This window comes from Bos taurus, chromosome 18 (genome assembly GCF_002263795.3).
Source record: "Bos taurus isolate L1 Dominette 01449 registration number 42190680 breed Hereford chromosome 18, ARS-UCD2.0, whole genome shotgun sequence".
NCBI classification, from domain to species: Eukaryota; Metazoa; Chordata; class Mammalia; order Artiodactyla; family Bovidae; genus Bos; species Bos taurus.
The window spans coordinates 50,638,481-50,708,326 of NC_037345.1; the positions used below are offsets into that span (position 1 = coordinate 50,638,481).

The 69,846-nt window shown below is 46.0% G+C and overlaps 2 long non-coding RNA genes across 6 annotated transcripts; one reads left to right on the forward strand and one right to left on the reverse strand.

The window, feature by feature from the left end:
• Positions 1-4,436: 4,436 nt before the first annotated feature.
• LOC100848940 (uncharacterized) lies at positions 4,437-32,037 on the reverse strand. Of its 5 annotated transcripts, XR_009491406.1 has the most exons (5): positions 28,537-32,037; positions 14,170-17,249; positions 13,978-14,093; positions 5,948-6,113; positions 4,437-4,939 (listed from the first exon to the last, which is right to left on the reverse strand). It is a non-coding gene; the product is annotated as an uncharacterized lncRNA (long non-coding RNA). The 5 variants fall into 5 exon arrangements; XR_009491405.1 differs by lacking the exon at positions 28,537-32,037 and having other exon boundaries at positions 13,978-14,072; positions 14,516-22,304; XR_009491404.1 differs by lacking the exon at positions 28,537-32,037 and having other exon boundaries at positions 4,437-4,870; positions 14,170-22,304.
• LOC132342855 (uncharacterized) lies at positions 20,270-25,218 on the forward strand. Its single transcript, XR_009491407.1, has 2 exons — positions 20,270-22,186; positions 22,298-25,218. It is a non-coding gene; the product is annotated as an uncharacterized lncRNA (long non-coding RNA).
• Positions 32,038-69,846: the final 37,809 nt, after the last annotated feature.

Below are 69,846 nucleotides of genomic sequence, written 5' to 3' on the forward strand. Positions count from 1 at the left end.
TGGCCGCTTTTGGTAACAACAATGGAAACCTCTGTGCTAATGGGTACTTAAAAGTCAGTCACCAAGCCTGAGGGGATGTGGGAAAAAACACCTGTCCTTAAAAATGTCCTTGGGGAGGTTCTGGAAAAAGATTTCAGATGAGGGCAGATGGTCAAGAAGACAATCTCGAGAGATCATTTTTGCTCACAGTGTTGTTTCTTTTTAAACACACGAAAAACTATCAACATCATGAATCTTATAAATGCAAATCAAACTACAACGAGGTATCAGCTCATACCTGTCAGAATGGCCTTTGTCAAAAAGTCTACAAACAATAAATTCTGGAGAGGTTGTGGAGAAAAGGGAACACTCCTACACTGATGCTGCCAATGCATGTTGTTAACAGCCAGGGTGGAGGAGAGGGTGGAGGTTCCTTAAACAGAAAAAAGTGAAAGAATTTACATCTGTCCCTAACCACTTGCGGAAAAAGAAACTCCAAATCAATTAAAGAGCTAAATGGAGGGACTACGCCAAACCTCTGGAGGAAAATATACGCAGAACATGCTTTGACATAAGTCGCAGCAAGTTCTTTTTGAATCAACTCTTACAAGAGGGAAAATGAAAGCAAAACTCAACAAAAGGGACCTCATTAACCTCAAAAGCTTTTCAACAGCACGGAAAACCCTGAAGGAAAGAAGACAAACCTCAAAATGGGGGGAAAAATGCTTGCCACCAAATTTAAAAACAAGGAGTTCATCTCCGAAACACGCAAACAGTTCATACAGCTCAATACATATACATATATATATAACAATCAACCCAATAGAATACGAGCCAAAGATTTAAACGGACATTTGTCCAAAGAAAGCATCCAGATGGACATAAGCACATGAAAAGATGCTCAGGATCACTGTTAGTGAAATGCCACTCAAAACTGCAATGAAGTGTCAACTTACCCCCCTCAGAATGACCATCTGTGAAAAGTGAAAATGTTAATCACTCAGTAGTGTTTGAGTCTTTGCAACCCCATAGACTGTAGCCTGCCAGGCTCCTCTGTCCATGGGAATGCTCTAGGCAAGAATACTAGAGTGGGTTGCCGTTTCCTTCTCCAGGGGATCTTCCCAACCTAGGGATTGAACCCAGGTCTCCTGCCTTGCAAGCAAATGCTTTACCATCTGAGCCACCAGGGAAGCGCTTAATCTTCAAAAGATCTATAAAAAATTAAGTGCAGCTGAGGACAAGGGGAATAGGGAATCCTCCTACACTGTTTCAGAGATGTATATGGGTGGGTGCAGCCACGAAGGAGAACAGTGTGGAGAGTCCTTAAAACACCAAATACAGACTTACCACCTGATCTGGCAAGCCCACTCCTTGTCTTAAATCCAGAGAAAGTCATAATTTAAAATGATACCTGCACCTCTATTTTCAAGGCAGCACTATTGACAACCTCCAAGAGAGACCATCCACCAAAATGTCCATCAATAGAGAAATAAAGGGTAACTGGTCCATCTATATACTGGAATACACTCAGCCATCAAAAAAACCGAAGGAAAGAATGCCATAGGCAGCAGCTGAAATGGACCCACAGATGAGTAAGTGAAAGACAAATATCCTAAGCTATCACTTCTAGATGGAATCTAAACATGGATACAATAAACTTCTTGACAAAACAGAAACAGCCTCCCAGACTTAGAAACAGTCCTTATGGTTACCAAAAAATGAAAGTTTGGGGGCAGGGAGAAATTAGGAACATGAGAATAACAGATACACTAGTGTTTATAAAATAACCCACAAGGACCCACTGCAAAGCACAAGGAACCCTACTCAACATTCTGTAATGACCTACGTGGGGAATGAAGCTGAAAAAGAACATATAAGGCATGTGTGAATTATTCAAGTTGCTGTACACCTAAAAAAAAAAAAAAACACCCACCACAGTGTAAACTATCTATATATTCCAATTCAAAATAAGTGGCAAAAATAGAAAGACCAAAAAATCAAAACAAAACTGAAGAGTCTATTCTGCTCAGGCCTTGGGACCTGGGCTGATGTCACATCCTGGAGCCTGAGTAGGCTTGGGTCCCCAGACTGGACTGTGGTGGAGCTGAGGGTCTGGTAAGGGTGCACCAGGCAATGAGCCCCGCACTGTGACAGACATGAACTTCCTTTTCCCCTCTGTATGAGCCCACAGTCTCCAGATCCAGGCGGGTCCTCCTGCAGCAGAACCAGCCATAGTGCCCACAAAGGATGGTGGAGCCTCTGGACTGGAAGAATTTTGCAAAGTCCCCTGGGCTCTGCGTCTTCTGGTGGTGGGGTTGGGGTTCCCACCTCCAGCTTCCTTCCTTAGGGTCACCCCACCTGTGGATGACACCCGCTTCTGCAGAGTGGTGTTGCAATCGGGATCTGTCTTGGGAATGGAGGGTAAGGGGGAGGAAGTAAGGAGACACAAGTCTTAAGCATAGCCACTCTCACTGACAACCCAGAAACAGGACTTGCCCTAAGGCTCTGGTTGCCCAGGTACCCAGAGTTGGGCATGAAGAAATGCTGCCACCTTGTGGCCATTTCCCACAACAACCGCTTGAAAGCCGGGGCTGATGGCTATTCACAAGCCTGCCCTTAAGAAATGCCCTGGGGTAAATCACTGGAAAAGAATTCAAAACAGGGCGGATCTTCAAAAAGCTAATTGTAAGAGGTAAGTTGTACTCACAGTGTAGAATATAAACAGGGATCCGGAAAGATACTCAACATCACAAATTATCAGTTCAGTTCAGTTCAGTCACTCAGTCGTGTCCAACTCCTTGTGACCCCATGAATCGCAGCACGCCAGGCCTCCCTGTCCATCACCAACTCTCGGAGTTTACTCAGACTCACGTCCATCGAGTCAGTGATGCCATCCAGCCATCTCATCCTCTGTCGTCCCCTTCTCCTCCTGCCCCCAATCTCAGACAGATAGACTGAGAAGGTGCTAGATAGTACAGGGAGCCCACCCGGCGCTCTGTGATGAGCCAGAGGGGTGGGATGGTGTGGGGGGAGAGTCTCGAGGGATGGGATACATGGATACAAATATAATTATGACTGATTGACATTGTTGCATGGCAGAAACCAACATGACATTGTTAAGCAATTTTCCTCCAATTAAAAAATAAAAAATTTTTTAAAAGATTGTATGCTAAGTCACTTCAGTCATGTCCAACTCTTTGTAACCCCATGGACTACACAGTCCATGGAATTCTCCAGGCCAGAGTACTGGAGTGGGTAACCTTTCCCTTCTCCAGGGGATCTTTGCAAGCCAGGGATCAAACCCACATCTCCAGCATTGCAGACGGATTCTTTAGAAGCTGAGCCACAAGGAAAGCCCAAGAATACTGGAGTGGGTAGCCTATCTACTCTCCAGTGGATCTTCCTGGACTGAATTAAGTTGAAAAATTAAGTTGAAAAACAACAAAGGAAAACACCGACTAGAGAGCAATGACATATGAATGGGAGAAAATAGGTACAGATCATGTAGGATTCACTGATATGAGGACCTGACAAAATAAGCAAGGTGGTGTGTGCAACCAAAAGCAGCAGACTCACTGATAGTTTGAATGACTAGTGAGTGGTTTCTGGTGGGAGTGCCGGGGCTTCAATACGGGGGAGGAGGAGTGGGAGGTACAAACTGTTGGGAGTAAGACAGGCTCCCCTGTCCATGGAATTTTCCAGGCAAGAATACTGGGATTGGGTTGCCATTTCCTTCTGCAGGCGATCTCCCCTACCCAGGGATCGATCCCGTGTCTCCTGTGTGTCCTGCATTGGCAGGCGGATTCCTGAACATTAGTGCCACCTGAGAAGCCCTAAGACAGCTTCAAGGATGGAGCGTACAACAAGGGAATATAGGCAATATGTTGTAAGAGCTGTAAATGGAAAGTGGCTTTCAAAACTGTCAATGAAATAACTTACTTTTAGAATTTAAAACAAAAGAAGTGAGTTGAGCCTGGGTGTGTGAGTAAAGGCTTCCTGGACTCGAGCCCAGGGGAAGTGAGGGAGGCCAATGGTGAGAGGTCTTCGGGTGGGGTCTAGAGTGTGGGACAGAGCACAGGCTTTCCAAGCTCCAGCTGGGACCAGGCTGAGAAGGACAGGATTTTTGTCAGAGTGGGTCTGGATGGGGTCTCCAGCATCTGGAGAAGCTCTGTAGGAAGGCGAATGCCCACCTTGGAAGTCGAAGTCGTGCTTCAACCAAGTTTGAGAGATGCTGAGATGTGTGAGTAGGTGAACCAAACTGAGACCAGAGTGGAGGCAAAACAGATCCAGGGTCCAGGGAAGGGATGCATGAGGACAGAAGCGTCTAGAACACAGGGAGCGGGGAGGGAGGAAAGGGAGGAGTGTGTTGACCTAGGAGTGTGCAGAGCCCGAAGGGTATGTTACCCACCAGGGTTCTTGGAATCCTAAGTCAATAGACATTGATAAGAGGCCAGACAGGAAATTCAGACAAGGTTTTATTGGGGCTCTGGGTGCATGAGGAAGGGAGTCAAACATGTGACAAGTTGCCTTGTTTGCTCCTGGGGGGTGAGGGGGTGTCGGGGCGCGTGTGGGAAATGTGGTCCATTAAGTGGGATGAGGGCAGGCTGGGTCCAGCATTGGGCAGGAGGGATGAATGCCAGATCTGCCCAGCCCCTTGGTGGTGCTGTGTACAGGCATCACGTCCAGCACCCTCTTTAATTTTCCAGCTCCAAAGGGGTGATTGGAGTTTTGATCATTTTTCTTTTTTTATCTCGTGCATCATTTGCCCCAGCTGTTCATGTATGTAGAACTGTTTTTAGTCCCTTGTCATCTCCTTGTTGTCTGTGGCTCAAGATGTGTGTCCACGTGGAAGCACTGCAGCCCAGGTCACAGCATGTCTGAAATCCAGAACCTGGAGAGCGGGGAGGGGCAGAGAATCGAGGATGGGGCAGGCCTAGGAGTGTGCAGATCCCAGAAGAATCTAGAAAAGCCAGGGATGGGGGATGAGTTTAAGGGGCAGGGGGTGAAGAGAGGGGCACTGCCCTGAGGGATGGGAGGGGAACGTCATAGTGAGGAGTAACTCTGGTGGGGGAGGGACGGGGCTGCTTTCCCAGTTTCCCTCCTTGAGGCAAATAGGGGCCTCAGGTGCATCCGGCACCGTTGGAACTGCCAGCCTCCTGGGCCCCGCCTTGGTAAGCACGGAGCTTCTTGGAGTCCACACCGTCGTCATCCACACGCTTCCCCTCCAGGGCGGTCCTTACACTCCCGGGACTCCTCCGTGGCACAGAGCTTCTCCTTCCCTCTGTTCTGACCCTATTCTGTCCCTAGAAGACTGGCGCCCGGGCCCTGTGCCCCCGACTCCTCTCGGGGCCGCCCGGGTTCCTCTGGCCCCTCCACTGAGATCAGGAGCCCGTCTGCGAGGGTGCCACCCCTGCTGCCCACCGGACGCCTCCACAGGGCTCCCCTCTGGAATGTCCCTTTTGGCATCTCGCAGCCTTCCACCCGGCTGGGACTCAGGTCCCTCAGCCCTCCTGCCCCCAGGACCCTGTTCTTCCAATTGCTCCTGGCTTCCCTCCAGATCTCCTTGCCAAAATTGGGCCTCTGTGTACTGGGGCCAGATTTCATCTGAGAGAGAGATTTAAGTGAAATGGAAAAACTAGCTTTACTGCTTAGCCACACACGGGGGACCAAGCAGGCAAATTGCCCTCAAGACTGTGTCCTGGGACTTCCCTGGGGGTCCAGTGGTTTAGGGTCCACTTTGAAATGCAGTGGACATGGGTTCAATCCCTGGTGGGGAATCTAAGATCTCCCAGCCCAGAAGCAGGCGAGCCCTCACCCCACAGCTGGTGAGTCTCTGCGCTAAAAGCAAGATCCCACCAGAGGTAGGGACTATCTCGCATCTCAGCTAAATAAATAGATAAATAAAGAAAATATTAAAATAAATGAAAGGCATTTATTTCTGGTCCTGGAGGGGTTTGAGGAGTCTTACATTGTTCAAGGAGCAGAGCCTGATCAACTCGAGGACGCTCTTCTGTTGGGTCTGTGATGAGGTCTCGGGGAGCAGCACAATCACCCTTGTGGTTCCAGCCGGTCTCAGGTCTTCCTGCTTGTGGGTGGCATCATTCACTTCTTCCATCTGGCAGAGGTTTCAGATTCTGTAAAAGGGGTCAAAGGTCCTGGCTTAGAATATTATCGATAGCCCGTGAGGACTAACAGTTCATGAGTTTGTTTAATAGCTACAATATTATTATTTTGACTTCTTTGACTGTTTCCTTTCTTTCTGCATTTTCTCACTTCTATGATGAAATACATTCTTGACTAAAGTTGTTTTTCCTAGATCAAAGGCAGGTGTACATGGGTGGGGATCTAAGAAGGCCTCATAAGTTCCTTCTTGGCTACAATTCCAAGGGGAGTCAACCTATCTGATTTGAGGAAAGGACACAAGAGCTGGAAATAATCTCAAGTATCAAGCTTTGTTAGCATCAACAGTTTGTGTTAAGGAAACATTATTTCTCTCTTTGATCACCTTGTCATCAGTTCAGTTCAGTCGCTCAGTCGTGTCCGACTCTTTGCGACCCCATGAATCGCAGCACACCAGGCCTCCCTGTCTATCACCAACTCCCGGAGTTCACTCAGACCCACGTCCATCGAGTCAGTGATGCCATCCAGCCATCTCATCCTCTGTCGTCCCCTTCTCTACCTGCCCCCAAACCCTCCCAGCATCAGAGTCTTTTCCAATGAGTCAACTCTTCGCATGAGGTGGCCAAAGTACTGGAGTTTCAGTTTTAGCATCATTCCTTCCAAAGAAATCCCAGGGCTGATCTCCTTCAGAATGGACTGGTTGGATCTCCTTGCAGTCCAAGGGACTCTCAAGAGTCTTCTCCAACACCACAGTTCAAAAGCATCAATTCTTCGGCGCTCAGCCTTTTTCACAGTCCAACTCTCATATCCATACATGACCACTGGAAAAACCATAGCCTTGACTAGACAGACCTTTGTTGGCAAAGTAATGTCTCTGCTTTTCAAAATGCTATCTAGGTTTGACATAACTTTCCTTCAAAGGAGTAAGCGTCTTTTAATTTCATGGCTGCATTCACCACCTGCCATGATTTTGGAGCCCCCAAAAATAAAGTCTGACACTGTTTCCACTGTTTCCCCATCTATTTCCCATGAAGTGGTGGGACCAGATGCCATGATCTTCATTTTCTAAATGTTGAGCTTTAAGCCAACTTTTCCACTTTCACTTTCATCAAGAGGTTTTTTAGTTTTTCTTTACTTTCTGCCATAAGGGTGATGTCATCTGCATATCTCAGGTTATTGATATTTCTCCCAGCAATCTTGATTCCAGCTTGTGTTTCTTCCACTCCAGCGTTTCTCATGATGTACTCTGTATATAAGCTATATAAGCAGGTGACAATATACAGCCTTGACGTACTCCTTTTCCTATTTGGAACCAGTCTGTTGTTCCATGTCTAGTTCTAACTGTTGCTTCCTGACCTGCATACAGATTTCTGAAGAGGAAGGTCAGGTGGTCTGGTATCCCCATCTCTTTCAGAATTTCCCACAGTTTATTGTGAGCCACACAGTTAAAGGCTTTGGCATAGTCAATAAAGCAGAAATAGATGTTTTTCTGAAACTCTCTTGCTTTTTCCTTGATCCAGAGGATGTTAGCAATTTGATCTCTGGTTTCTCTGCCTTTTCTAAAACCAGCTTGAACATCAGGAAGTTCACGGTTCACATACTGCTGAAGCCTGGCTTGGAGAATTTTGAGCATTACTTTACTAGCGTGTGAGATGAGTGCAATTGTGCGATAGTGTGAGCATTCTTTGGCATTGCCTTTCTTTGGGATTGGAATGAAAATGGACCTTTTCCAGTCCTGTGGCCACTGCTGTGTTTTCCAAGTTTGTTGGCATATTGAGTGCAGCACTTTCACAGCATCATCTTTCAGGATTTGGAATAGCTCAAGTGGAATTCCATCACCTCCACTAGCTTTGTTCGTAGTGATGCTTTGTAAGGCCCACTTGACTTCACATTCCAGGATGTCTGGCTCTAGGTCAGTGATCACACCATCTTGATTATCTGGGTCATGAAGATCTTTTTTGTATGGTTTTTCTCTGTATTCTTGCAACCTCTTCTTGATATCTTCTGCTTCTATTAGGTCCATACCATTTCTGTGCTTTATCAAGACCATCTTTGCAGGAAATGTTCCCTTGGAATCTCTAATTTTCTCGAAGAGATCTCTACTCTTTCCCATTCTGTTGTTTTCCTCTATTTCTTTGCATTGATCACTGAAGAAGGCTTTCTTATCTCTTCTTGCTATTCTTTGGAACTCTGCATTCAGATGCTTATATCTTTCCTTTTCTCCTTTGATTTTCGCTTCTCTTCTTTTAACAGCTATTTGTAAGGCCTCCCCAGACAGCCATTTTGCCTTTTTGCATTTTTTTTTCCCATAGGGATGGTCTTGATCGCTGTCTCCTGTACAATGTCACGAACCTCCTTCCATAGTTCATCAGGCACTCTATCTATCAGATCTAGGCCCTTAAATCTATTTCTCACTTCCACTGTATAATCATAAGGGATTTGACTTAGGTCATAGCTCAATGGTCTAGTGGTTTTCCCTACTTTCTTCAATTTAAGTCTGAATTTGGTAATAAGGAGTTCATGATCTGAGCCACAGTCAGCTCCTGGTCTTGTTTTTGTTGACTGTATAGAGCTTCTCCATCTTTGGCTGCAAAGAATATAATCAATCTGATTTCGGTGTTGACCATCTGGTGATGTCCATGTATAGAGTCTTCTCTTGTGTTGTTGGAAGAGGGTGTTTGCTATGGCCAGTGCATTTTCTTGGCAAAACTCTATTAGTCTTTGCCCTGCTTCATTCTGTATTCCAAGGCCAAATTTGCCTGTTACTTCAGGTGTTTCTTGACTTCTTACTTTTGCATTCCAGTCCCCTGTAATGAAAAGGACATCTTTTTTGGGTGTTAGTTCTAAAAGGTCTTGTAGGTCTTCATAGAACTGTTCAACTTCAGCTTCTTCAGCATTACTGGTTGGGGCATAGACTTGGATTACTGTGATATTGAATGGTTTGCCTTGGAAACAAACAGAGATCATTCTGTCATTTTTGAGATTGCATCCAAGTACTGCATTTCGGACTCTTTTGTTGACCATGATGGCCACTCCATTCCTTCTGAGGGATTCCTGCCCACGGTAGTAGATATAATGGTCATCTGAGTTAAATTCACCCATTCCAGTCCATTTCAGTTCGCTGATTCCTAGAATGTCGACATTCACTCTTGCCATCTCTTGTTTGACCACTTCCAGTTTGCCTTGATTCATGGACCTGACATTCCAGGTTCCTATGCAATATTGCTCTTTACAGCATCAGACCTTGCTTCTATCACCAGTCACATCCACAGCTGGGTATTCTTTTTGCTTTGGTTCCATCCCTTCATTCTTTCTGGAGTTATTTCTCCACTCATCTCCAGTAGCATATTGGGCACCTACTGACCTGAGGAGTTTCTCTTTCAGTATCCTATCATTTTGCCTTTTCATACTGTTTCTGTGGTTCTCAAGGCAAGAATACCGAAGTAGTTTGCCATTCCCTTCTCCAAGAGACCACATTCTGTCAGGTCTCTTGACCATGACCTGCCCATCTTGGCTTGCCCCATGGGTATGGCTTAGTTTTCATTGAGTTAGACAAAGCTGTGGTCCTAGTGTGATTAGATTGACTAGTTTTCTGTGAGTATGGTTTCAGTGTGTCTGCCTTCTGATGCCCTCTTGCAACACCTACCATCTTACTTGGGTTTCTCTTACCTTGGGTGTGGGGTATCTTTTCACGGCTGCTCCAGCAAAGCGCAACCGTTGCTCCTTACCTTGGACAAGGGGTATCTCCTCACTGCCTCCCTTCCTGACCTTCAACATGGGATAGCTCGTCTAGGCCCTCCTGTGCCCGCACAGCCACCGCTCCCTGGACGTGGGGTGGGCGGCTGCAACCGGCGCACTAAAGCGCGGCCGAGAGGAGCTACCCCCCATCCGAGGTCAGGGGCAGCAGCCGAGAGTGCCAGGCTGTGATGGCACAGGAACGGCAGAGAGGAGCTACCCCGCATCCAAGGTCAGGGTGGCAGCCGAGAGGAGCTACCCAAGTCCGAGGTCAGGGGCGAATGCTGAGAGAAGCTACCCCGCTTCCAAGGTCAGGGGCAGCACCGAGAGTGCCAGGGTGCGATGGCACAGGAACGGCCGAGAGGAGCTACCCCACGTCCGAGGTCAGGGGAGTCAGCTGAGAGGAGCTACCCCGCGTCTGAGGTCAGGGCGGCAGCTGAGAGGAGCTACCCAAGTCCGAGGTCAGGGGAGCTACCCCGCGTCTGAGGTCAGGGGCGGCGGTCCGGAGGAGCGACCCCATGCCCCCACGCCCGAGGCCAGGGGCAGCAGCCGAGAGGACCAACCCTACCTTGTCATAGCCCCTGGGCAAACATTTGAAAACTATGAAAGCATATTACAATGAGGATAATGATTAATGATTTGTGATATTTTTCAAAAGAGTCCTCCTATTTTAGAGGGCAACAAGCAAGATGAGTTTTTGAGTGTTTCCATCTGATAAATATGTGGTGTCCCAGTTGTCCTTCCTGTGAAGCTAGAGCTTGAATTGTCTCGTTCACAATTAGTGTTGCAACTAGAGAAAGCCCACACTAGCAATGAAGAGCCTGTGTGTTATATCAAAGACCCAGCCTCCAAGAATGTAAATCATAAAAACATATGTACAAAAAAGAGTCTGAGACTGAATTCCAGAAAACAAGGAACCAACACCATTCTAACCTCAGGAAATCCAGGCCCAAATCCTGCCATTTGATTTTGCTTGCAGAATTCTCTCTTCTAAAGGGCCCCAAAATACGAAGATTATTGCAAATGTCAGGAGACAGTCATTTTTATTTACCTCATAAGGCTGCTCAGAGTTAAGCATCTCTAACTTCTGGAGAAACCAAGCGAGAGAAAAGTAACATATTTCCATTTTACACACAGAGGGCATTTATTCAATTGCTGTCAATCATTAGTAGCTTGAGGGGAAGGGCTGGGCTTTATCTAGAAAGCCAACAGATCAATAATATTTCAGAGCAAAAAAAAAAAAAAAAAACAAAACCCATAAACTTTAAAACTATATTTACAAGTTGACTCAGTATTTCATCTTTTGTTAAATACTTTTATGATACCAGCAGGGTTTTGTAATTGGGATTTTAAAATATCTTATCCAGTTAGTTGCCTGGTATAATGTGAAATTGATCAGACATCAGTGCTTGTCAAAATGGTCTCTCCTATGAATCTTCTTGGAGATGAAACCTTTTGCAAAACCATCAGAGTACAATAACTATGTGTGACTGACTTAAAGACTGAAAGACATGGTGACACAACTGAGCACAATGTAATGGGTTAAGAAACTTGGTTACAATAACCAGAATTATGACTTGGTAGCAGAACTTGGTATGCCCTGGTATGTCCTAATTATGACATTGGGACCTACCAGGTTTGTAAGAATTCCATAATTTTTCTTTTTTAGCAAATCTCTATTAGTAATATCCATCCCAGTATAACCTGAGAAGGCTTCTCATTCACTTGATAATGCTTCCCATGGTGTTTAACATACCAGTGATTCTAGTTAATCTAATATTTCCCTCAGAGATGCCTCACAGTTCCTCTGGAACACTCAGAGTTAGCTAGAGAAAGAGACTTATCATCTGTTCTCCAAGGCAGCTCATATTCCAGGAAATTTTGTCTGTTAACAGAGAGAGAAAACCAAATTCCAAAACTGTTGCAGCTTACTAGTAATAATAAAAGTCATTTACTCCATTAACTTATATTTAATCTTAATCAATCCTGAAATGTACACAATTCTTGCTAAAGTCACATCATGAGAAATGCTGGTCTGGAAGAAGCAGAAGCTGGAATCAAGATTGCTGGGAGAAATATCAATAATCTCAGATATGCAGATGACACCACCCTTATGGCAGAAAGTGAAGAAGAACTAAAAAGCCTCTTGATGAAAGTGAAAGAAGAGAGTGAAAAAGTTGGGTTAAAACTCAACATTCAGAAAACTAAGATCATGGCATCAGGTCCCATGACTTCATGGGAAATAGATGGGGAAACAGTGGAAACAGTGTCAGAATTTATTTTTGGGGGGCTCCAAAATGACTGCAGGTGGTGACTGCAGCCATGAAATTAAAAGACACTTCCTCCTTGGAAGGAAAGTTATGACCAACCTAGACAGCCTATTAAAAAGCAGAGACATTGTGTTACCAACAAAGATCCATCTAGTCAAGGCTATGGTTTTTCCAGTGGTCATGTACGGATGCGAGAGTTGGACTGTGAAGAAAGCTGAGCACTGAAGAATTGATGCTTTTGAACTGTGGTGTTGGAGAAGACTCTTGAGAGTCCCTTGGACTGCAAGAAGATCCAACCAGTCCATCCTAAAGGAGACCAGTCCTGGGTTTTCATTGGTGGGACTGATTCTGAGGCTGAAATTCCCATTTATTTTTAGTAGATGTTAAATCATATCACATTAGCAAAATCCCTTAAAACTGAAAATCAAGAAATAGGCAATTTAATTTTTTTATCAACAGTATATTTTAAAACGTATAAGACATGCATATCTTAGGGCACAATTTTTCTTTTGTCATACGAGATATGTACTTAATAAATTCAAAAATATTTAGTGTTTTTTCATAAAAGGAAAAGATAAGTAAACATAGACTTGTTCAGAACTCAGTGTTTCACTGTTTTATCTAAAATTGATTTACATTTTCAATGAATTCTCATCATTGAATTTAACAAAACTAATGGTTTAAATTCCTGCGCGTCCAAAAAACAAAGAATAATTCTTTTAAAGAGCTTACCTAAAAGCTTCTATACCATTTAGTTCAGTTATTTATGAGATTATCAGTGTGAGTGAACTTTCTTGCTGACAACTTTTGCCCCAGGTATGACCTAGTGACTAGCAGTAGAACTAAGTACAGTGAAAGAATGTTGGTGTCTCGTGTCTCCAGTAATCAGACACAGTTAACAAGCTAAACTGATGTCAGTACCAGACAGAGAATTAATACTGAACATTTCCCATATTTTGTGACTCAGAAATACTCCATTTGTAAGCGCTTATTGTACTTTGAGTCAATGGAATAGAGCTCATTTAGAAGTTAACCTCAGGAATATTTTCTAAAGACAAAGACACACACGGAGACACACACACGAGCAGAGATCTGTTTCATCATTTTACATTTCATGAATCAGGCACTGCAATTAAACTTGTCAGTTGATGAAAAACAGAGAGAACCGTCAAATGTTCACACTTGAGGTCAAAGGCTTCTTTTTCTTTCCTCCTTCCACCCGTCTCCTGGCTCGGTTTCAGTTCTTCTAAATAAGCCAAGGCTGAAACGCAGGCAATGTGGGCTGTGTTTGTATTAATACTTAGGGACATGGTGAGGCTTAACATCAACTTCTCCTAAGAATATCTTTGTTCTCTCAGGGTGAGTGTTCTAGAAAACTCAAGTGTGTTATCAAGACACTCTCTCCAACTGCACATGTAAAAAGAACCAGTTCTGAAATTTCAAAAGAGTTTCATCTCAACCATTTTCTCCAAAGTCTAAAGAATATTGTGACTACATAGTGTTAAACTATTTTGTCCTTATTGATAGGTTTAAACGTGTAGGTTAACCAGTCATCCAAAATGTGTCCTACGAGGTTATCAGAGGAAATCAAAGGAGCATTTCCCATTTTTGATCAGACGCCCATGAGCCAAATACAAACCAGACCTCATTAGCTGATGGAAACCTTAATGAGGGGAAGGACACTAGAAAGCATAAAACTCAGAGTGGGTGTTTCCAGTTCCTGCCAAGCCCATGACCTGAGTCCTTAGACCTCACAGGTGGGATTTCCAACATGAAAACTAATCAGACAGGCACTCAATGTTTCCCAGATGGAAACAAATGTTCCTCAGATGGACATGTTGAAGGAGCCTCGGATACATGTCGGGGGACTCACCCAGATGCTGGTCGAGATGTCTCGATGTCCCAGACGTTGTCTTTCTCCTTCCTCAAAATAATTCCTTGGAGCAGCAAAATTCAAGCTGGTGTGGGCTGGAGGAAGACAGGAACACCCTTGAGGCGAAGGTGGCCTCCCCACCCTCTAGGGCGGCCCTTCCTCTTCCCTCCTCTACCGCCTTGGTGTCCCTACTGCCTGCTTGGTGGACCGAGTATGACTGGGGCTCAGCCTTCTAGACACGGGTCCTCAGAATTCAGGCCTCTGAAGGAATCTTCCCAGTGTTCCAACCTTCTGGAAAGAGGCTGCGTGGAGGAAAAATCTAGAGAGTGTGATGGAGCCAGGGGACACCCAGGGTGTCAGTCCTAAGCCAACCCCACACGGGGCTCCAAATTTGTTACCCAAATTCAGCCTCTGCACACCAAGGCAGAGTGAAGTTTGTAAGAAAGAAGTATGGGTAAGGTAGAAAGAAAGAGCTTTACTGCTTTGCTAGAAAATTGGCCCATATTGGCGTTGTGCCCCCAAGACCAGGAGTGCCAACCTGGAGTGGGTATGTGGAGTCTTTAGTGTTTATGGAGCCATGGCTGGTGTTGAGGCAGTGGGGAGGCCGCAGCATCAGCCTTCTTGTTCCAGCCAGTCTGGGGTCTACCTGCTGTGGGAAGCAGTTCACTTGTTCAGCCTGGCGGGGCTTTTGGTAACTGCAAAATAGCTGACACATATGGCACAGATATTATCAAGAGACCTTGAGGAAGAAAAGTCCTTGACTTTGTTCGAAGGCTCCAGCATTATTATTTTGTCTTGTTTGACATTTTCCCCTTCAGGGCTCTAATGAAATTTATTCTTTGTTTTTCCCCATCCTCGGCAGAAGGCATGAGGGATCTTTGTTCCCCGACCTGGATCCTACCTTCAGCCCATGAATTTGACTGGTGGAGTCTTAGCCACCAGACCACCAGGGAAGCCCCTAAATGAATTTCTTGGTGAAAGATTTTCTACAGACAAAAGGCTGGTGGAGGACTTGACTGGGGATTTCTTCTGGGAAAGCCTCAGTGGGTCCTGCTTGGTTACAGTCTGGCCCTTCCCTGGTCTGCCCCTGCTTGGCCTCTAAGCCCTGCAGGAGAAGGAAGTCAGCACAGAAACAGGCAGGAGGCCACATGGGAGTTCAGATGCCATATTTCCTTAGGGTGAAGTCTATATGTTGTCAGGGTGGCTGAGTGGTAAAGAATATGTCTGCAATGCAGGACATGCTGGGGACTTGAGTCTGGTCTCTGGATGCATAAGATCCCCTGGAGTAGGAAATGGCACGCCACTACAGCATTTTTGCCTGGGAAACCCCTTGGACATTGGAGCCTGTGGCACCACAGTCCAAAGGGTCACAAAGAACCATCGAACAGGCACACAGGTAGGAAGGTAACATTTGTGCATTGCTGGTAACAGCAAAAATTCCATTTCTATATTTTATCCTGGTTCCTGCAGTGGAGGAACCAATACAGGAAGGCAAGCTGGTAATCTTTGTCTCCTGAACACTGTTACCATCATGTCAGTGATGTCTCTCCAGGTTCAAATCAGTCTTGTTGGTTAGGCAGGCAGAGTTGGGATGTGTAAATCATAAGCGGACTGAAATCTTGGTCATAAACATCCCACACTGATAAGTCCTCTAACACAATAATGCATTTTATTAAGACTTCACAAGAGCTGCTCCTCCCCTCTGCTCTGACCCTATTCAGTCCCTTGAAGACTGGCGTCTGGGTCCTATGCACCCCCAGCTCCTCTCAAGACCACCAGGGCCCCTCTGCTCACATTAGGAACTGGCCTCTGAGCTCCTGGGTCTGTGCCACAGCACTACCCCTGCTCCCCACACTGAGCCCCTCAGGGCTCCCCTCCAGAATGTGCCCTCTGAAAACCTCCCCAAGCCCTTGACCCCAGGGGGGCTCAGATCCCTTGGCCCTCGCTCCTCCAGATCTGGCCCTTCCCCCTGCCCTGTGCCTGGCCTGAGCCTCAACCCAGCAGGGGAAGGAGGTCAGCACACAACCAGGCAGGAGACTGATCTTGGCTTGCAGTGACTCGAAGCAGGGTTTCAGCCCTGGCCAGAGACTGAGGTCGGGCTGTGGGAGGGAGAGCACTGGATCCTAACCACTAGACCACCAGGGTGAATGGCCAGTGACAAACCCTGACTCATTATCTATGTAGAGGTGAATCCCCACCTAGAGATGGAAATTGGTGAAGCAATCAGAGTCTTTATTAGGAGGAAAAGATAGACACACCAGAGGGCTCAAAGAGAGTAGGGGAGTCGGGCCTCATGGTAGTTAGGGTCACTTTTAAGGGGCATTTTTTCTGGATTTCCTTTAGCCAATCATCTTGCTTTTCCTGGCTCTGAGTCCCTTTTTGGTACACCTCAGGGTCCCCCTGGGCTTGTCAGGTGGCTCAGTGGTAAAGAACCCACCTGCCAATTCAAGAGACATGGGCTCGATCCCTGGCTTGGAAAGATCTCCTGGTGGAGATAAGGGCAACCCACTCCAGGTTCTTGCCTAGAAAATCTCATGGAGCCTGGTGCATTACAATCCATGGGGTCACAAAAGATTCAGACACAACTTGGTTACACAACAGCACTAGGATTCAGTCTAGCCATTGAAATGAAGAAGAGCTACTTGTAACAAGAAAGATGCATGTAGGGCTTCCCTGGTGTTCCATTGGTTAAGAGTCCACCTGCCAATGCAGGGGACATGGGTTCCATCCCTGGTCCAGGAAGATTTCACGGGCCTTGGGGCATTTAAGCCTGTGCTCCACAACTACTGAAGCCTGCCTGCCTAGAGCCCACGCTCCACAACAAGAGAAGCCACCACAACAAGAAGCGTGTGTCCCCCAAATAGAGAGGAGCCTCCACTCGCAGCACAGAGAAAGCCCCCACACAGCAACAAAGACCTAGTGCACCAGAAAAATAAAACAAAACCGCAAAAACATATCGCAATAACAGGAAATGACGTGAGGAATGTTCATTTGTGGTTAGACCACTCGGGTGAGAATCTGGGCTGCAGATGGAGTAAACACACCTGCTGGAGAAGTTTTCACACTGTCAGGCATGGTGGTCCTGTTGAAGAAACCGAAAACACTACAGAGCACAAGTGTGATCTGCCTTGTAAATCCTTCCTGGGCCCTCCTTTCCTAGGAAGATTTCTGAGCTGATCCACTCCAGCACCACAGACAGCTCCCACTTCTGCCCTGCCTTTTCCCAGGTGGTTCATCAGGAGCTCAGCAAGCAGAGGAGGGCTGTCGACGGCCTGGACAATATGATAGGCAGGATGGGAAAGATTAGACCGAGACTAGGCGAGGCTTCAACATGGACCCCAGGTGGGCATAATGTGGGCAGGGATTGGAGACAGAGACTAGGAAGCTGTAGGTGAGAAAGGGGACGCTGACGACATGGGAAAGGACACCAGCCTCATCAGAGACAAGCCCTTTCTCCCCAGAATCTACCCAGAGGGAATCAGCCACAGCTCTGAATAGCAGGGAGCCTCATGAGCACAGAGGTCACCTGGAACCTCCTGGATTCTAGGTTCTATGTGCCCAGATTTAAATGAGCCCAATGTCAGTGCGTGCAGCCCTGCTCTTCAGAGACTATTCATCTTCCCCAAGGCTGAGTCATTTAGACATACTTTAAATTCACTGGCTCCGATGATAGAGAATCTGCCTGAAATGCAATCCCTGGGTCAGGGAGAAGGGAATGGCAACCCACTCCAGTATTCTTGCCTGGAGAATTCCATGGACAGAGGACCCTGGGGGGCTACAGTCCATGGGGTTGCAAAGAGTTGGACACAACTGAAGCGACTCTCACTGCACTAAATGCACTCTGAAAGTTGTAGGGGTTGTAACTTCAGGGCACTCGAACCTGGAGAGAATAGCTGTCATCAGCGTTGATTGCAAGCTTGGCCCCCGCCACATCCAGTCACTCATTCTTGACCAGTAAGAGCCCCTGAGGTTTGCTTTGCCTCATGCTTTTACAAATAAAAGCCCAGAAGTCAGAGCCACATCATATCCAGGTGTGATCCTGTCTTAATGAATAGTATATATGAGGAGTTTTGAGTGTCCAAGTGTTTGCAGAAATACTTTGGATAAAAAGACATCTGGGGATTCCCTAGTGGACTAAGTGGTTAAAAATCTGCTGGCAATGCAGGTAACTACATATGAAAAATTAAAGTGTTAATTGCTCAGTTGTGTCCGACTCTCTGCAACTTCACGGACTGTAGCCCTCCAGGCTCCTTTGCCCATGGAATTCTCCAGGGAAGACCACTGGAGTGGGTGGCCATTCCCTTCTCCAGGGATCTTCCCAACCCAGGGATGGAATCCCATCTACTGAATTGCAGGCAGGTTATTTACCATCTGAGCCACCAGGGAAGCCCATCTACATATAAAATAGAAGAATATAATGTTTCACTTTAACTGATGCCTGGCCTAAATTTCCAGTCATACTAGCCATTGTTTTAAAATATCCCTTATGGGCAGAGACACTTTAACATATATTAAAATTAAACCAGTTTTCTTGTGATTATGAATTGGTTTCATAAAACAGCATCCAAGGGACCACTCCCCCACCCCCTAGTCAAAACACTTAATGTGCTTCAAAGTAAATAAAAACATAGTCTTCAAAGATGAAAATTGTAAAACCCTAATTACTAAAGGGATGATTATCCCCATTTCTCCATTTGATACATGAATCTTGCCTGGCCTAAGATTTGGGAAAAATTTTAGGTCATTCCATATTGGATGACTACTAATAATAGTGTGGCTTCATTGATTAGAGCCCCCAGACCCAACATCCAATATTGTCAAAACCACTAATTCTGTTCAATCAACAACTGGCACATATTTAGTTTTGTTCAGTGCCTGTGTCAACAGTCTCTCATCTAAGATAGCCTGCACTCCCAAAGGGACACAATTCCCCCATTTCAGGCTTCACACAGGTACCACAAGGGCTCAGCATCTCAACTGGGCAGACAATGTTTTAGCGGCATCCCCCTTTCTCCAGGAGCACAGGTATTGAAACAGGAGCAGAATCCTATGGTCCTTGTGCCCCATGCCCCGCCATGTGCCTGCCTTTCTTCTACCTGAGGAAAACTTTAGTCAAAGAATGCCTGCAATCAAAGAAGTGAGAGATGGGAAAGCAAAGGAAGAGTCAAAGGAGATTAAAATTAACGTAGTGATTAAGCATAGTCAAGGATATTTACCTGTTTCTGAAGGGCTATAGATAATATTCCGAGCAATATCCAGAGAGCCACGTTATAGATAGAGAAGCAACAAGTTGAGATGTTAATTACATGATGGTCAGACTGAACACAGGCTGTAAGCGGCCACTGTTTTCCTTGGAAATGGAATTTATGTTGAAAAACTGTTACATGTTGGGAGGGACAGTCAATGTACAAAGAACTCAATACAAAGTAGATAGTTTTAACCTTGGCTAGGGAGAAAAAAAGTCTTAAGTAATGTTCTTTTCCTGTATTTTCTTTAGAAAATATAGCAGCTGACTGTGCTGTTTCAGCATATAGCAGCCCCCTCGCACTTCTGTCTGGAAAAGCTCTTGCCCCACTGGTTGCCAGGAAGGGTGTGGGTGGGGGAGCGGTCAGTCCGCCTTTGGACAGCTGTCCAGCATCCTCCCCCCACCCGGCCCGGCCCGCTGGTGCCTGAAATAAAGCAAACTTTCCTTCTTTCCGCCAACCTGGCCGGTCTGCTTGTTTGAGAGCGGAGCAGCCGCACCCACCACACTTCTTCCGACAGCAGTGTGAGGTTTCAGGATGACATCCGCCTTCAAGGAGATGCAGTGGAAGCAGGTTTCATGTGCGAAGGACACAGACGTCTCACACCTTCTGGTCCTTTCCTGGGGTTCTGAAGCAACACGGTGCTCATGTACACATCTCCCTTCCACATCAGAGTCAACAGACAGTCCCGTCAGCGCCCTCAGAGACGCCTGCACTCAAGGAGCTTCGGGAACGGTGTCTCCCGCCATCTGGAGTCCCTGCACGGCTTCTGATGGCCACAACGTGCCCAAGGATTCGGGTGCAATGACACTACCCCTAGCAAGCTTTCTCAGCCCTCTCGAGACACGAGTGCGTCCAGATTTGATTCTCACACACACGTAGCCCATGTGCCCACGGTCCCCGTCCCCGGCTTCTCAGAGACCACCTCCAGAGCTCCAAACACGCTCGGCTTATTCAAAAAGGGATATGCAGCAGCTGGCTTGGCCCCACACCTCTGCCCGCTTCCTGCAGAACTTTTTTCCCCAAACCACCAGATCTCAGCTCAGGCTTCGACACGCCCCCTCAAACTTCCACAGCGCTTTAAAACCTGCGGCTTTCCCTGGGTCCCTGCACCCTGCGCGGGCCCTCTCCTCACTAGGAGAGCAGTGAACGACTTTCAGCTTCTGTCTGTAGTGACCCTGGCCTCTCTGCGGAGACGCTCAGGCACCCCTGTCAATTAAGTCCCAGCCACCGCCTGACCGAAAGCAAGGCGATATTCATTATGTTTGGCGGGAGAGCCAGAACGATTTCCTTTATACGAGACCTCCTCCTGCGCTTCCTAAGGCACCTTGTGTGGATTTATCTCAAGGGTAAGATGATGCTCTTTCTGCCAAATGAATCACCCTACCAAGACGTGTTAAAGGAATTCATTGACCTGATTTGTCTGCGGGCAGTGAAACCTAGTTTGCACTTTTGGACAGGAAAGACTGCTGGTGCTACGAGAAACTGGTTTCTCGTTTCCGTTGCACCCAAGATGTCGTACTGCTTTAAGAAAGAACGTGATGAAGCAATGCGGGCAAATCGGGTTTAAACGGCATTTGGCACGACTTGGCAACGATTTGCTGAAGGATGCTTGACGTCCTTGTCGCGTCTCAAGGACGACGATCAGCTGAACTATGAACGAGAATTGAAAGGATTTGAAAACGGCATGACTCCTACACCTGTTATGTTTGTGTGTTTCCCCCATAGCTTCCCAATCCAGTTTATGCTGACAAATGTAGTCACACGTTAGGAGGGACAACCCCTGTGCAAAAGTAGTCAGTAGCAAGTAGATAGTTTTAACCTTGTTTAGTCAGGCAACAAGTCTTAAGTAATGTTCTTTTCCTGTATTTTCCTTCGAAAATATAGCAGCTGACTGTGCTGTTTCAGCATAGAGCAGCCCCCTCGCACTTCTGTCTGGAAAAGCTCTTGCCCCACTGGTTGCCAGGAAGGCTTTGGGTGGGGGAGCGGTCAGTCGGCCTTCGGACAGGTGTCCAGCATCCTCCCCCCCCGGCCTGCTGGCGCCTGAAATAAAGCAAACTTTCCTTCTTTCCGCCAACCTGGCCGGTCTGCTTGTTTGAGAGCGGAGCAGCCGCACCCACCACACTTCTTCCGACAGCAGTGTGAGGTTTCAGGATGACATCCGCCTTCAAGGAGATGCAGTGGAAGCAGGTTTCATGTGCGAAGGACACAGACGTCTCACACCTTCTGGTCCTTTCCTGGGGTTCTGAAGCAACACGGTGCTCATGTACACATCTCCCTTCCACATCAGAGTCAACAGACAGTCCCGTCAGCGCCCTCAGAGACGCCTGCACTCAAGGAGCTTCGGGAACGGTGTCTCCCGCCATCTGGAGTCCCTGCACGGCTTCTGATGGCCACAACGTGCCCAAGGATTCGGGTGCAATGACACTACCCCTAGCAAGCTTTCTCAGCCCTCTCGAGACACGAGTGCGTCCAGATTTGATTCTCACACACACGTAGCCCATGTGCCCACGGTCCCGGTCCCCGGCTTCTCAGAGACCACCTCCAGAGCTCCAAACACGCTCGGCTTATTCAAAAAGGGATATGCAGCAGCTGGCTTGGCCCCACACCTCTGCCCGCTTCCTGCAGAACTTTTTTCCCCAAACCACCAGATCTCAGCTCAGGCTTCGACACGCCCCCTCAAACTTCCACAGCGCTTTAAAACCTGCGGCTTTCCCTGGGTCCCTGCACCCTGCGCGGGCCCTCTCCTCACTAGGAGAGCAGTGAACGACTTTCAGCTTCTGTCTGTAGTGACCCTGGCCTCTCTGCGGAGACGCTCAGGCACCCCTGTCAATTAAGTCCCAGCCACCGCCTGACGGAAAGCAAGGCGATATTCATTATGTTTGGCGGGAGAGCCAGAACGATTTCCTTTATACGAGACCTCCTCCTGCGCTTCCTAAGGCACCTTGTGTGGATTTATCTCGAGGGTAAGATGATGCTCTTTCTGCCAAATGAATCACCCTACCAAGACGTGTTAAAGGAATTCATTGACCTGATTTGTCTGCGGGCACTGAAACCTAGTTTGCACTTTTGGACAGGAAAGACTGCTGGTGCTACGAGAAACTGGTTTCTCGTTTCCGTTGCACCCAAGATGTCGTACTGCTTTAAGAAAGAACGTGATGAAGCAATGCGGGCAAATCGGGTTTAAACGGCATTTGGCACGACTTGGCAACGATTTGCTGAAGGATGCTTGACGTCCTTGTCGCGTCTCAAGGAAGACGATCAGCTGAACTATGAACGAGAATTGAAAGGATTTGAAAACGGCATGACTCCTACACCTGTTTTGTTTGTGTGTTTCCCCCTATAACTTTCCAACCCAGTTTATGTTGACAAATTTAGTTACATGTTAGGAGGGACAGTCCCCATACAAAAATACTCAATACGAAGTTCATATTTTTACCCCAAATCTTTACCCTTTAATCTTTTCCAGTATTTTTTCAGAAAATACTCCCTTTGTAAATTCAAATTTGTCCGTTTTGAGTCTTCTGACTCAGCATTTTGAACACTTCCATTTCTTGTGTTGGTAGCGCTTTGCAGGTTCTCCTGTCTCTTGTTTTTGCCTCTCAAATTCTTGTTTCTTCGCCGCACATGGAGCTTGCTCATATTCTTCGTGTGCCTTTTGGTTTGATGTTTTCTTTTGCTTTGGAATGTTTCATAGAGTATATTCTCGTGCTGCAGTGCCCTTCTGGCAGAAGCCGTTCAGTGCTACAATGTCCTTCAGACAAAGCCTGGTCAGGCGTACCTTGGTCTTCTGGCAAAGACTGCTCACCTTGTTCTAACCAGGATTGGTCAGCTTTTCTCAGCTGCTTGCTGAGTCTTTCCTCTCCAGCTAAATAGAGATGGTTCCAGTGACCAGGGTGTTAGGGCAAGCGCACTGATTGTAACCACCCACCCTGGCCAGGCACTATAGTAACCATTTGCAGGAGTTGTTTTATGACAGGACCTTCTGGCAAGGAAGACGGAACTACTAAGCCTCCACTTATTAGAAGAAGAAGTTTGGGAGAGATCCCAAGGAGACTCCACTTGTCCGACCACATCCCAGAATCCTTCTCTCTGGCATCCATCTGGCCTGAAGTAGGTGTGCACCACCAGGAAGGACTCTGAGTCAGAATGTTTGGCTAAAGACAACCCGGAAACTAATCCCATCACCATAACACCCATGACCACAAGCCATGTGACAGAGCTGTTCTCCTGCGTTCCATTACCCTATGGCTCTCCACCCGGGTGCTCTTTCCCAAGAAAATCTCTTGCTTTGTCAGCACATGTGTCTCCTCCAACAATTCATTTCTGAGTGTTAGACAAGGGCCCAGGTTTGGGCCCTGGAAGGGGTCTCTGCTCCTGCAACAAGGGTACCAATCTGTGCACTGGGATTCGCCTGAGCTCATCTCACATGCTAGTAAAGCAATGCTCAATATTCTCCAAGCCAGGCTTCAGCAATACGTGAACCATGAACTTCCAGATGTTCGAGCTGATTTTCGAAAAGGCAGAGGGACCAGAGATCAAATTGCCAACATCCTCTGGATCAAGGAAAAAGCAAGAGAGTTCCAGAAAAACATCTATTTCTGCTTTATTGACTATGCAAAAGCCTCTGACTGTGTGGATCACAATAAACTGTGGAAAATTCTGAAAGAGATGGGAATACCAGACCACCTGATCTGCCTCTTGAGAAATCTGTATGCAGGTCAGGAAGCAACAGTTAGAACTGGACATGGAACAACAGACTGGATCCAAATAGGAAAAGGAGTACATCAAGGCTGTATATTGTCACCCTGCTTATTTAACTTCTATGCAGAGTACATCATGAGAAACGCTGGACTGGAAGAAACACAAGCTGAAATCAAGATTGCCAAGAGAAATATCAATAATCTCAGATATGCAGATGACACCACCCTTATGGCAGAAAGTGAAGAGGAACTCAAAAGCCTCTTGAAGAAAGTGAAAGTGGAGAGTGAAAAAGTTGGCTTAAAGCTCAACATTCAGAAAACGAAGATCATGGCATCCAGTCCCATCACTTCATGGGAAATAGATGGGGAAACAGTGGAAACAGTGTCAGACTTTATCTTTTTGGGCTCCAAAATCACTGCAGATGGTGACTGCAGCCATGAAATTAAAAGACGCTTGCTCCTTGGAAGTAAAGTTATGACCAACCTAGATAGCATATTCAAATCAGAGGCATTGCTTTGTCAACTAAAGTCCGTCTAGTCAAGGCTATGGTTTTTCCAGTGGTCATGTATGGATGTGAGAGTTGGACTGTGAAGAAGACTGAGCGCCAAAGAATTGATGCTTTTGAACTGTGGTGTTGGAGAAGACTCTTGAGAATCCCTTGGACTGCACGGAGATCCAACCAGTCCATTCTGAAGGAGATCAGCCCTGGGATTTCTTTGGAAGGAATGATGCTAAAGCTGAAACTCCAGTACTTTGGCCACCTCATGCGAAGAGTTGACTCATTGGAAAAGACTCTGATGCTGGGAGGGATTGGGGGCAGGAGGAGAAGGGGACGACAGAGGATGAGATGGCTGGATGGCATCACTGATTTGATGGTCGTGAGTCTAAGTGAACTCTGCGAGATGGTGATGGACAGGGAGGCCTGGCGTGCTGCGATTCATGGGGTCACAGAGTCAGACACGACTGACAAACTGAACTGAACTGAGCTGAACTGAGCCTTATTTTCCCTCCAGAGCAATATCTTGGAAGTTTGCTGAATCTTTAGTTTTCTTTGAAATGGGAAGCCTCATCCCTCGCGAATGCTCCCCATGAGGGCTACAGATGGTTATTACATTGCTATGTACTCTGCTTTACATTCTTATTTCTGAATCCCGCCGATGAGACTCCTTCTTCTTGCATCCCAAAACACCCTGTCCATGCCCCTCTCCCCCGACCCATGGTGCCCTCCATCTACAACTTAAAAAAAAAAATTGGAACTTGATACCTGAGTAAAATAAAGATATAAGTAAATGCAGTGCAGTGGATGGTGTGTTTCTTTGGTGTGGTTTGCCTGATGTCCAGCCCAGGGTCTTTCCCATGGACCCTAGAGTGGGAGTGGGTCTCCAGCAGGAGAAAGTGCAAGGGTGGGGGTAGGAGTCGACAGGAGCCCTCTGTCGGGGGTGGAGGCCAGGGTGCTGGGGTGCAGATGTGGTTCAGAGAAACGGGAAGGGGAGTGGAGGTCCACAGGCTCAAATTGTGGACTTGAGACCAGACAGGTTTTGAGAAAATCCTGCCTCAGTAGCCGAATATGCAGAGAAGCTGCGGTGGCACTGGATGGTTTGAGAAGGCAATTTCTGACGTCAAATCACATCCCAATCAGGATGTATACCAATGGAGCCCAGAGGAGAAATTGGAGCCTAGAAGATAAAGTGCGCGCATGAAAAGGGTGCATAGAAACCTTCCAATGGCTTCCTGATGTGAACGTTTTGTCCATGGGACAAAAAGACCCAGATCTGGCCATTCTTAACATATTGTTATGGCTTTCTGAATATTATAATATTATATTAATATTATATTAGTATAATATAATGATATTATAGTAATTAAATGTCAATATAAATTATAATTTATATAATCTATATTTTAAATTTTTACATGAATTTTAAAGTTTATATATAATATAAATTTTATTTTTATTACAATTGAATTAATATATTATTAATGATAATAATTAAGATATATTCTATTACTATAATATATTATGTGAATATATATTATATTTAATGTTTTAATTATATTATATATTATAGTAAATATTATTTTATATAATATATCAATTATATATAAAATTGTATAAATGATAAGGTAGAATAACAGATGATTCTAAAGAATGTATTATATATAATATATAATATTTGATATAATGACATTATATATAATTATATATTTTAGTAATGTTAAAAATTATATATAATATGTTATATATAATATTTAGCAATATATAATATATGTTACATAATGTATAATAAGAATATATACAATATATAGTATGTATTATAAATGTACATTGTACATTATATGTAAAGCATATAATTTATCTATAATATTATCTATTTATGTATTATGTTAATATCAATATGTTGTATATAATAATATATACTCTATAACAATATATTATATAATCTTTTACTATATATTATTATGCTATATATTATATCATTGTATATGTAATATTTTATTTATATATTTATTATTATAGATTTTGAGCATATATTAAAACTTATTGCATTTTTAAATGCCTTAAAACTAAAACCAAGAAACAAGCAATTGATTTTCTTTAACAACATTAAATTTTATAATCTATAAGACATAAAAATTTATGGCTAATTTTTCTTTATGTAGTGCAATATATGTACTTAGTAAACTGAAATATATTTAGTGTTTTTTTCATAAAAGGCAAAGGTAAGTAAACATAGACTTGTTCACAAGTCAATGTTTCAGTATTTTATCTAAAACTGATTTAACTCTTCAATGAATTCTCATCATGGAACTTAATTTAACAAAACTCTAATGGTTTAAATTCCCGAGAATCCAAAAAGACAAAAGATAATTCTTTTAAGGAGCTTACCTAAAGGCTTTTCTACCATTTATCTCAGTTATTTATGACAATATATCACTATGGGTCAACTTTTGTGCTGACAAATTTTGCAACAGCTGTGACCTACTGACTAGCAGTAGAACCAGGTACAAGGAAAGTCGGTGCTGAGGCTAAATGTTGGTGTCTCGTGCCTCTAGTAATCAGACACAATTAAACAAGCAAAACTGACATCAGTACCAGACAGAGACTTAATATTGAACATTTCTCAGATTTTGTGAGTCTTAGAAATTTGTAAGCACCTGTTTTTCTTTAAGTCAATGGAATAGAGCTCATTTAGAAGTTAATCCCAGGAATATTTTCTAAAGATAAAGACACTCACTGAGACACACACACGAGCAGAGATCTGTTTCATCATTTTATATTTCATGAATCAGGCACTGCATTTAAGCTTGTCGGTTTATGAAAAAGAGAGAGAATAACAAATGTACACACTTGAGGTCAAAGGCTTCTTTTTCTTCCCTCCTTCCACCCCTCTCCCCTGGCTCAATTTCAATCCTTCTAAGTAAGCCAAGGCTGAAACGCAGGCAATGTGGGCTGTGTTTGTATGAATACTTCAGGGAAATGTTTTTTTTTTAATTTATTTATTTTAATTAGAGGCTAATTACAATATTGTATTGGTTTTGCCATACATGAACATGAATCCGCCACGGGTGTACACGTGTTCCCAATCTGAACCCCCCTCCCACCTCCGACCCCATACCATCCCTCTGGGGCATCCCAGTGCACCAGCCCCAAGCATCCTGTATCCTGCATCAAACCTGGACTGGCGATTCATTCCTTTTATGATATTATACATGTTTCAATGCCATTCTCCCAAATCGTTCCCCCCTTGAGGGACATGTTGAGGCTTAACATCAATTTTTCTCCTAAGAATATCTTTATTCTCAAAGCGCGAGTGTTCTAGAAAACTAAAGTGTGTCATCAAGCCATCTCTCTCCAACTGCACATGCAAAAAAACCAGTTCTGAAATTTCGAAAGAGTTTCATCTCAACCATATTCTCCGAAGTCTAAAGAATATTGTGACTACATAGTGTTAAACTATTTTGTCCTTGTTAATAGGTTTAAACGTGTAGGTTGACTGCTGCTGCTTCTGCTACTAAGTCGCTTCACTCGTGTCCAACTCTGTGCGACCCCATAGACGGCAGCCCACCAGGCTCCGCCGTCCCTGGGATTCTCCTGGCAAGAACACTGGAGTGGGTTGCCATTTCCTTCTCCAATGCATGAAAGTGAAAAGTGAAAGTGAAGTCACTAAGTCATGTCTGAATCTTCGTGACTGCATGGACTGCAGCCTACCAGACTCCTCCGTCCATTGGATTTTCCAGGCAACAGTACTGAAGTGTGTTGCCATTGCCTTCTCCGTGGCTTGACTAGTCTTCCAAAATGTGTCCTAGGTGGTTATCAGAGTGAATCAAAGGAGGGCTTCCCATTTTTGAATGGACACCCATGAGCCACATACAAACCAGACCTCATTAGCTGATGGAAACCTTATACGAGGGGGAAGACACCAGAAAGCATAAAGCTCAGAGTGGCTGTTTCCAACTCCTGCCAAGTCCATGACCTTAGTCCTTAGATCTCACAGGTGGGATTTCCAACATGAAAGCTAACCAGACAAACACTCACTGTTCCCCAGATGGAAACAAATGTTCCTCAGATGGACATGTTGAAGGAGCCTCAGATACATGGCGGGGGACTCACCCAGACGCTGGCCAAGATGTCTCAATGTCCAAGACGCTGTCCTTCTCCTTCCTCAGAATAATTCCTTGGAGCAGCAAAATTCAAGCTGGTATGGGCTGGAAGAAGACAGGAACATCCTTGAGGCGAAGGTGGCCTCCCCACCCTCTAGGGCGGCCCTTCCTCTTCCCTCCTGTACCGCCTTGGTGTCCCCACTGCCTGCTTGGTGGACCGAGTATGACTGGGGCTCAGCCTTCTAGACACGGGTCCTCAGAATTCAGGCCTCTGAAGGAATCTTCCCAGCGTTCCAACCTTCTGGAAAGAGGCTGCGTGGAGGAAAAATCTAGAGAGTGTGATGGGGCCAGGGTACACCCAGGGGGTCACCCCTAAGCCAACCCCACACGGGACTCCAAATTTGTTACCCAAATTCAGCCTCTGCACACCAAGGCAGAGTGAAGTCTGTAAGAAAGAAGTTTGGGTGAAGTAGAAAGAAAGAGCTTTACTGCTTTGCTAGGAAAAATGGGCCACATTGGCCTAGTGCCCCCAGAGCCGTGAGTGCCAGCCTGGAGTGGGTATGTGGAGTCTTTAGTGTTTATGGAGCCATGGCTGGTATTGAGGCAGTGGGGAGGCCGCAGCATCAACCTTCTTGTTCCAGCCAGTCTGGGGTCTACCTGCTGTGGGCAGCAGTTCACTTGTTCAGCCTGGTGGGGGTTTCGGTAACTGCAAAATAGCTCACACATAAGCCACAGAACATTACCAAGAGACCTTGAGGAAGAAAAGTCCTCGACTTTGTTTGATGGCTTCAGTATTATTTTGTCTTGTTTGACATTTTCCCCTTCAGGATCCTCTCACTGCTTTGATGAAATTTATTCTTTGTTTTTCCCCATCCTTCCAGAAGGCATGAGGGATCTTTGTTCCCCGACCTGGATCCTACCTTCAGCCCATGAATTTGACTGGTGGAGTCTTAGCCACCAGACCACCAGGGAAGCCCCTAAATGGATGATTTGGTGAAAGATTTTCTACAGACAAAAGGCTGGTGGAGGACTTGACTAGGGGTTTCTTCTGGGAAAGCCTCAGTGGGTCCTGCTTGGTTACAATCTAGCCCTTCCCTGGTCTGCCCCTGCCTGGTGTCTCAGCCCTCCAGGAGAAGGAAGTCAGCACAGAAACAGGCAGGAGGCCACAGGAGAGTTCAGATGCCATTTATTTCTTTAGGGTGAAGTGTACACGTTGTCAGGGTGGCTGAGGGGTAAAGAATATGCCTGCAATGCAGGACATGGCGGGGGCTTGAGTCTGGTCTCTGGATGCATAAGATCCCCTGGAGTAGGAAATGGCATGCCACTACAGTATTTTTGCCTGGGAAACCCCATGGACAATGGAGCCTTGGGGGCCACAGTCCAAAGGGTCACAAAGAACCACCGAACAGGCACACAGGTAGGAAAGTAACATTTGTGCAATGCTGGTAACAGCAAAAATTCAGTTTCTGTATTTTGTCCTGGTTCCTGCAGTGGAGGAACCAGTACAGGAAGGCAAGCTGGTAATCTTGTCTCCTGAACACTGTTACCATCATGTCAGTGATGTCTCTCCAGGTTCAAATCAGTCTTGTTGGTTAGGCAGGCAGAGTTGGGATGTGTAAATCATAAGCGGACTGAAATCTTGGTCATAAACATCCCACACTGATAAGTCCTCTAACACAGTAATGCATTTTCTTAAGACTTCACAAGAGCTGCTCCTCCCCTCTACTGTGACCCTATTTAGTCCCTTGAAGACTGGCGTCTGGGTCCTATGCACCCCCAGCTTCTCTCAAGACCACCAGGGCCCCTCTGCTCAGATTAGGAACAGGCCTCTGAGCTCCTGGGTCTGTGCCACAGCGCTACCCCTGCTCCCCACACTGAGCCCCTCAGGGCTCCCCTCCAGAATGTGCCCTCTGAAAACCTCCCCAAGCCCTTGACCCCAGGGGGGCTCAGATCCCTTGGCCCTCGCTCCTCCAGATCTGGCCCTTCCCCTGCCCTGTGCCTGGCCAGAGCCTCAGCCCAGCAGGAGAAGGAGGTCAGCACACAACCAGGCAGGAGACTGATCTCAGCCTGCAGTGACTTGAAGCAGGGTTTCAGCCCTGGCCAGAGACTGAGGTCGGGCTGTGGGAGGGAGAGCACTGGATCCTAAGCGATAGACCACCAGGGTGAATGGCTGTTGACAAACCCTGACTCATTATCTATGTAGAGGTGAACCCCACCTAGAGATGGAAATTGGTGAAGCAATCAGAGTCTTTATTAGGAGGGAAAGATGGATAGACACGCCAGAGGGCTCAAAGAGAGTAGGGGAGTCGGGCCTCATGGTAGTTAGGGTCACTTTTAAGGGGCATTTTTTCTGGATTTCCTTTAGCCAATCATCTTGCTTTTCCTGGCTCTGAGTCCCTTTTTGGTACACCTCAGGGTCCCCCTGGGCTTGTCAGGTGGCTCAGTGGTAAAGAACCCACCTGCCAATTCAAGAGACATGGGCTCGATCCCTGGCTTGGAAAGATCTCCTGGTGGAGATAAGGGCAACCCACTCCAGGTTCTTGCCTAGAAAATCTCATGGAGCCTGGTGCGTTACAATCCATGGGGTCACAAAAGATTCAGACACAACTTGGTTATACAACAGCACTAAGCTTCAGTCTAGCCATTGAAATGAAGAAGAGTTACTTGTAACAAGAAAGATGCATGTAGGGCTTCTCTGGTGTTCCATTGGTTAAGAGTCCACCTGCCAATGCAGGGGACATGGGTTCCATCCCTGGTCCAGGAAGATTTCACGGGCCTTGGGGCATTTAAGCCTGTGCTCCACAACTACTGAAGCCTGCCTGCCTAGAGCCCACGCTCCACAAGAAGAGAAGCCACCACAACAAGAAGCGTGTGTCCCCCAAATAGAGTAGCCTCCACTCGCAGCACAGAGAAAGCCCCCACACAGCAACAAAGACCTAGTGCACCAATAAAATAAAATAAAACCACAACAACATATTGCAATAACAGGAAATGACGTGAGGAATGTTCATTTGTGGTTAGACCACTCGGGTGAGAATCTGGGCTGCAGATGGAGTAAACACACCTGCTGGAGAAGTTTTCACACTGTCAGGCATGGTGGTCCTGTTGAAGAAACCGAAAACACTACAGAGCACAAGTGTGATCTGCCTTGTAAATCCTTCCTGGGCCCTCCTTTCCTAGGAAGATTTCTGAGCTGATCCACTCCAGCACCACAGACAGCTCCCACTTCTGCCCTGCCTTTTCCCAGGTGGTTCATCAGGAGCTCAGCAAGCAGAGGAGGGCTGTCGACGGCCTGGACAATATGATAGGCAGGATGGGAAAGATTAGACCGAGACTAGGCGAGGCTTCAACATGGACCCCAGGTGGGCATAATGTGGGCAGGGATTGGAGACAGAGACTAGGAAGCTGTAGGTGAGAAAGGGGACGCTGACGACATGGGAAAGGACACCAGCCTCATCAGAGACAAGCCCTTTCTCCCCAGAATCTACCCAGAGGGAATCAGCCACAGCTCTGAATAGCAGGGAGCCTCATGAGCACAGAGGTCACCTGGAACCTCCTGGATTCTAGGTTCTATGTGCCCAGATTTAAATGAGCCCAATGTCAGTGCGTGCAGCCCTGCTCTTCAGAGACTATTCATCTTCCCCAAGGCTGAGTCATTTAGACATACTTTAAATTCACTGGCTCCGATGATAGAGAATCTGCCTGAAATGCAATCCCTGGGTCAGGGAGAAGGGAATGGCAACCCACTCCAGTATTCTTGCCTGGAGAATTCCATGGACAGAGGACCCTGGGGGGCTACAGTCCATGGGGTTGCAAAGAGTTGGACACAACTGAAGCGACTCTCACTGCACTAAATGCACTCTGAAAGTTGTAGGGGTTGTAACTTCAGGGCACTCGAACCTGGAGAGAATAGCTGTCATCAGCGTTGATTGCAAGCTTGGCCCCCGCCACATCCAGTCACTCATTCTTGACCAGTAAGAGCCCCTGAGGTTTGCTTTGCCTCATGCTTTTACAAATAAAAGCCCAGAAGTCAGAGCCACATCATATCCAGGTGTGATCCTGTCTTAATGAATAGTATATATGAGGAGTTTTGAGTGTCCAAGTGTTTGCAGAAATACTTTGGATAAAAAGACATCTGGGGATTCCCTAGTGGACTAAGTGGTTAAAAATCTGCTGGCAATGCAGGTAACTACATATGAAAAATTAAAGTGTTAATTGCTCAGTTGTGTCCGACTCTCTGCAACTTCATGGACTGTAGCCCTACAGGCTCCTTTGTCCATGGAATTCTCCAGGGAAGACCACTGGAGTGGGTGGCCATTCCCTTCTCCAGGGATCTTCCCAACCCAGGGATGGAATCCCATCTACTGAATTGCAGGCAGGTTATTTACCATCTGAGCCACCAGGGAAGCCCATCTACATATAAAATAGAAGAATATAATGTTTCACTTTAACTGATGCCTGGCCTAAATTTCCAGTCATACTAGCCATTGTTTTAAAATATCCCTTATGGGCAGAGACACTTTAACATATATTAAAATTAAACCAGTTTTCTTGTGATTGTGAATTGGTTTCATAAAACAGCATCCAAGGGACCACTCCCCCACTCCCTAGTTAAAACAGTTAATGTGCTTCAAAGTAAATAAAAACATAGTCTTCAAAGATGAAAATGGTAAAACCCTAATTACTAAAGGGGTGATTATCCCCATTTCTCCATTTGACACACGAACCTTGCCTGGCCTAAGATTTGGGGGAAATTTTAGGGCATTCCATACTGGATGACTACTAATAATAGTGCGGCTTCATTGATTAGAGCCCCCAGACCCAACATCCAATAATGTCAAAACCACTAATTCTGTTCAATCAACAACTGGCACATATTTTGTTTTGTTCAGTGCCTGTGTCAACAGTCTCTCATCTAAGATAGCCTGCACTCCCAAAGGGACACAATTCCCCCATTTCAGGCTTCACACAGGTACCGCAAGGGCTCAGCATCTCAACTGCACACCCTCTGGGCAGACAATGTTTTAGCGGCATCCCCCTTTCTCCAGGAGCACAGGTATTGAAACAGGAGCAGAATCCTATGGTCCTTGTGGCCCCATGCCTCGACATGTGCCTGCCTTTTTTCTACCTGAGGAAAAATTTAGTCAAAGAATGACTGCAATCAAAGAAGTGAGAGATGGGAAAGCAAAGGAAGAGTCAAAGGAGATTAAAATTAACGTAGTGATTAAGCATAGTCAAGGATATTTAGCTGTTTCTGAAGGGCTATAGATAATATTCTGAGCAATATCCAGAGAGCCACGTTACAGATAGAGAAGCAACAAGTTGAGATGTTAATTACATGATGGTCAGACTGAACACAGGCTGTAAGCGGCCACTGTTTTCCTTGGGAATGGAATTTATGTTGAAAAACTGTTACATGTTGGGAGGGACAGTCAATGTACAAAGAACTCAATACAAAGTAGATAGTTTTAACCTTGTTTAGTCAGGCAACAAGTCTTAAGTAATGTTCTTTTCCTGTATTTTCTTTAGAAAATATAGCAGCTGACTGTGCTGTTTCAGCATAGAGCAGCCCCCTCGCACTTCTGTCTGGAAAAGCTCTTGCCCCACTGGTTGCCAGGAAGGCTTTGGGTGGGGGAGCGGTCAGTCGGCCTTTGGACAGGTGTCCAGCATCCTCCCCCGCCCCGGCCCGCTGGCGCCTGAAATAAAGCAAACTTTCCTTCTTTCCGCCAACCTGGCCGGTCTGCTTGTTTGAGAGCGGAGCAGCCGCACCCACCACACTTCTTCCGACAGCAGTGTGAGGTTTCAGGATGACATCCGCCTTCAAGGAGATGCAGTGGAAGCACGTTTCATGTGCGAAGGACACAGACGTCTCACGCCTTCTGGTCCTTTCCTGGGGTTCTGAAGCAACACAGTGCTCACGTACACATCTCCCTTCCACATCAGAGTCAACAGACAGTCCCGTCAGCGCCCTCAGAGACGCCTGCACTCAAGGAGCTTCGGGAACGGTGTCTCCCGCCATCTGGAGTCCCTGCACGGCTTCTGATGGCCACAACGTGCCCAAGGATTCGGGTGCAATGACACTACCCCTAGCAAGCTTTCTCAGCCCTCTCGAGACACGAGTGCGTCCAGATTTGATTCTCACACACACGTAGCCCATGTGCCCACGGTCCCGGTCCCCGGCTTCTCAGAGACCACCTCCAGAGCTCCAAACACGCTCGGCTTATTCAAAAAGGGATATGCAGCAGCTGGCTTGGCCCCACACCTCTGCCCGCTTCCTGCAGAACTTTTTTCCGCAAACCACCAGATCTCAGCTCAGGCTTCGACACGCCCCCTCAAACTTCCACAGCGCTTTAAAACCTGCGGCTTTCCCTGGGTCCCTGCACCCTGCGCGGGCCCTCTCCTCACTAGGAGAGCAGTGAACGACTTTCAGCTTCTGTCTGTAGTGACCCTGGCCTCTCTGCGGAGACGCTCAGGCACCCCTGTCAATTAAGTCCCAGCCACCGCCTGACCGAAAGCAAGGCGATATTCATTATGTTTGGCGGGAGAGCCAGAACGATTTCCTTTATACGAGACCTCCTCCTGCGCTTCCTAAGGCACCTTGTGTGGATTTATCTCGAGGGTAAGATGATGCTCTTTCTGCCAAATGAATCACCCTACCAAGACGTGTTAAAGGAATTCATTGAACTGATTTGTCTGCGTGCAGTGAAACCTAGTTTGCACTTTTGGACAGGAAAGACTGCTGGTGCTACGAGAAACTGGTTTCTCGTTTCCGTTGCACCCAAGATGTCGTACTGCTTTAAGAAAGAACGTGATGAAGCAATGCGGGCAAATCCGGTTTAAACGGCATTTGGCACGACTTGGCAACGATTTGCTGAAGGATGCTTGACGTCCTTGTCGCGTCTCAAGGACGACGATCAGCTGAACTATGAACGAGAATTGAAAGGATTTGAAAACGGCATGACTCCTACACCTGTTTTGTTTGTGTGTTTCCCCCATAGCTTCCCAATCCAGTTTATGCTGACAAATGTAGTTACACGTTAGGAGGGACAACCCCTGTGCAAAAGTACTCAGTAGCAAGTAGATAGTTTTAACCTTGTTTAGTCAGGCAACAAGTCTTAAGTAATGTTCTTTTCCTGTATTTTCCTTCGAAAATATAGCAGCTGACTGTGCTGTTTCAGCATACAGCAGCCCCCTCGCACTTCTGTCTGGAAAAGCTCTTGCCCCACTGGTTGCCAGGAAGGGTTTGGGTGGGGGAGCGGTCAGTCGGCCTTTGGACAGGTGTCCAGCATCCTCCCCCGCCCCGGCCCGCTGGCGCCTGAAATAAAGCAAACTTTCCTTCTTTCCGCCAACCTGGCCGGTCTGCTTGTTTGAGAGCGGAGCAGCCGCACCCACCACACTTCTTCCGACAGCAGTGTGAGGTTTCAGGATGACATCCGCCTTCAAGGAGATGCAGTGGAAGCACGTTTCATGTGCGAAGGACACAGACGTCTCACGCCTTCTGGTCCTTTCCTGGGGTTCTGAAGCAACACAGTGCTCACGTACACATCTCCCTTCCACATCAGAGTCAACAGACAGTCCCGTCAGCGCCCTCAGAGACGCCTGCACTCAAGGAGCTTCGGGAACGGTGTCTCCCGCCATCTGGAGTCCCTGCACGGCTTCTGATGGCCACAACGTGCCCAAGGATTCGGGTGCAATGACACTACCCCTAGCAAGCTTTCTCAGCCCTCTCGAGACACGAGTGCGTCCAGATTTGATTCTCACACACACGTAGCCCATGTGCCCACCGGTCCCGGTCCCCGGCTTCTCAGAGACCACCTCCAGAGCTCCAAACACGCTCGGCTTATTCAAAAAGGGATATGCAGCAGCTGGCTTGGCCCCACACCTCTGCCCGCTTCCTGCAGAACTTTTTTCCGCAAACCACCAGATCTCAGCTCAGGCTTCGACACGCCCCCTCAAACTTCCACAGCGCTTTAAAACCTGCGGCTTTCCCTGGGTCCCTGCACCCTGCGCGGGCCCTCTCCTCACTAGGAGAGCAGTGAACGACTTTCAGCTGCTGTCTGTAGTGACCCTGGCCTCTCTGCGGAGACGCTCAGGCACCCCTGTCAATTAAGTCCCAGCCACCGCCTGACCGAAAGCAAGGCGATATTCATTATGTTTGGCGGGAGAGCCAGAACGATTTCCTTTATACGAGACCTCCTCCTGCGCTTCCTAAGGCACCTTGTGTGGATTTATCTCGAGGGTAAGATGATGCTCTTTCTGCCAAATGAATCACCCTACCAAGACGTGTTAAAGGAATTCATTGAACTGATTTGTCTGCGTGCAGTGAAACCTAGTTTGCACTTTTGGACAGGAAAGACTGCTGGTGCTACGAGAAACTGGTTTCTCGTTTCCGTTGCACCCAAGATGTCGTACTGCTTTAAGAAAGAACGTGATGAAGCAATGCGGGCAAATCCGGTTTAAACGGCATTTGGCACGACTTGGCAACGATTTGCTGAAGGATGCTTGACGTCCTTGTCGCGTCTCAAGGACGACGATCAGCTGAACTATGAACGAGAATTGAAAGGATTTGAAAACGGCATGACTCCTACACCTGTTTTGTTTGTGTGTTTCCCCCATAGCTTCCCAATCCAGTTTATGCTGACAAATGTAGTTACACGTTAGGAGGGACAACCCCTGTGCAAAAGTACTCAGTAGCAAGTAGATAGTTTTAACCTTGTTTAGTCAGGCAACAAGTCTTAAGTAATGTTCTTTTCCTGTATTTTCCTTCGAAAATATAGCAGCTGACTGTGCTGTTTCAGCATACAGCAGCCCCCTCGCACTTCTGTCTGGAAAAGCTCTTGCCCCACTGGTTGCCAGGAAGGGTTTGGGTGGGGGAGCGGTCAGTCGGCCTTTGGACAGGTGTCCAGCATCCTCCCCCGCCCCGGCCCGCTGGCGCCTGAAATAAAGCAAACTTTCCTTCTTTCCGCCAACCTGGCCGGTCTGCTTGTTTGAGAGCGGAGCAGCCGCACCCACCACACTTCTTCCGACAGCAGCGTGAGGTTTCAGGATGACATCCGCCTTCAAGGAGATGCAGTGGAAGCACGTTTCATGTGCGAAGGACACAGACGTCTCACGCCTTCTGGTCCTTTCCTGGGGTTCTGAAGCAACACAGTGCTCACGTACACATCTCCCTTCCACATCAGAGTCAACAGACAGTCCCGTCAGCGCCCTCAGAGACGCCTGCACTCAAGGAGCTTCGGGAACGGTGTCTCCCGCCATCTGGAGTCCCTGCACGGCTTCTGATGGCCACAACGTGCCCAAGGATTCGGGTGCAATGACACTACCCCTAGCAAGCTTTCTCAGCCCTCTCGAGACACGAGTGCGTCCAGATTTGATTCTCACACACACGTAGCCCATGTGCCCACGGTCCCGGTCCCCGGCTTCTCAGAGACCACCTCCAGAGCTCCAAACACGCTCGGCTTATTCAAAAAGGGATATGCAGCAGCTGGCTTGGCCCCACACCTCTGCCCGCTTCCTGCAGAACTTTTTTCCGCAAACCACCAGATGTCAGCTCAGGCTTCGACACGCCCCCTCAAACTTCCACAGCGCTTTAAAACCTGCGGCTTTCCCTGGGTCCCTGCACCCTGCGCGGGCCCTCTCCTCACTAGGAGAGCAGTGAACGACTTTCAGCTGCTGTCTGTAGTGACCCTGGCCTCTCTGCGGAGACGCTCAGGCACCCCTGTCAATTAAGTCCCAGCCACCGCCTGACCGAAAGCAAGGCGATATTCATTATGTTTGGCGGGAGAGCCAGAACGATTTCCTTTATACGAGACCTCCTCCTGCGCTTCCTAAGGCACCTTGTGTGGATTTATCTCGAGGGTAAGATGATGCTCTTTCTGCCAAATGAATCACCCTACCAAGACGTGTTAAAGGAATTCATTGAACTGATTTGTCTGCGTGCAGTGAAACCTAGTTTGCACTTTTGGACAGGAAAGACTGCTGGTGCTACGAGAAACTGGTTTCTCGTTTCCGTTGCACCCAAGATGTCGTACTGCTTTAAGAAAGAACGTGATGAAGCAATGCGGGCAAATCCGGTTTAAACGGCATTTGGCACGACTTGGCAACGATTTGCTGAAGGATGCTTGACGTCCTTGTCGCGTCTCAAGGACGACGATCAGCTGAACTATGAACGAGAATTGAAAGGATTTGAAAACGGCATGACTCCTACACCTGTTTTGTTTGTGTGTTTCCCCCATAGCTTCCCAATCCAGTTTATGCTGACAAATGTAGTTACACGTTAGGAGGGACAACCCCTGTGCAAAAGTACTCAGTAGCAAGTAGATAGTTTTAACCTTGTTTAGTCAGGCAACAAGTCTTAAGCAATGTTCTTTTCCTGTATTTTCCTTCGAAAATATAGCAGCTGACTGTGCTGTTTCAGCATACAGCAGCCCCCTCGCACTTCTGTCTGGAAAAGCTCTTGCCCCACTGGTTGCCAGGAAGGGTTTGGGTGGGGGAGCGGTCAGTCGGCCTTTGGACAGGTGTCCAGCATCCTCCCCCGCCCCGGCCCGCTGGCGCCTGAAATAAAGCAAACTTTCCTTCTTTCCGCCAACCTGGCCGGTCTGCTTGTTTGAGAGCGGAGCAGCCGCACCCACCACACTTCTTCCGACAGCAGCGTGAGGTTTCAGGATGACATCCGCCTTCAAGGAGATGCAGTGGAAGCACGTTTCATGTGCGAAGGACACAGACGTCTCACGCCTTCTGGTCCTTTCCTGGGGTTCTGAAGCAACACAGTGCTCACGTACACATCTCCCTTCCACATCAGAGTCAACAGACAGTCCCGTCAGCGCCCTCAGAGACGCCTGCACTCAAGGAGCTTCGGGAACGGTGTCTCCCGCCATCTGGAGTCCCTGCACGGCTTCTGATGGCCACAACGTGCCCAAGGATTCGGGTGCAATGACACTACCCCTAGCAAGCTTTCTCAGCCCTCTCGAGACACGAGTGCGTCCAGATTTGATTCTCACACACACGTAGCCCATGTGCCCACGGTCCCGGTCCCCGGCTTCTCAGAGACCACCTCCAGAGCTCCAAACACGCTCGGCTTATTCAAAAAGGGATATGCAGCAGCTGGCTTGGCCCCACACCTCTGCCCGCTTCCTGCAGAACTTTTTTCCGCAAACCACCAGATCTCAGCTCAGGCTTCGACACGCCCCCTCAAACTTCCACAGCGCTTTAAAACCTGCGGCTTTCCCTGGGTCCCTGCACCCTGCGCGGGCCCTCTCCTCACTAGGAGAGCAGTGAACGACTTTCAGCTGCTGTCTGTAGTGACCCTGGCCTCTCTGCGGAGACGCTCAGGCACCCCTGTCAATTAAGTCCCAGCCACCGCCTGACCGAAAGCAAGGCGATATTCATTATGTTTGGCGGGAGAGCCAGAACGATTTCCTTTATACGAGACCTCCTCCTGCGCTTCCTAAGGCACCTTGTGTGGATTTATCTCGAGGGTAAGATGATGCTCTTTCTGCCAAATGAATCACCCTACCAAGACGTGTTAAAGGAATTCATTGAACTGATTTGTCTGCGTGCAGTGAAACCTAGTTTGCACTTTTGGACAGGAAAGACTGCTGGTGCTACGAGAAACTGGTTTCTCGTTTCCGTTGCACCCAAGATGTCGTACTGCTTTAAGAAAGAACGTGATGAAGCAATGCGGGCAAATCCGGTTTAAACGGCATTTGGCACGACTTGGCAACGATTTGCTGAAGGATGCTTGACGTCCTTGTCGCGTCTCAAGGACGACGATCAGCTGAACTATGAACGAGAATTGAAAGGATTTGAAAACGGCATGACTCCTACACCTGTTTTGTTTGTGTGTTTCCCCCATAGCTTCCCAATCCAGTTTATGCTGACAAATGTAGTTACACGTTAGGAGGGACAACCCCTGTGCAAAAGTACTCAGTAGCAAGTAGATAGTTTTAACCTTGTTTAGTCAGGCAACAAGTCTTAAGCAATGTTCTTTTCCTGTATTTTCCTTCGAAAATATAGCAGCTGACTGTGCTGTTTCAGCATACAGCAGCCCCCTCGCACTTCTGTCTGGAAAAGCTCTTGCCCCACTGGTTGCCAGGAAGGGTTTGGGTGGGGGAGCGGTCAGTCGGCCTTTGGACAGGTGTCCAGCATCCTCCCCCGCCCCGGCCCGCTGGCGCCTGAAATAAAGCAAACTTTCCTTCTTTCCGCCAACCTGGCCGGTCTGCTTGTTTGAGAGCGGAGCAGCCGCACCCACCACACTTCTTCCGACAGCAGCGTGAGGTTTCAGGATGACATCCGCCTTCAAGGAGATGCAGTGGAAGCACGTTTCATGTGCGAAGGACACAGACGTCTCACGCCTTCTGGTCCTTTCCTGGGGTTCTGAAGCAACACAGTGCTCACGTACACATCTCCCTTCCACATCAGAGTCAACAGACAGTCCCGTCAGCGCCCTCAGAGACGCCTGCACTCAAGGAGCTTCGGGAACGGTGTCTCCCGCCATCTGGAGTCCCTGCACGGCTTCTGATGGCCACAACGTGCCCAAGGATTCGGGTGCAATGACACTACCCCTAGCAAGCTTTCTCAGCCCTCTCGAGACACGAGTGCGTCCAGATTTGATTCTCACACACACGTAGCCCATGTGCCCACGGTCCCGGTCCCCGGCTTCTCAGAGACCACCTCCAGAGCTCCAAACACGCTCGGCTTATTCAAAAAGGGATATGCAGCAGCTGGCTTGGCCCCACACCTCTGCCCGCTTCCTGCAGAACTTTTTTCCGCAAACCACCAGATCTCAGCTCAGGCTTCGACACGCCCCCTCAAACTTCCACAGCGCTTTAAAACCTGCGGCTTTCCCTGGGTCCCTGCACCCTGCGCGGGCCCTCTCCTCACTAGGAGAGCAGTGAACGACTTTCAGCTGCTGTCTGTAGTGACCCTGGCCTCTCTGCGGAGACGCTCAGGCACCCCTGTCAATTAAGTCCCAGCCACCGCCTGACCGAAAGCAAGGCGATATTCATTATGTTTGGCGGGAGAGCCAGAACGATTTCCTTTATACGAGACCTCCTCCTGCGCTTCCTAAGGCACCTTGTGTGGATTTATCTCGAGGGTAAGATGATGCTCTTTCTGCCAAATGAATCACCCTACCAAGACGTGTTAAAGGAATTCATTGAACTGATTTGTCTGCGTGCAGTGAAACCTAGTTTGCACTTTTGGACAGGAAAGACTGCTGGTGCTACGAGAAACTGGTTTCTCGTTTCCGTTGCACCCAAGATGTCGTACTGCTTTAAGAAAGAACGTGATGAAGCAATGCGGGCAAATCCGGTTTAAACGGCATTTGGCACGACTTGGCAACGATTTGCTGAAGGATGCTTGACGTCCTTGTCGCGTCTCAAGGACGACGATCAGCTGAACTATGAACGAGAATTGAAAGGATTTGAAAACGGCATGACTCCTACACCTGTTTTGTTTGTGTGTTTCCCCCATAGCTTCCCAATCCAGTTTATGCTGACAAATGTAGTTACACGTTAGGAGGGACAACCCCTGTGCAAAAGTACTCAGTAGCAAGTAGATAGTTTTAACCTTGTTTAGTCAGGCAACAAGTCTTAAGCAATGTTCTTTTCCTGTATTTTCCTTCGAAAATATAGCAGCTGACTGTGCTGTTTCAGCATACAGCAGCCCCCTCGCACTTCTGTCTGGAAAAGCTCTTGCCCCACTGGTTGCCAGGAAGGGTTTGGGTGGGGGAGCGGTCAGTCGGCCTTTGGACAGGTGTCCAGCATCCTCCCCCGCCCCGGCCCGCTGGCGCCTGAAATAAAGCAAACTTTCCTTCTTTCCGCCAACCTGGCCGGTCTGCTTGTTTGAGAGCGGAGCAGCCGCACCCACCACACTTCTTCCGACAGCAGTGTGAGGTTTCAGGATGACATCCGCCTTCAAGGAGATGCAGTGGAAGCACGTTTCATGTGCGAAGGACACAGACGTCTCACGCCTTCTGGTCCTTTCTTGGGGTTCTGAAGCAACACAGTGCTCACGTACACATCTCCCTTCCACATCAGAGTCAACAGACAGTCCCGTCAGCGCCCTCAGAGACGCCTGCACTCAAGGAGCTTCGGGAACGGTGTCTCCCGCCATCTGGAGTCCCTGCACGGCTTCTGATGGCCACAACGTGCCCAAGGATTCGGGTGCAATGACACTACCCCTAGCAAGCTTTCTCAGCCCTCTCGAGACACGAGTGCGTCCAGATTTGATTCTCACACACACGTAGCCCATGTGCCCACGGTCCCGGTCCCCGGCTTCTCAGAGACCACCTCCAGAGCTCCAAACACGCTCGGCTTATTCAAAAAGGGATATGCAGCAGCTGGCTTGGCCCCACACCTCTGCCCGCTTCCTGCAGAACTTTTTTCCCCAAACCACCAGATGTCAGCTCAGGCTTCGACACGCCCCCTCAAACTTCCACAGCGCTTTAAAACCTGCGGCTTTCCCTGGGTCCCTGCACCCTGCGCGGGCCCTCTCCTCACTAGGAGAGCAGTGAACGACTTTCAGCTTCTGTCTGTAGTGACCCTGGCCTCTCTGCGGAGACGCTCAGGCACCCCTGTCAATTAAGTCCCAGCCACCGCCTGACCGAAAGCAAGGCGATATTCATTATGTTTGGCGGGAGAGCCAGAACGATTTCCTTTATACGAGACCTCCTCCTGCGCTTCCTAAGGCACCTTGTGTGGATTTATCTCGAGGGTAAGATGATGCTCTTTCTGCCAAATGAATCACCCTACCAAGACGTGTTAAAGGAATTCATTGAACTGATTTGTCTGCGTGCAGTGAAACCTAGTTTGCACTTTTGGACAGGAAAGACTGCTGGTGCTACGAGAAACTGGTTTCTCGTTTCCGTTGCACCCAAGATGTCGTACTGCTTTAAGAAAGAACGTGATGAAGCAATGCGGGCAAATCCGGTTTAAACGGCATTTGGCACCACGACTTGGCAACGATTTGCTGAAGGATGCTTGACGTCCTTGTCGCGTCTCAAGGACGACGATCAGCTGAACTATGAACGAGAATTGAAAGGATTTGAAAACGGCATGACTCCTACACCTGTTTTGTTTGTGTGTGTTTCCCCCTATAACTTTCCAACCCAGTTTATGTTGACAAATTTAGTTACATGTTAGGAGGGACAGTCCCCATACAAAAATACTCAATACGAAGTTCATATTTTTACCCCAAATCTTTACCCTTTAATCTTTTCCAGTATTTTTTCAGAAAATACTCCCTTTGTAAATTCAAATTTGTCCGTTTTGAGTCTTCTGACTCAGCATTTTGAACACTTCCATTTCTTGTGTTGGTAGCGCTTTGCAGGTTCTCCTGTCTCTTGTTTTTGCCTCTCAAATTCTTGTTTCTTCGCCGCACATGGAGCTTGCTCATATTCTTCGTGTGCCTTTTGGTTTGATGTTTTCTTTTGCTTTGGAATGTTTCATAGAGTATATTCTCGTGCTGCAGTGCCCTTCTGGCAGAAGCCGTTCAGTGCTACAATGTCCTTCAGACAAAGCCTGGTCAGGCGTACCTTGGTCTTCTGGCAAAGACTGCTCACCTTGTTCTAACCAGGATTGGTCAGCTTTTCTCAGCTGCTTGCTGAGTCTTTCCTCTCCAGCTAAAGAGAGATGGTTCCAGTGACCAGGGTGTTAGGGCAAGCGCACTGATTGTAACCACCCACCCTGGCCAGGCACTATAGTAACCATTTGCAGGAGTTGTTTTATGACAGGACCTTCTGGCAAGGAAGACGGAACTACTAAGCCTCCACTTATTAGAAGAAGAAGTTTGGGAGAGATCCCAAGGAGACTCCACATGTCCGACCACATCCCAGAATCCTTCTCTCTGGCATCCATCTGGCCTGAAGTAGGTGTGCACCACCAGGAAGGACTCTGAGTCAGAATGTTTGGCTAAAGACAACCCGGAAACTAATCCCATCACCATAACACCCATGACCACAAGCCATGTGACAGAGCTGTTCTCCTGCGTTCCATTACCCTATGGCTCTCCACCCGGGTGCTCTTTCCCAAGAAAATCTCTTGCTTTGTCAGCACATGTGTCTCCTCCAACAATTCATTTCTGAGTGTTAGACAAGGGCCCAGGTTTGGGCCCGGGAAGGGGTCTCTGCTCCTGCAACAAGGGTACCAATCTGTGCACTGGGATTCGCCTGAGCTCATCTCACATGCTAGTAAAGTAATGCTCAATATTCTCCAAGCCAGGCTTCAGCAATACGTGAACCATGAACTTCCAGATGTTCGAGCTGATTTTCGAAAAGGCAGAGGGACCAGAGATCAAATTGCCAACATCCTCTGGATCAAGGAAAAAGCAAGAGAGTTCCAGAAAAACATCTATTTCTGCTTTATTGACTATGCAAAAGCCTCTGACTGTGTGGATCACAATAAACTGTGGAAAATTCTGAAAGAGATGGGAATACCAGACCACCTGATCTGCCTCTTGAGAAATCTGTATGCAGGTCAGGAAGCAACAGTTAGAACTGGACATGGAACAACAGACTGGATCCAAATAGGAAAAGGAGTACATCAAGGCTGTATATTGTCACCCTGCTTATTTAACTTCTATGCAGAGTACATCATGAGAAACGCTGGACTGGAAGAAACACAAGCTGAAATCAAGATTGCCAAGAGAAATATCAATAATCTCAGATATGCAGATGACACCACCCTTATGGCAGAAAGTGAAGAGGAACTCAAAAGCCTCTTGAAGAAAGTGAAAGTGGAGAGTGAAAAAGTTGGCTTAAAGCTCAACATTCAGAAAACGAAGATCATGGCATCCAGTCCCATCACTTCATGGGAAATAGATGGGGAAACAGTGGAAACAGTGTCAGACTTTATCTTTTTGGGCTCCAAAATCACTGCAGATGGTGACTGCAGCCATGAAATTAAAAGACGCTTGCTCCTTGGAAGTAAAGTTATGACCAACCTAGATAGCATATTCAAATCAGAGGCATTGCTTTGTCAACTAAAGTCCGTCTAGTCAAGGCTATGGTTTTTCCAGTGGTCATGTATGGATGTGAGAGTTGGACTGTGAAGAAGACTGAGCGCCAAAGAATTGATGCTTTTGAACTGTGGTGTTGGAGAAGACTCTTGAGAATCCCTTGGACTGCACGGAGATCCAACCAGTCCATTCTGAAGGAGATCAGCCCTGGGATTTCTTTGGAAGGAATGATGCTAAAGCTGAAACTCCAGTACTTTGGCCACCTCATGCGAAGAGTTGACTCATTGGAAAAGACTCTGATGCTGGGAGGGATTGGGGGCAGGAGGAGAAGGGGACGACAGAGGATGAGATGGCTGGATGGCATCACTGATTTGATGGTCGTGAGTCTAAGTGAACTCTGCGAGATGGTGATGGCCAGGGAGGCCTGGCGTGCTGCGATTCATGGGGTCACAGAGTCAGACACGACTGACAAACTGAACTGAACTGAGCTGAACTGAGCCTTATTTTCCCTCCAGAGCAATATCTTGGAAGTTTGCTGAATCTTTAGTTTTCTTTGAAATGGGAAGCCTCATCCCTCGCGAATGCTCCCCATGAGGGCTACAGATGGTTATTACATTGCTATGTACTCTGCTTTACATTCTTATTTCTGAATCCCGCCGATGAGACTCCTTCTTCTTGCATCCCAAAACACCCTGTCCATGCCCCTCTCCCCCGACCCATGGTGCCCTCCATCTACAACTTAAAAAAAAAAAATTGGAACTTGATACCTGAGTAAAATAAAGATATGAGTAAATGCAGTGCAGTGGATGGTCTGTTTCTTTGGTGTGATTTGCCTGATGTCCAGCCCAGGGTCTTTCCCATGGACCCTAGAGTGGGAGTGGGTCTCCAGCAGGAGAAAGTGCAAGGGTGGGGGTAGGAGTCGACAGGAGCCCTCTGTCGGGGGTGGAGGCCAGGGTGCTGGGGTGCAGATGTGGTTCAGAGAAACGGGAAGGGGAGTGGAGGTCCACAGGCTCAAATTGTGGACTTGAGACCAGACAGGTTTTGAGAAAATCCTGCCTCAGTAGCCGAATATGCAGAGAAGCTGCGGTGGCACTGGATGGTTTGAGAAGGCAATTTCTGACGTCAAATCACATCCCAATCAGGATGTATACCAATGGAGCCCAGAGGAGAAATTGGAGCCTAGAAGATAAAGTGCGCGCATGAAAAGGGTGCATAGAAACCTTCCAATGGCTTCCTGATGTGAACGTTTTGTCCATGGGACAAAAAGACCCAGATCTGGCCATTCTTAACATATTGTTATGGCTTTCTGAATATTATAATATTATATTAATATTATATTAGTATAATATAATGATATTATAGTAATTAAATGTCAATATAAATTATAATTTATATAATCTATATTTTAAATTTTTACATGAATTTTAAAGTTTATATATAATATAAATTTTATTTTTATTACAATTGAATTAATATATTATTAATGATAATAATTAAGATATATTCTATTACTATAATATATTATGTGAATATATATTATATTTAATGTTTTAATTATATTATATATTATAGTAAATATTATTTTATATAATATATCAATTATATATAAAATTGTATAAATGATAAGGTAGAATAACAGATGATTCTAAAGAATGTATTATATATAATATATAATATTTGATATAATGACATTATATATAATTATATATTTTAGTAATGTTAAAAATTATATAGAATATGTTATATGTAATATTTAGCAATATATAATATATGTTACATAATGTATAATAAGAATATATACAATATATAGTATGTATTATAAATGTACATTGTACATTATATGTAAAGCATATAATTTATCTATAATATTATCTATTTATGTATTATGTTGATATCAATATGTTGTATATAATAATATATACTCTATAACAATATATTATATAATCTTTTACTATATATTATTATGCTATATATTATATCATTGTATATGTAATATTTTATTTATATATTTATTATTATAGATTTTGAGCATATATTAAAACTTATTGCATTTTTAAATGCCTTAAAACTAAAACCAAGAAACAAGCAATTGATTTTCTTTAACAACATTAAATTTTATAATCTATAAGACATAAAAATTTATGGCTAATTTTTCTTTATGTAGTGCAATATATGTACTTAGTAAACTGAAATATATTTAGTGTTTTTTTCATAAAAGGCAAAGGTAAGTAAACATAGACTTGTTCACAAGTCAATGTTTCAGTATTTTATCTGAAACTGATTTAACTCTTCAATGAATTCTCATCATGGAACTTAATTTAACAAAACTCTAATGGTTTAAATTCCCGAGAATCCAAAAAGACAAAAGATAATTCTTTTAAGGAGCTTACCTAAAGGCTTTTCTACCATTTATCTCAGTTATTTATGACAATATATCACTATGGGTCAACTTTTGTGCTGACAAATTTTGCAACAGCTGTGACCTACTGACTAGCAGTAGAACCAGGTACAAGGAAAGTCGGTGCTGAGGCTAAATGTTGGTGTCTCGTGCCTCTAGTAATCAGACACAATTAAACAAGCAAAACTGACATCAGTACCAGACAGAGACTTAATATTGAACATTTCTCAGATTTTGTGGGTCTTAGAAATTTGTAAGCACTTATTTTTCTTTAAGTCAATGGAATAGAGCTCATTTAGAAGTTAATCTCAGGAATATTTTCTAAAGATAAAGACACTCACTGAGACACACACACGAGCAGAGATCTGTTTCATCATTTTATATTTCATGAATCAGGCACTGCATTTAAGCTTGTCGGTTTATGAAAAAGAGAGAGAATAACAAATGTACACACTTGAGGTCAAAGGCATCTTTTTCTTCCCTCCTTCCACCCCCCTCCCCTGGCTCAATTTCAATCCTTCTAAGTAAGCCAAGGCTGAAACGCAGGCAATGTGGGCTGTGTTTGTATGAATACTTCAGGGAAATGTTTTTTTTTAATTTATTTATTTTAATTAGAGGCTAATTACAATATTGTATTGGTTTTGCCATACATGAACATGAATCCGCCACGGGTGTACACGTGTTCCCAATCTGAACCCCCCTCCCACCTCCGACCCCATACCATCCCTCTGGGGCATCCCAGTGCACCAGCCCCAAGCATCCTGTATCCTGCATCAAACCTGGACTGGCGATTCATTCCTTTTATGATATTATACATGTTTCAATGCCATTCTCCCAAATCGTTCCCCCCTTGAGGGACATGTTGAGGCTTAACATCAATTTTTCTCCTAAGAATATCTTTATTCTCAAAGCGCGAGTGTTCTAGAAAACTAAAGTGTGTCATCAAGCCATCTCTCTCCAACTGCACATGCAAAAAAACCAGTTCTGAAATTTCAAAAGAGTTTCATCTCAACCATATTCTCCGAAGTCTAAAGAATATTGTGACTACATAGTGTTAAACTATTTTGTCCTTGTTAATAGGTTTAAACGTGTAGGTTGACTGCTGCTGCTTCTGCTACTAAGTCGCTTCACTCGTGTCCAACTCTGTGCGACCCCATAGACGGCAGCCCACCAGGCTCCGCCGTCCCTGGGATTCTCCTGGCAAGAACACTGGAGTGGGTTGCCATTTCCTTCTCCAATGCATGAAAGTGAAAAGTGAAAGTGAAGTCACTAAGTCATGTCTGAATCTTCGTGACTGCATGGACTGCAGCCTACCAGACTCCTCCGTCCATTGGATTTTCCAGGCAACAGTACTGAAGTGTGTTGCCATTGCCTTCTCCGTGGCTTGACTAGTCTTCCAAAATGTGTCCTAGGTGGTTATCAGAGGGAATCAAAGGAGGGCTTCCCATTTTTGAATGGACACCCATGAGCCACATACAAACCAGACCTCATTAGCTGATGGAAACCTTATACGAGGGGGAAGACACCAGAAAGCATAAAGCTCAGAGTGGCTGTTTCCAACTCCTGCCAAGTCCATGACCTTAGTCCTTAGATCTCACAGGTGGGATTTCCAACATGAAAGCTAACCAGACAAACACTCACTGTTCCCCAGATGGAAACAAATGTTCCTCAGATGGACATGTTGAAGGAGCCTCAGATACATGGCGGGGGACTCACCCAGACGCTGGCCAAGATGTCTCAATGTCCAAGACGCTGTCCTTCTCCTTCCTCAAAATAATTCCTTGGAGCAGCAAAATTCAAGCTGGTATGGGCTGGAAGAAGACAGGAACATCCTTGAGGCGAAGGTGGCCTCCCCACCCTCTAGGGCGGCCCTTCCTCTTCCCTCCTGTACCGCCTTGGTGTCCCCACTGCCTGCTTGGTGGACCGAGTATGACTGGGGCTCAGCCTTCTTGACACGGGTCCCCAGAATTCAAGCCTCTGAAGGAATCTTCCCAGCGTTCCAACCTTCTGGAAAGAGGCTGCGTGGAGGAAAAATCTAGAGAGTGTGATGGAGCCAGGGGACACCCAGGGGGGGTTACCCCTAAGCCAACCCCACACGGGACTCCAAATTTGTTACCCAAATTCAGCCTCTGCACACCAAGGCAGAGTGGAGTCTGTAAGAAAGAAGTTTGGGTGAAGTAGAAAGAAAGAGCTTTACTGCTTTGCTAGGAAAAATGGGCCACATTGGCCTAGTGCCCCCAGAGCCGTGAGTGCCAGCCTGGAGTGGGTATGTGGAGTCTTTAGTGTTTATGGAGCCATGGCTGGTATTGAGGCAGTGGGGAGGCCGCAGCATCAACCTTCTTGTTCCAGCCAGTCTGGGGTCTACCTGCTGTGGGCAGCAGTTCACTTGTTCAGCCTGGTGGGGGTTTCGGTAACTGCAAAATAGCTCACACATAAGCCACAGAACATTACCAAGAGACCTTGAGGAAGAAAAGTCCTCGACTTTGTTTGATGGCTTCAGTATTATTTTGTCTTGTTTGACATTTTCCCCTTCAGGATCCTCTCACTGCTTTGATGAAATTTATTCTTTGTTTTTCCCCATCCTTCCAGAAGGCATGAGGGATCTTTGTTCCCCGACCTGGATCCTACCTTCAGCCCATGAATTTGACTGGTGGAGTCTTAGCCACCAGACCACCAGGGAAGCCCCTAAATGGATGATTTGGTGAAAGATTTTCTACAGACAAAAGGCTGGTGGAGGACTTGACTAGGGGTTTCTTCTGGGAAAGCCTCAGTGGGTCCTGCTTGGTTACAATCTAGCCCTTCCCTGGTCTGCCCCTGCCTGGTGTCTCAGCCCTCCAGGAGAAGGAAGTCAGCACAGAAACAGGCAGGAGGCCACAGGAGAGTTCAGATGCCATTTATTTCTTTAGGGTGAAGTGTACACGTTGTCAGGGTGGCTGAGGGGTAAAGAATATGCCTGCAATGCAGGACATGGCGGGGGCTTGAGTCTGGTCTCTGGATGCATAAGATCCCCTGGAGTAGGAAATGGCATGCCACTACAGTATTTTTGCCTGGGAAACCCCATGGACAATGGAGCCTTGGGGGCCACAGTCCAAAGGGTCACAAAGAACCACTGAACAGGCACACAGGTAGGAAAGTAACATTTGTGCAATGCTGGTAACAGCAAAAATTCAGTTTCTGTATTTTGTCCTGGTTCCTGCAGTGGAGGAACCAGTACAGGAAGGCAAGCTGGTAATCTTGTCTCCTGAACACTGTTACCATCATGTCAGTGATGTCTCTCCAGGTTCAAATCAGTCTTGTTGGTTAGGCAGGCAGAGTTGGGATGTGTAAATCATAAGCGGACTGAAATCTTGGTCATAAACATCCCACACTGATAAGTCCTCTAACACAGTAATGCATTTTCTTAAGACTTCACAAGAGCTGCTCCTCCCCTCTACTGTGACCCTATTTAGTCCCTTGAAGACTGGCGTCTGGGTCCTATGTGCCCCCAGCTTCTCTCAAGACCACCAGGGCCCCTCTGCTCAGATTAGGAACTGGCCTCTGAGCTCCTGGGTCTGTGCCACAGCACTACCCCTGCTCCCACACTGAGCCCCTCAGGGCTCCCCTCCAGAATGTGCCCTCTGAAAACCTCCCCAAGCCCTTGACCCCAGGGGGGCTCAGATCCCTTGGCCCTCGCTCCTCCAGATCTGGCCCTTCCCCTGCCCTGTGCCTGGCCAGAGCCTCAGCCCAGCAGGAGAAGGAGGTCAGCACACAACCAGGCAGGAGACTGATCTCAGCCTGCAGTGACTTGAAGCAGGGTTTCAGCCCTGGCCAGAGACTGAGGTCGGGCTGTGGGAGGGAGAGCACTGGATCCTAAGCGATAGACCACCAGGGTGAATGGCTGTTGACAAACCCTGACTCATTATCTATGTAGAGGTGAACCCCACCTAGAGATGGAAAATGGTGAAGCAAGCAAGTGTTTATTAGGAGGGAAAGGGTGCTTGTGGATAGACTCGCCAGAGGGCTCAGAGAGAGTGGGGAAGTCAGGCCTCATGGTAGTTAGAATCACTTTTAAGGGGCATTTCTTCTGGATTTCCTTTAGCCAATCATCTTGCTTTTCCTGGCTCTGAGTCCCTTTTTGGTACACCTCAGGGTCCCCCTGGGCTTGTCAGGTGGCTCAGTGGTAAAGAACCCACCTGCCAATTCAAGAGACATGGGCTCGATCCCTGGCTTGGAAAGATCTCCTGGTGGAGATAAGGGCAATCCACTCCAGGTTCTTGCCTAGAAAATCTCATGGAGCCTGGTGCGTTACAATCCATGGGGTCACAAAAGATTCAGACACAACTTGGTTACACAACAGCACTAAGATTCAGTCTAGCCATTGAAATGAAGAAGAGTTACTTGTAACAAGAAAGATACATGTAGGGCTTCCCTGGTGTTCCAGTGGTTAAGAGTCCACCTGCCAATGCAGGGGACATGGGTTCCATCCCTGGTCCAGGAGGATTTCACGGGCCTTGGGGCATTTAAGCCTGTGCTCCACAACTACTGAAGCCTGCCTGCCTAGAGCCCACGCTCCACAACAAGAGAAGCCACCACAACAAGAAGCGTGTGTCCCCCAAATAGAGAGGAGCCTCCACTCGCAGCACAGAGAAAGCCCCCACACAGCAACAAAGACCTAGTGCACCAGAAAAATAAAACAAAACCGCAAAAACATATCGCAATAACAGGAAATGACGTGAGGAATGTTCATTTGTGGTTAGACCACTCGGGTGAGAATCTGGGCTGCAGATGGAGTAAACACACCTGCTGGAGAAGTTTTCACACTGTCAGGCATGGTGGTCCTGTTGAAGAAACCGAAAACACTACAGAGCACAAGTGTGATCTGCCTTGTAAATCCTTCCTGGGCCCTCCTTTCCTAGGAAGATTTCTGAGCTGATCCACTCCAGCACCACAGACAGCTCCCACTTCTGCCCTGCCTTTTCCCAGGTGGTTCATCAGGAGCTCAGCAAGCAGAGGAGGGCTGTCGACGGCCTGGACAATATGATAGGCGGAATGGGAAAGAGTAGACTGAGACTAGGCGAGGCTTCAACATGGGCCCCAGGTGGGCATACTGTGGGCAGGGATTGGAGACAGAGACTAGGAAGCTGTAGGTGAGAAAGGGGACGCTGACGACATGAGTGCGGGCGGCTGCGAGCGGCGCACTTAGCACGACCTGCGCACTTAGCACAGCTGAGAGGAGCTACCCCACGTCCGAGGTCAGGGTCAGAAGCCGGGAGGACCCCATGCCCGAGGGGCGGCGGCCAAGAGGAGTTACCCCACGTCCGAGGTCAGGGGCAGCGGCCGGGGGGAGCTACCCCACGCCCGAGGCCAAGGGTGGCGGCTGGGTGGAGAAACCCCATGCCCGAGGCCAGGGGCGGCACTGGGAGAAGCTACCCCATGCCCGAGGTCAGGGGCGGCGGCCGAGAGGAGCAACCCCATGTCCAAGGAGTGGTGGTTGTGCGGGCGCAGGAGGGCCTAAGGAGCTATTCCATGTTCAAGGTCAGGATGGGCGCCGGTGAGGAGATACCACTCTTCCAAGGTAAGGAGCACCGGCTGCGCTTTGCTGGAGCAGCCGTGAAGAGATACCCCACGTCCAAGGTAAGAGAAACCCAAGTAAGACGGTAGGTGTTGCAAGAGGGCATCAGAGGGCAGACACAGAGAAACCATACTCACAGAAACTAGTCAATCTAATCACACTAGGACCACAGCCTCGTCTAACTCAGTGAAACTAAGCCATGCCCGTGAGGCCACCCAAGACAGGCGGGTCATGGTGGAGAGGTCTGACAGAATGTGGCCCACTGGAGAAGGGAATGGCAAACGAGTATTCTTGCCTTGAGAACCCCATGAACAGTATGAAAAGGCAAAATGATAGGATACTGAAAGAGAAACTCCCCAGGTCCGTAGGTGCCCAATATGCTACTGGATATCAGTGGAGAAATAACTCCAGAAAGAATGAAGGGATGGAGCCAAAGCAGAAACAATACCCAGTTGTGGATGTGACTGGTGATAGAAGCAAGGTCCAATGTTGTAAAGAGCAATATTGCATAGGAACCTGGAATGTCAGGTCCATGAATCAAGGCAAATTGGAAGTGGTCAAATAAGAGATGGCAAGAGTGAATGTCGACATTCTAGGAATCAGCGAACTAAATTGGACTGGAATGGGTGAACTTAACTCAGATAACCATTATATCTACTGCTACAGGCAGGAATCACTCAGAAGAAATGGAGTAGCCATCATGGTCAACAAAAGAGTCCGAAATGCAGTACTTGGATACAATCTCAAAAACGACAGAATGATCTCTGTTTGTTTTCAAGGCAAACCATTCAATATCACAGTAATCCAAGTCTATGCCCTAACTAGTAACGCTGAAGAAGCTGAAGTTGAACGGTTCTAAGAAAACCTACAAGACCTTTTAGAACTAACACCCAAAAAAGATGTCTTTTTCATTATAGGGGACTGGAATGCGAAAGTAGGAAGTCAAGAAACACCTGAAGTAACAGGCAAATTTGGCCTTGGAATACGGAATGAAGCAGGGCAAAGACTGATAGAGTTTTGCCAAGAAAATGCACTGGTCATAACAAACACCCTCTTCCAACAACACAAGAGAAGACTCTATACATGGACATCACCAGACGGTCAACACCGAAATCAGATTGATTGTATTCTTTGCAGCCAAAAATGGAGAAGCTCTATACAGTCAACAAAAACAAGACCAGGAGCTGACTGTGGCTCAGATCATGAATTCCTTATTCCCAAATTCAGACTGAAATTGAAGAAAGTAGGCAAAACCACTAGACCATTCAGGTATGACCTAAATCAAATCCCTTATGATTATACAGTGGAAGTGAGAAATAGATTTAAGGGACTACATCTGATAGATAGACTGCCTGATGAACTATGGACTGAGGTTCGTGACATTGTTCAGGAGACAGAGATCAAGACCATCCCCATGGAAAAGAAATGTAAAGAAGCAAGATGGCCATCTGGGGAGGCCTTACAAATAGCTGTGAAAAGAAGAGAAATGAAAAGCAAAGGAGAAAAGGAAAGATATAAGCATCTGAATGCAGAGTTCCAAAGAATAGCAAGAAGAAATAAGAAAGCCTTCCTCGGCGATCAATGGAAAGAAATAGAGGAAAACAATAGAATGGGAAAGACTAGAGATCTCTTCAAGAAAATTAGAGATACCAAGGGAACATTTCATACAAGGATGGGCTTGATAAAGGACAGAAATGGTATGGACCTAACAGAACCAGAAGTTATTAAGAAGAGGTGGCAAGAATATACAGAAGAACTGTACAAAAAAGATCTTTATGACCAAGATAATCACGATGGTGTGATCACTGACCTAGAGCCAGACATCCTGGAATGTGAAGTCAAGTGGGCCTTAGGAAGCATCACTACGAACAAAGCTAGTGGAGGTGATGGAATTCCACTTGAGCTCTTTCAAATCCTGAAAGATGATGCTGTGAAAGTGCTGCACTCAATATGCCAGCAAATTTGGAAAACTCAGCAGTGGCCACAGGACTGGAAAAGGTCAGTTTTCATTCCAATCCCAAAGAAAGGCAATGCCAAAGAATGCTCAAACTACCGCACAATTGCACTCATCTCACACACTAATAAAGTAATGCTCAAAATTCTCCAAGCCAGGTTTCAGCAATGCTTGAACCATGAACTTCCAGATGTTCAAGCTGGTTTTAGACAAGGCAGAGGAACCAGAGATCAAATTGCCAACATCCGCTGGATCATGGAAAAAGCAAGAGAGTTCCAGAAAAACATCTATTTCTGCTTATTGACTATGCCAAAGCCTTTGACTGTGTGGATCACAATAAACTGTGGAAAATTCTTAAAGAGATGGGAATACCAGACCACCTGACCTGCCTCTTAAGAAATCTGTATGCAGGTCAGGAAGCAACAGTTAGAACTGGACATGGAACAACAGACTGGTTCCAAATAGGAAAAGGAGTACATCAAGGCTGTATATTGTCACCCTGCTTATTTAACTTCTATGCAGAGTATATCATGAGAAACACTGGAGTGGAAGAAACACAAGCTGGAATCAAGATTGCCGGGAGAAATATCAATAACCTCAGATATGCAGATGACACCACCCTTATGGCAGAAAGTGAAGAGGAACTCAAAAGCCTCTTGATGAAAGTGAAAGTGGAGAGTGAAAAAGTTGGCTTAAAGCTCAACATTCAGAAAACGAAGATCATGGCATCTGGTCCCATCACTTCATGGGAAATAAATGGGGAAACAGTGGAAACAGTGTCAGACTTTATTTTCCTGGGCTCCAAAATCACTGAAGGTGGTGACTGCAGCCATGAAATTAAAAGACGCTTACTCCTTGGAAGGAAAGTTATGACCAACCTAGATAGCATATTCAAAAGCAGAGACATTACTTTGCCAACAAAAGTTCATCTAGTCAAGGCTATGGTTTTTCCTGTGGTCATGTATGGATGTGAGAGTTGGAATGTGAAGAAGGCTGAGAGCCGAAGAATTGATGCTTTTGAACTGTGGTGTTGGAGAAGACTCTTGAGAGTCCCTTGGACTGCAAGGAGATCCAACCAGTCCATTCTGAAGGAGACCAGCCCTGGGATTTCTTTGGAAGGAATGATGTTAAAGCTGAAACTCCAATAGTTTGGCCACCTCATGCAAAGAGTTGACTCATTGGAAAAGACTCTGATGCTGGGAGGGATTGGGGGCAGGAGCAGAAGGGAATGACAGAGGATGAGATGGCTGGATGGCATCACTGACTCGATGGACGTGAGTCTGAGTGAACTCCGTGAGTTGGTGATGGACAGGGAGGCCTGGCATGCTGCAATTCATGGGGTCGCAAGGAGTCGGACACGACTGAGCAACTGAACTGAACTGTTAATTTGTGATGTTGAGTATCTTTCCGGGTCCCTGTTTATCTTCTACACTGTGAGTACAACTTACCTCTTGCAATTAGCTTTTTGAAGGTCTGCCCTGTTTTGAATTCTTTTCCAGTGATTTACCCCAGGGCATTTCTTTTTTTTTTTTTTTTGATATTTTAATTGTATTTTATTTTTAAACTTTACATAATTGTATTAGTTTTGCCAAATATCAAAATGAATCCATCACAGGTATACATGTGCTCCCCATCCTGAACCAACAACAGCTTGAACGTCGGGGCTGATGGCTATTCACAGGCCTGCCCTTAAGAAATGCCCTAGGCACCCCCCAGGGCATTTCTTAAGGGCAGGCTTGTGAATAGCCATCAGCCCCGGCTTTCAAGCAGTTGTTGTGGGAAATGGCCACAAGGTGGCAGCATTTCTTCATGCCCAACGCTGGGTACCTGGGCAACCAGAGCCTTAGGGCAAGTCCTATTTCTGGGTTGTCAGTGAGAGTGGCTATGCTTAAGACTTGTGTCTCCTTACTTCCTCCCCCTTACCCTCCATTCCCAAGGCAGATCCCGATTGCAACACCACTCTGCAGAAGGGGGTGTCATCCACAGGTGGGGTGACGCTAAGGAAGGAAGCTGGAGGTGGGAACCCCAACCCCATCACCAGGAGATGCAGAGCCCAGGGGACTATGCAAAGTTCTTCCAATCCCGAGGCTCCACCATCCTTTGGGGGCACTACAGTTGGTTCTGCTGCAGGAGGACCCACCTGATACTGGAGACTGTGGACTCATACAGAGGGGAAAAGGAAGTTCATGTCTGTCGCGGTGGGGGGCTCATTGCCTGGCACACCCTCCCCATACACTCAGCCCCACAACAGTCCAGTCTGGGGACCCAAGCCTACTCAGGCTCCAGGATGTGACATCAGCCCAGGTCCCAAGGCCTGAGCAGAATAGAGTCTTCAGTTCTTTTTTAAATTATTTTTGTCTTTCTATTTTTGCCACTTGTTTTGAATTGGAATATATAGATAATTTACACTGTGGTGGGTGTTTTTTTTTTAGGTGTACAGCAACTTGAATAATTCACACGTGACTTATATGTTCTTTTTCAGCTTCGTTCCCCACGTAGGTCATTACAGAATGTTGAGTAGGGTTCCTTGTGCTTTGCAGTGGGTCCTTGTGGGTTATTTTATAAACACTAGTGTATCTGTTATTCTCATGTTACTAATTTCTCCCTGCCCCCAAACTTTCATTTTTTGGTAACCATAAGGACTGTTTCTAAGTCTGGGAGGCTGTTTCTGTTTTGTCAAGAAGTTTATTGTATCCATGTTTAGATTCCATCTATAAGTAATATCTTAGGATATTTGTCTTTCACTTACTTATGATCATCTGTGGGTCCATTTAAGCTGCTGCCAATGGCCTTATTTCCTTCGGATTTTTTTTTCTTCAGTTTTTTTGATGGCTGAGTGTATTCCAGTATATAGATGGACCAGTTACCCTTTATTTCTCTATTGATGGATATTTTGCTGGATGGTCTGTCTTGGAGGTTGTCAATAGTGCTGCCTTGAAAATAGAGGTTCAGGTATCATTTTAAATTATGATTTTCTCTGGATTTAAGACAAGGAGTGGGCTTGCCAGATCAGGTGGTAAGTCTGTATTTGATGTTTTAAGGAATCTCCACACTGTTCTCCTTCGTGGCTGCACCCACCCATATACATCTCTGAGACAGTGTAGGAGGATTCCCTATTCCCCTTGTCCTCAGCTGCACTTAATTTTTTATAGATCTTTTGAAGATTAAGTGCTTCCCTGGTGGCTCAGATGGTAAAGCATTTGCTTGCAAGGCGGGAGACCTGGGTTCAGTCCCTAGGTTGGGAACGTCCCTTGGAGAAGGAAATGGCAACCCACTCTAGTATTCTTGCCTAGAGCATTCCCATGGACAGAGGAGCCTGGCAGGCTACAGTCTATGGGGTTGCAAAGACTCAAACACTACTGAGTGATTAACACTTTCAACTTTTCGCAGATGGTCATTCTGAGGGGGGTAAGTAGACACTTCATTGCAGTTTTGAGTGGCATTTCACTAACAGTGATCCTGAGCATCTTTTCATGTGCTTATGTCCATCTGGATGCTTTCTTTGGACAAATGTCCGTTTAAATCTTTGGCTCGTATTCTATTGGGTTGATTGTTATGTATATATGTATATGTATTGAGCTGTATGAACTGTTTGCGTGTTTCGGAGATGAACTCCTTGTTTTTAAATTTGGTGGCAAACATTTCCTCCCCCCATTTTGAGGTTTGTCTTCTTTCCTTCAGGGTTTTCCGTGCTGTTGAAAAGCTTTTGAGGTTAATGAGGTCCCTTTTGTTGAGTTTTGCTTTCATTTTCCCTCTTGTAAGAGTTGATTCAAAAAGAACTTGCTGCGACTTATGTCAAAGCATGTTCTGCGTATATTTTCCTCCAGAGGTTTAGCGTAGTCCCTCCATTTAGCTCTTTAATTGATTTGGAGTTTCTTTTTCCGCAAGTGGTTAGGGACAGATGTAAATTCTTTCACTTTTTTCTGTTTAAGGAACCTCCACCCTCTCCTCCACCCTGGCTGTTAACAACATGCATTGGCAGCATCAGTGTAGGAGTGTTCCCTTTTCTCCACAACCTCTCTAGAATGTATTGTTTGTAGACTTTTTGACAAAGGCCATTCTGACAGGTATGAGCTGATACCTCGTTGTAGTTTGATTTGCATTTTTATAAGATTCATGATGTTGAAAGTTTTTCGTGTGATTAAAAAGAAACAACACTGTGAGCAAAAATGATCTCTCGAGGTTGTCTTCTTGACCATCTGCCCTCATCTGAAATCTTTTTCCAGAACCTCCCCAAGGACATTTGTTAAGGATAGGTGTTTTTTCCCACATCCCCTCAGGCTTGGTGACTGACTTTTAAGTACCCATTAGCACAGAGGTTTCCATTGTTGTTACCAAAAGCGGCCACAAGGCGGCAGCATTTCTTCATGCTCCACACTGGGGTTTTTTTGGGGTTTTTTTTGTTTTTTGTTTTTTTTCCCTGGCTAATTTTAATTTTCTATTGGGCTTCCCTGGTGGCTCAGAAAGTAATGAATCTGCCTGCAATCCAGGAGACCCGAGTTCAATCCCTGGGTCAGGAAGATCCCTGGAGAAGAGAATGGCAACCCCCTCCAGTATTCTTGCCTGGAGAATTCCATGGACAGAGGAGCTTGGCGGGCGACAGTCCGTGGGATCCCAAAGAGTCAGACACGGCTGAACAACTAACACTTTCAGTTTTTACTTTCTATTGGAGTAGAGTTGATTTCTGTTGTTGTGTTGTTTTAGGTTTACAGGAACTTGATTCAGTCATACACAGACATATATCGATTCTATTAAGGGGGCTTTCCCCAAATAGGTTCTTGCAGGGTGCTCCGCAGACTTGCTTGTGCGAACAGCCGGTCGTTTAGGATTATATCTGGTAGTAAGTAGTGTGTATATGTCAGTCCTAAGCTCTCAATGTTCCCCTTCCCCTACCTTTAAAAAAAAAAATCATAAGTTGGTTTTCTAAGTCTGTGAGTCTGTTTATAAATTAGTTCCTGTGTGTGAATTTATAGATTGTACCCATCAGTGATATATTTCTTTCCCTCTCGGACTGACTTCACTCAATATGATAAACCTCAGTCCCTCCATGCTCCTGACAATGGCATTTTTTCATTCTTTGGGATAGCCGAGTGTATTCCAGAGTCTCTTCATTTCTCTATTGATGGATACTCTGGTTGATGCTCTGTCTTGGATATCGTCAACAGTGCTGCCCTGAAAATTGGGGTGCACAAATCATTTTAAATGATTTAAAAATCATTTTATGATTTTCTCCAGATCTAAGGCAAGGGGCGGGCTTGCCTTATCATGTGTTAAGTCTGTATTTAGTGTTTTAAGGAATCTCCATGGTTTTCCTTCATGGCTGCACCCACCCATGTACACCCCCACCCTACAGAGTAGAGGATGCTCTGTTCCCCTCGCCAGATGCTCCTCAGCAGCATTTAATTCTTTGTAGATCTTTTGGAAGACGGCCATCCTGAGCCGTGTGAGCTGATACCTAACTGCAGTTTTGATTGGCATTTTTCTAACAGTGATCCCGGGCATCTTTTCAGGTGCTTTATGGCCATCTAGATAACTTTTTGAACAAATGTTCATTTGGATCTTTGGCCTGTTTTTTTTTTTTTTTTTTTATTGAATTGATTGTTTTCTTGATATTGAGCTGCTGTTTGCATGTTTTGGAGGTGAATTCCATTTTTAAATTCAGTTGCAAACTTTTTTCCCCCCTTTGTTTAGTATTTTCCTTGCTGGGCCAAAGGTTTTGAGGTTAATGAGGTCCCTTTTATTGAGTTAAAAAATTTTTTTCCATTATTCTGAGAATTGATGCAAAAAGAACTTGCTGCAATTTATGTCAAGGCATGTTCTGCCTGTATTTTCCTCAAGAGGTTTAGGGTAATCATCCCCCCATTTAGCTCTTTAATTAATTTGGAGTTTCTTTTTCTGCATGGGCTTTGAGAGTGTTGTAATTTCACTCACTTTTCTCTTGTTTAAGGAACCTTCTCCCTGTTCTCCATTCTGGCTGTTAACAATTTACATTCCCAGCATCTGTATCAAAAAGTTAGCTCTTCTTCAAACCCTCTCCACTATTGTTTGCAGACTTTTTGAAAAGGGCCCGTCTGACAGGTTTGAGAAGATTCCTCGGTGCAGTTTGGGTCGGCATTTCTTTAACAGGGATCCTGAGCCCCTTTTCACGTGCTCTCTGGCCATCTGGATGCCTTCTTGGAGGAGTGTCCATTTAGGCCCATTTTTCTATTGGGTTGTTTGGATTTTTGATGTAGAGCTACATGAGCTGTTTGCATGTGTTGGAGATGAATTTCTTGTGGGTATCCTCATTTGGAAACCTTTACTTTTCCCAATCTGAAGATGGACTTTTTCTGTTATTTAGGATTTCCCTTGCTGTGCAAACCCTTAAGGTCGATGAGGTCCCTTCTGTTCACTTCCATTTTATGTCTCATTACTCTCAAAGGTGGATCCAGCAATAACTGGCTGTGATTTATGTCAAAATGCGTTCTGCATGTATTTTTCTCAAGAGGTAGAGAGTAATCACCCCTCCAATGAGATCGTCAATCCATCTGGAATTCCTTTTTCTTTATGAGGTTAGGCAGAGTGGTAACGTCATTCTCTTTTCACTATTTAAGGAACTTCCATGCTATCCTGCCTACTGACCGTTAACAATTTAACAATGCCAGCATCAGTACAGGAGGGGTCCCTTTTCTCTGTTTATTGTTTGTAGACTTTTTGACAAAGGCCATTCTTACTGGTGTGAGCTGATATGTGATTGTAGTTTTGACTTTCATTACTGCAAGATTTCATGATTTTGAAATCCTTTAAAAAAAACAAAACCAAAAAACGGTATGAGTAAAACTGAACTCCCGAGTTTGGCTTTTGACAGTCTGCTCTGTTTTGACTTCTTTTCCAGGACATTTGTTGAGGACACGTGTCTTTTCCTTGCATTCCCGCAGGGCTGGTGAAGAGTAAGTGCTCATGTGAAAGAAAGGAAAGAGAAGTCACTCAGTCGTGTCCAACTCATTGCGACCCCGTGTACTGTAGCCTACATGGCTTTTCCATCCATAGGATTCTCCAAGCAAGAATACTGGAGTGGGCTGCCATTTCCTTCTCCAGCGGGTCTTCCCGACCTAGGGATCGAATCCGGGTCTCCCGCAGTGGAGGCAGACGCTTTAACCTCTGAGCCACCAGGGAATAGGCACATAGGCACATGTGCAGGTAGGCACAGCCTTTTCTGTTGTTCTTACCAAAAATGGCCACAAGGCGGTAGCATTTTTCATGCGCCACACTTTTGCTGGGGGATCATGGTAACAACTTTAATCGGTGTGGAGTTGCTTACTGTTGTTTATCTGTTTAAACTTAACAGGAATTTGATTCAGCTCTACATAGACGTATATCGATTCTTTGCTTTTAAGGGGACTTTTTCCAATTAAGTCTTTCAGTGTATTCCGTAGACTTCCCTGTGCTCTTCAGGAGGCCCTTTTGGATTATCTATCTGACAATAAGTAGTGTGTTAATGTGTTAATCCCAACCTCTTAATGTCCCACTTCCCCTATGTATTTTTTTCAGATAATCATAAGCTGGTTTTCTAAGTCTGTGAGTTTCTCTTAACAAAGTTCATTTTAATGAATTCATAGATCCCACCTGTAAGTGATATCCCCCCTCTGATGGACTTCACTGTGTATGACGAGTCTCTCGGTCCATCTATGCTGCTTCCAAGGTGTTTTTTCCTTCTTTTTGATGACTGGGTGTATTCCAGTGTCTACATGGACTAGTTACTCGTCATTTCTCTATTGACGGACTTTTTGATTGACGCTCTGCTTTGGATGTTATGGTGGCTCAGTGGTAAAGCATCCACCTGCAATGCAGGAGACTCAGGTTTGATTCCTGGGTTGGCAACATCCACTGGAGGAGGGCATGACAACACGCTCCAGTATTCTTGCCAGGAGAAGCCCATGGACAGAGGGGCCTGGTGGGTTGCAGGGGTTGCAGAAAGTCAGAAGCAACTGAGCAACTAACGCTTTCACTTTTGCTGTCTTGAATATTGTCAATCGTGCTGCCCTGAATATAAGGGAACAAGTATCATCTTAAATTATGATTTTCTCCGGATCTGAGGCAAGGGGTGGGCTTGCCAGAGAGAGTGGTAACTCTGCATTTAGTGGTTTAAGAATCTCCATACTGTTTTCCTTTGTGACCTGACTGCCCATTGACATCCCTGCCCCCAGTGTAGAAGAATCCCCTCTTCTCAGCAACGTTTACTCTTTGTTTCTCTTTTGGAGGATGGCCATTCTGCCTGTGAGAGGGGGCTGGCGCTTGCAGCTTTGATTGGCACTCATCTGACAGTGATGCTGAGCATCTTTTATGTGCGCTATGCCCTTCTGGAGGCCTTCTTAGTGAAATATTCATTTCGATCTTTGGCATCATTTTCTGTTGGGTTGGTTTTTTTTTTTTTAATTATTCTTTTCATTGAGCTTTATGAGCTGTCTGCCTGTTTTCTAGATAAATTCTGAGTTTTTATTTTTGGTTGCAAACTGCTTTTTTTCCTATGCTTCATGTTGCCTTTCTTTTTTTAGGGTTTTCCTTGTGGGGCAATAGCTTTTAGGTTACTGAGGTCCCTTTTGCTGAGTTAGGTCTTATTGTTCATTATTCTAAGAGTGGATCCAAAAACAACTTGCTGCCATTTCTGTCAAAGTGTGTTCTGCCTATATTTTCCTCAAGAGCTTTCAGAGTAATCTTCCCTTCTTTTAGTTCTTTAATCGATTTGGAGTTTCTTTTCCTGTATGGGGTTAGGGAGTGTTGTAATTTCATTTGCTTTGCACTGGTTTAAGGAACCTCCATTCTCTCCTTTGAGCTGGCTGTTAGCAGTTTACATTCCCAGCATCAAGGCAAGATAGTGGCTTTTCCTCCAAAACTTCTCCACTATTTATTGTCTGTAGACTTTTTGACAAAGGCCATTCTGACAGGCTTGAGAAGACTTCTAGTTCTAGTTTTGATTGTCATTTCTCTAATACTTAGTGATGTGAGCATCTTTTCATGTACTTTATGGCCATCTGGATGCCTATTTGGGAGAAATATCCATTTAGATCTTTGGTGCATTTTTAAATTTTTTTAATTGAACAACATGAGTTGTTTGCATGTCTGGAGGATGCATTCCTTACTTTTTCCTTGCTTGCAAACATTGGTGTTTTTTTTTTTCCTGAGGATTATCTTTGTTTTCCTTTAGGGTTTCCCTATGCACCTAACAGAAGCAGAAGACATTAAGAAGAAGTGGCAAGAATACATAGGACTGCTATATAAAAAAGATCTTCATGACCCAGATAATCACGATGGTGTGATCACTCACCTAGAGCCAGACATCCTGGAGTGGGACGTCAAGTGGGCCTTAGGAAGAAGCATCACTACAAACAAAGCTAGTGGAGGAGATGGAATTTCAGTTGAGCTTTTTCAAATCCTAAAAGATGATGCTGTGAAAGTGCTGCACTCAATATGCCAGCAAATTTGAATAACTCAGCAATGGCCACAGGACTGGAAAAGGTCCATTTTCATTCCAATCCTAAAGAAAGGCAATGCCAAAGAATGTTCAAACTACTCCACAATTGCACTCATCTCACAGGCTAGCAAAGTCATGATCAAAATTCTCCAAGCCAGGCTTCAACAGTACATGAACCATGAACTTCCAAATGTTCAAGCTGGATTTAGAAACGGCAGAGGAACCAGAGATCAAATTGCTAACATCCACTGGATCATCAAAAAAGCAAGAGAGTTCCAGAAAAACATCTGCTAAGTCGCCTCAGTCATGTCCGACTCTGTGCGACCCAATGGACGGCAGCCCACCAGGCTTCCCCGTCCCTGGGATTCTCCAGGCAAGAACACTGGAGTGGGTTGCCATTTCCTTCTCCAATGCATGAAAGTGAAAAGTGAAAGTGAAGTCACTCAGTCGTGTCCGACTCTTTGCGACCCCATGGACTGTAGCTTAACAGGCTCCTCTGTCCATGGATTTTCCAGGCAAGAGTGCTGGAGTGGGGAGCCATTGCCTTCTCCTGGGAGAGCATTATACAGAGCCATCAAATCCTTCAGATACTTTTAAGATCCCCTGTTAGTAGTTTAGCCAAATCTACTAAAATCACACAGCAATGAGCCCTTTACTTTTTCCTAATAGTATGATCACAAAGCACTGAAGAAAAAATTACTGTGATTGAAACAAAGCAATGCATAATGACCGAAGACAAACGTGTTCAGTTATTCTTTTAAAATCTAACAGTTGTTAATATTGTTTTAAAAACATCTTCAGGTTTTAGATTTAAATCTCTTACACAAAATTGATGATTCTATTATGTCAGAGATGGATTAGAAAAATGCAATAATTTAGTGCCTACATCCACTATGTCAAAGCCTTTGACTGTGTGGATCACAACAAACTGTGGAAAATTCTTCAAGAGATGGGAATACCACACCACCTGATCTGCTTCTTGAGAAATCTATATGGAAGTCAAGAAGCAACAGTTAGAACTGGACATGGAATGACAGGCTGGTACCAAATTCGGAAAGGAGTACATCAAGGCTGTATATTGTCACCCTGCTTATTTAACTTAGATGCAGAGTACATCATGAGAAATGCTGGGCTAGATGAAGCACAAGCTGGAATCAAGATTTTCAGGAAAAATATCAATAACCTCAGATATGCAGATGACACCACCCTTATGGCAGAAAGCAAAGAAGAACTAAAGAGCCTCTTGATGAAAGTGAAAGATGAGGGTGAAAAAGTTGGCTTAAAACTCAACATTCAGAAAACTAAGATCGTGGCATCTGGTCCCATCACTTCATGGCAAATAGATGGTGAAACAGTGGAAACAGTGACAGACTTTATTTTCCTAGGCTCCAAAATCACTGCAGATGGTGACTGCAGCCATGAGATTAAAAAATGCTTACTCCTTGGAAGAAAAGCTATGACCAACCCAGACAGCATATTAAAAAGCAGAGACGTTACTTTGCCAACAAAGGTCCATCTAGTCAAAGGTATGGTTTTTCCAGTAGTCATGTATAGATGTGAGAGCTGGACCATAAAGAAAGCTGAGCTCCGAAGAATTGATGCTTTGGAACTGTGGTGTTGGAGAAGACTCTTGAGAGTCCCTTGGACTGCAAGGAGATCCAACCAGTCCATCCTTAAGGAAATCAGTCCTGAATACTCATTGGAAGGACTGATAGTAATGCCAAAACTCCAATACTTTGGCCATCTGATGTGAAGAACTGACTCACTTGAAAAGACCCTGATGCTGGGCAAGACTGAAGGCAGAAGGAGAAGGGGACAACAGAGGATAAGATGGTTGGATGGCATCCACGGACATGAGTGTGAGCAAGCTCTGGGAGTTGGTCATGAACAGGGAAGCCTGGCGTGCTGCAGTCCATGGGGTTGCAAAGAGACAGACATGACTTAGCGACTGAACTGAACTGATTGAATACACTGCTGCTGCTGCTGCTGCTAAGTCGCTTCAGTCGTGTCTGACTCTGTGTGACCCCATAGATGGCAGCCCACCAGGCTCCCCCATCCCTGGGATTCTCCAGGCAAGAACACTGGAGTGGGTTGCCATTTCCTTCTCCAATGTATGAAAGTGAAAAGTGTAAGTGAAGTCACTCAGTCATGTCCAACTTAGCAACCCCATGGACTGCAGCCTACCAGGCTCCTCTGTCCATGGATTTTCCAGGCAAGAGTACTGGAGTGGGGTGCCATTGCCTTCTCCAATTGAATACACTGAAAGAACCTATATGGGAAAAGACCTCCTCCCTCCAAAATAGATATATGTTCATGTATACCAAAACCAGGTTCCTGTACCTAAAACAAACACAACATCGGAAATCAACTCTACTTCAATAGAAAATAAACTCTAAACCAAAACAAAACCCACAGCTGGAGCAGGGAGAAATGCTGCCCCTTCTGGCCACTTTAGTATCAGCCACTGAAAAGCCTCTGCTCTTGGGACACTTATCCACCTGCTACGTGGGAGACCTGGGTTCGACCCCTGGGTTGGGAAGATCCCCTTAAGAAGGGGACAGCTACCCACTCCAGGATTCTGGCCTGGAGAATTCCATGGACTGTATAGTCCATGGGGTCGCAAAGAGTCAGACACGACTGAGCGACTTTCACTTTCACTTGGACACTTGTTTTCACCAGGCCTGCGAGAATGTAAGGAAAAAAACACCTGTCCTCAACAAATGTCCTCAAGCAGGTCCTGGAAAAAGAATTCAAAAGAGGGCAGACGACAAGAGGGCAATCTCCACAGGTCAGTTTTACACTGTTTTGTTGTTATTTTTTTTAAATCATATGAAAAGCCTCCACACACTAAAATCGTATAGAAATGCAAATCAAAACTACAATGAGGAATCACCTCACACTGGTCAAAATGACCTTTGTCAAAAAGTCCACAAACAATAAAGGCTGGTAAGTTTTGGAGAAAAGGGAATTCTCTTGCACTGATGTTGTCAATGTAAATTGTTAAAAGTCCATACAGAGGAGAGGGTGGAGCCTCCTTAAACAAGAGAACAGTGAATGAAATTATGACACTCCCTATCCCCCAACAGAAAAAAATAACTCGAAAATGACTGAAGAGCTAAACAGAGGGACAATTACTCTAAACCTCTTGAGGGATTTATAGGGAAAACACACTTTGACATAAACAGCAGCAAGCCCTTTTGGATCCGTTGCAGGAAGGGGGACCCCTCCCAGGGAACGAAACTGGGCTCTTGTCTAATACTTGGAAATGAATTGTCTGAGGAGACACATGCGCTGACAAAGCAAGAGATTTTCTTGGGAAAGGGCACCCGGCTGGAGAGCAGGAGGGTAAGGGAACCCAGGAGAGCAGCTCTGTCACAAGGCTTGCGGTCTCGGGTGTTATGGTGATGGGATTAGTGTCCGGGTTGTCTTTAGCCAATCATTCTGACCCAGAGTCCTTCCTAGTGAGGCATGCCTTGTTCAGCCAAGATGGATGCCAGCAAGAAGGATTCTGGGATGTGGTCAGATATGAGGTGTCTCCTTTTGATCTTTCCTGAATTCTTCTGGTTGGGGGTGGCTTATAAGTTCCATGTTCCTTACCAGGACCTCCTGTCGTAAAACAATTCATGCAAATAGTTACTATGGTGCCTGGCCAGGGTGGGTGGTTTCAGTCAGCATGCTTCTCCTAACAAATCCACTGTTAAAATAATGAAAAACTAAACAAAACTCGACAAAAGAGCCTCTAACCTCAAAAGCTTTTGCATTGCAAGGGAAACCGTAAACCAAACTTAAAAAAAACTGGGAATGAGGGGGAAAAAATGTTTGCAACTGAATTTAGAAACAAGAAATTTCTCTCCAAAACATGCAATCGGCTCATGCAGCTCAATACCAAAAATACAATCAACCCAGCAGAAAAATGGGCCAAAGATCTAAATGGACATTTGTCCAAAGAAGGCATCCAGATAGCCATAAAGCACCAAAAAAGATGCTCAGCATAACTAATTACTGGAGAAATGCAAATCAAAATGGCAACAAGGTATCACCTCACACCCCTCAGAATGTCCATCTTCTCAAAGATCTACAAAGATTAAATGTTGCTGAAGGCGAAGGGAACAGGGAATCCTACACTTTGGGCCGGGAAGTAAATGGGTGGTGTGCAGCCATGAAGTAAAACAGTATGGAGGTTCCTTTAAACATTAACTATAGAGTTACCACGTGATCTGGCAAGCCCACTCCTTGCCTTAGATCCAGAAGGAAGATTAATTTTAAATGACACGTGCATCCCTCTTTTCAGGGCAGCCCTATTGACAATATCAAAGACACAGCATCAACCAAAATGTCCATCCATAGAGAAATGAAGAGTAACTACTCCTCTGTACACTGGAATACACTCAGCCCTCAAAAAGAACGAAAATACGCCATTGGCCGCAGCGTGGATGGATCAAGAGACTTATCATATTGGGTGAAGTCTGTCAGAGAGGGAAAGAGAAATGTCTGGTCACTTACAGGTGGAATCTGTCATTTCATTCAAACGAACTAATTTATAAACAGAAACAAACTCACAGGCTTAGAAAACCCACTTATAGTTATTTTTTATTTTTTAAAAAGGTAGGGGAAGGGAGACATTAAGAGGTTGGGATTAACATACACATAGTACTGGGAGGCCTGGCGTGCTGCGATTCATGGGGTCGCAAAGAGTCGGACACAACTGAGCGACTGAACTGAACTGAGTACTTATCAACTAGAGAATCCAAAAGGACCTAGTGACTAGCACACAGAAGTCTACGGAACACATGGAAGGAACCGATATGGGAAAAGAATCTGAAAAAAACCAGATAAACGTTCATATATAACTAAATCAAGTTCCTGTATACCTATAACAAACACAACGTTGGAAATCAGCTCTTCTCCAATAGAAAACAGACGCTAAATTGCAAAAGAAAAACAGTGGAGCATTAAGAAGTGCTGCCGCCTTGTGGCCACTGTTGGTAACAACAACTGAAAGACCTGTTC